Source organism: Colletes latitarsis, unplaced genomic scaffold (genome assembly GCF_051014445.1).
Source record: "Colletes latitarsis isolate SP2378_abdomen unplaced genomic scaffold, iyColLati1 scaffold0025, whole genome shotgun sequence".
In the NCBI taxonomy this organism is placed as follows: Eukaryota; Metazoa; Arthropoda; class Insecta; order Hymenoptera; family Colletidae; genus Colletes; species Colletes latitarsis.
In genome coordinates this window covers 3,372,977-3,445,065 of record NW_027488375.1, presented here as the reverse complement: position 1 = coordinate 3,445,065, position 72,089 = coordinate 3,372,977, and positions in this window count along the sequence as shown.

Genomic DNA, 72,089 nt, shown 5'->3' with positions numbered 1-72,089 from the left:
AAAAAACCCAGGATCTGTTCAACAAGTATGTGAAGAATGCGAAAGTATGAGTCTGATGAGTGAAAATCCCAGACCTATCCCAGACCTAACTTGCGTTATCCTCTAAAATATTGATCGAAACCAGGTTTAATTGGCTGTTTCAGCGTGGTACCACATTACTACGTGATACAATCCAGAAACAGCCCAGGATCTAGCCATGAAGTATGAGAAATATGCGAAAGTATGAGCCTGATGAGGGCAAATCCAAGACCTAACCCAAACCTAACATGAGTTATCCTCTAAAATATTTATCATGACCAGGTTTAATTGAATGTTTCAGTGTGGTACCACATTACTACGTGAACCAAACCAGAAAAAACCCAGGATCCGTTCAACAAGTATGTGAAGAATGCGAAAGTATGAGTCTGATGAGTGAAAGTCCCTGGGCTAACCTAGACCTAACAAGCGTTATCCTCTAAAATATTCATCCAAACCAGGTTTAATGGACTGTTTCAGTGTGGTACCACTTTACTGCGTGATCCAAAGCAGAAGAAACCCTCGAACAGGTCAACATGTATGTTAAAACTGCGAAAGTATACCCAAATCCCAGGCCTAACCTAGACCTAACATGCGTTGTCCTCTAAAATATTGATGGAAACCAGGTTTAATTGACTGTTTCAGTGTTGCACTTCATTACTACGTGATCCATACCAGTAAAAACCCAGGATCCGTTCAACAAGTATGTGAAGAATGCGAAAGTATGAGTGTGGTGAGTGAAAAACCCCGCCCTAACCTAGACCTAACATGCGTTATCCTCAAATAAATTGATCGAAACCTGGTTTAATCGTCGGTTTCAGTGTGTTACCACATTACTACGTGATCCAATCCAGAAATAGCCCAGGATCTAGCCATGAAATATGAGAAATATGCGAAAGTATGAGCCTGACGAGGGCAAATCCTAGACCTAACCCAGACCTAACATGCGGTATCCTCTAAAATATTGATCGAAACCAGGTTTAATCGACTATTTCAGTGTGGTACCACATTACTACGTGATCCAAACCAGAGAATGACCCAGGATCTGTTCAACGAGTATGTGAAGTGTGCGAAAGTACGAGCCTGATGAGGGCAAATCCCAGTTCTATCCCAGACCTAACTTGCGTTATCCTCAAAAATATTGATCGAAACCTGGTTTAATCGACTGTTTCAGTGTGGTACCACATTACTACGTGACCCAATCCAGAAATAGCCGAGGATCTAGCCATGAAGTATGAGAAATATGCGAAAGTATGAGCCTGACGAGGACAAATCCTAGACCTAACCCAGACCAAACATGCGATATCCTCAAAAATATTGATCGAAACCTGGTTTAATCGACTGTTTCAGAGTGGTACCACATTACTACGTGATCCAAACCAGAAAAAACCCAGGATCCGTTCAACAAGTATGTGAAGAATGCGAAAGTATGAGTCTGATGAGTGAAAATCCCAGGCCTAACCTAGACCTAACAAGCGTTATCCTCAAAAATATTGATCAAAACCTGGTTTAATCGACTGTTTCAGTGAGGTACCACATTACTATATGATCCAAACCAGAAAATAACCCAGGATCTGTTCAACGAGTATGTGAAGTGTGCGAAAGTATGAGTATGATGAGGGCAAATCCCAGACCTATCCCAGACCTAACATGCGTTATCCTCTAAAATATTTATCAAGACCAGGTTTAGTTGATTGTTTCAGTGTGGTCCCACATTACTACGTGATCCAAACCAGAAAAAACCCAGGATCCGTTGAACAAGTATGTGAAGAATGCGAAAGTATGAGTCTGATGAGTGAAATTCCCCGGCCTAACCTGGACCTAACATGCGTTATCCTCAAAAATATTGATCGAAACCAGGTTTAATCGACTGTTTCAGTGTGGTACCACACTACTACGTGACCCAAACCGGAAAAAACCCAGGATCTGTTCAACAAGTATGTGAAAACGCGAAAGTATGAGTCTGATGAGTGAAAATCCCAGACCTATCCCAGACCTAACATGCGTTATCCTGTAAAATATTTATCAAGACCAGGTTTAGTCGACTGTTTCAGTGTGGTACCACATTACTACGTGATCCAAACCAGTAAAAACCCAGGATCCGTTCAACAAGTATGTGGAGAATGCGAAAGTATGAGTCTGATGAGTGAAAATCCTCGGCCTAACCTATACCTAACATGCGTTATCCTAAAAAATATTGATCGAAACCAGGTTTAATCGACTGTTTCAGTGTGGTAGCACATGACTACGTGATCCAAACCAGAAAAAAACCCAGGACCTGTTCAACAAGTATTTGAAGTATGCGAAAGAATGAGTCTGATGAGGGCAAATCCCAGGCCTAAACTAGACCTAACATGCGTTATCCTCAAAAATATTGGGCAAAACCTGGTTTAATCGACTGTTTCAGTGTGGTACCACATTACTATGTGATCCAAACCTGAAAATAATCCAGGATCTGTTCAAGGAGTATGTGAAGTGTGCGAAAGTATGAGTATGATGAGGGCAAATCCCAGACCTATCCCAGACCTAACATGCGTTGTCCTCTAAAATATTGATCGAAACCAGGTTTAATTGACTGTTTCAGTGTTGCACTTCATTACTACGTGATCCAAACCAGTAAAAACCCAGGATCCGTTCAACAACTATGTGAAGAATGGGACAGTATGAGTGTGATGAGTGAAAACCCCCGGCCTAACCTAGACCTAACATGCGTTATCCTCAAAAATATTGATCGAAACCTGGTTTAATCGTCTGTTTCAGTGTGGTGCCACATTACTATGTGATCCAATCCAGAAAAAACCCTGTATCTGTTCAACAAGTATGTGAAGAATGCGAAAGTATGAGTCTGATGAGTGAAAATCCCAGAGCTAACCTAGACCTAACAAGCGTTATCCTCTAAAATATTTATCAAGACCAGGTTTAATTGACTGTTTCAGCGTGGTACCACATTATTACGTGACACAATCCAGAAACAGCCCAGGATCTAGCCATGAAGTATGAGAAATATGCGAAAGTATGAGCCTGATGAGGGCAAATCCTAGACCTAACCCAAACCTAACATGCGTTATCCTCTAAAATATTTATCAAGACCAGGTTTAATTGATTGTTTCAGTGTGGTCCCACATTACTACGTGACACAATCCAGAAACAGCCCAGGATCTAGCCATGAAGTATGAGAAATAAGCGAAAGTATGAGCCAGATGAGGGCAAATCCTAGACCTAACCCAGACCTAACATGCGTTATCCTCAAAAATATTGATCGAAACCAGGTTTAATCGACTGTTTCAGTGTGGTACCACATTACTATGTGATACAAACCTGAAAATAATCCAGGATCTGTTCAAGGAGTATGTGAAGTGTGCGAAAGTATGAGTATGATGAGGGCAAATCCCAGAACCTATCCCAGACCTAACATGCGTTATCCTCTAAAATATTTATCAAGACCAGCTTTAATTGAATGTTTCAGTGTGGTACCACATTACTACGTGATCCAAACCAGTAAAAACCCAGGATCCGTTCAACAAGTATGTGAAGAATTCGAAAGTATGAGTGTTATGAGTGAAAAACCCGGGCCTAACCTAGACCTAACATGCGTTATCCTCAAAAATATTGATCGAAACCTGGTTTTATCGTCTGTTTCAGTGTGGTACCACATTACTATGTGATCCAAACCAGAAAAAACTCAGGATCCGTTCAACAAGTATGTGGAGAATGCGAAAGTATGAGTCTGATGAGTGAAAATCCTCGGCCTAACCTATACCTAACATGCGTTATCCTCAAAAATATTGATCGAAACCAGGTTTAATCGACAGTTTCAGTGTGGCGCCACATTACTACGTGATCCAAACCAGAAAAAAACCCAGGACCTGTTCAACAAGTATTTGAAGTATGCGAAAGTATGAGTCTGATGAGGGCAAATCCCAGGCCTAAACTAGACCTAACATGCGTTATCCTCAAAAATATCGATCAAAACCTGGTTTAATCTACTGTTTCAGTGTGGTACCACATTACTATGTGATCCAAACCAGAAAATAACCCAGGATCTGTTTAACGAGTTTGTGAAGTGTGCGAAAGTATGAGTATGATGAAGGCGAATCCCAGACCTATCCCAGACCAAACATGCGTTATCCTCTAAAATATTTATCAAGACCAGGTTTCATTGATTGTTTCAGTGTGGTCCCACATTACTACGTGATCCAAACCAGAAAAAACCCAGGATCCGTCCTACAAGTATGTGAAGAATGCGAAAGTATGAGTCTGTTGACTGAAAATCCCCGGCCTAACCTAGACCTAACATGCGTTATCCTCAAAAATATTGATCGAAGCCAGGTTTAATCGACTGTTTCAGTGTGGTACCACACTACTACGTGACCCAAACCGGAAAAAACCCAGGATCTGTTCAACAAGTATGTGAAAAACGCGAAAGTATGGGCCTGATGAGGGCAAATCCCAGACCTATCCCAGACCAAACATGCGTTATCCTCTAAAATATTTATCAAGACCAGGTGTAATTGATTGTTTCAGTGTGGTCCCACATTACTACGTGATCCAAACCAGAAAAAACCCAGGATCCGTCCTACAAGTATGTGAAGAATGCGAAAGTATGAGTCTGATGACTGAAAATCCCCGGCCTAACCTAGACCTAACATGCGTTATCCTCAAAAATATTGATCGAAGCCAGGTTTAATCGACTGTTTCAGTGTGGTACCACACTACTACGTGACACAAACCAGAAAAAAACCCAGGACCTGTTCAACAAGTATTTGAAGTATGCGAAAGTATGAGTCTGGTGAGGGCAAATCCCAGGCCTAAACTAGACCTAACATGCGTTATCCTCAAAAATATCGATCAAAACCTGGTTTAATCTACTGTTTCAGTGTGGTACCACATTACTATGTGATCCAAACCAGAAAATAACCCAGAATCCGTTCAACAAGTATGTGGAGAATGCGAAAGTACGAGTTTGATGAGTGAAAATCCTCGGCCTAACCTAGACCTAACATGCGTTGTCCTCTAAAATATTGATCGAAACCAGGTTTAATTGACTGTTTCAGTGTTGCACTTCATTACTACGTGATTCAAACCAGTAAAAACCCAGGATCCGTTCAACAACTATGTGAAGAATGCGACAGTATGAGTGTGATGAGTGAAAACCCCCGGCCTAACCTAGACCTAACATGCGTTATCCTCAAAAATATTGATCGAAACCTGGTTTAATCGTCTGTTTCAGTGTGGTGCCACATTACTATGTGATCCAATCCAGAAAAAACCCTGTATCTGTTCAACAAGTATGTGAAGAATGCGAAAGTATGAGTCTGATGAGTGAAAATCCCAGAGCTAACCTAGACCTAACAAGCGTTATCCTCTAAAATATTTATCAAGACCAGGTTTAATTGACTGTTTCAGCGTGGTACCACATTATTACGTGACACAATCCAGAAACAGCCCAGGATCTAGCCATGAAGTATGAGAAATATGCGAAAGTATGAGCCTGATGAGGGCAAATCCTAGACCTAACCCAAACCTAACATGCGTTATCCTCAAAAATATTTATCAAGACCAGGTTTAATTCATTGTTTCAGTGTGGTCCCACATTACTACGTGATCCAAACCAGAAAAAACCCAGGATCCGTTCAACAAGTATGTGAAGAATGCGAAAGTATGAGTCTGATGAGTGAAAGTCCCCGGCCTAACCTAGACCTAACATGCGTTATCCTCAAAAATATTGATCGAAACCAGGTTTAATCGACTGTTTCAGTGTGGTACCACATTACTACGTGATCCAAACCAGAAAAAAACCCAGGACCTGTTCAACAAGTATTTGAAGTACGCGAAAGTATGAGTCTGATGAGGACAAATCCCAGACCTATCCCAGACCTAACATGCGTTATCCTCTAAAATATTTATCAAGACCAGGTTTAATTGATTGTTTCAGTGTGGTCCCACATTACTACGTGATCCAAACCAGAAAAAAACCAGGATCCGTCCAACAAGTATGTGAAGAATGCGAAAGTATGAGTCTGATGAGTGAAAATCCCCGGCCTAACCTAGACCTAACATGCGTTATCCTCAAAAATATTGATCGAAACCAGGTTTAATCGACTGTTTCAGTGTGGTACCACATTACTACGTGATCCAAACCAGAAAAAAACCCAGGACCTGTTCAACAAGTATTTGAAGTATGCGAAAGTACGAGTCTGATGAGGGCAAATCCCAGGCCTAAACTAGACCTAACATGCGTTATCCTCAAAAATATTGATCAAAACCTGGTTTAATCGACTGTTTCAGTGTGGTACCACATTACTATGTGATCCAAACCAGAAAATAACCCAGGATCTGTTCAACGAGTTTGTGAAGTGTGCGAAAGTATGAGTATGGTGAGGGCAAATCCCAGACCTATCCCAGACCTAACATGCGTTATCCTCTAAAATATTTATCATGACTAGGTTTAATTGATTGTTTCAGTGTGGTCCCACATTACTACGTGATCCAAACCGGAAAAAACCCAGGATCCGTTTAACAAGTATGGGAAGAATGCGAAAGTATGAGCCTGACGAGGGCAAATCCTAGACCTAACCCAGACCTAACATGCGTTACCCTCAAAAATATTGATCGAAACCTGGTTTAATCGACTGTTTCAGTGTGGTACCACATTACTACCGGACCCAAACCAGAAAAAACCCAGGATCTGTTCAACAAGTATGATAAATATGCGAAAGTATCAGCCTGATGAGGGCAAATCCTAGACCTAACCCAAACCTAACATGCGTTATCCTCTAAAATATTGATCCAAACCAGGTTTAATGGACTGCTTCAGTGTGGTACCTCTTTACTACGTGATCCAAAGCAGAAAAAAACCCAGGATCTGTTCAATAAGTATGTGAAGTATGCGAAAGTATGAGTCTGATCAGGGCAAATCCCAGGCCTAAACTAGACCTAACATGCGTTATCCTCAAAAATATTAATCGAAACCAGGTTTAATCGACTGTTTCAGTGTGGTACCACATTACTACGTGATCCAAGCCAGAAAAAAACCCAGGATCAGTTCAACAAGTATGTGAAGTATGCGAAAGTATGAGTCTGATGAGGGCAAATCCCAGGCCTAAACTAGACATAACTTTCGTTATCCTCTAAAATATTGATCGAAACCATGTTTAATTGACTGTTTTAGTGTGGTACCACTTTACTACGTGATCCAAAGCAGAAAAAACCCTCGATCAGGTCAACATGCATGTTAAAACTGCGAAAGTATGAGTCTGATGAAGGCAAATCCCAGACCTATCCCAGACCTAACATGCGTTATCCTCAAAAATATTAATCGAAACCAGGTTTAATCGACTGTTTCAGTGTGGTACCACATTACTACGTGATCCAAACCAGAAAAAACCCCAGGATCTTTTCAACAAGTATGTGAAGAATGCGAAAGTATGAGTCTGATGAGGGCAAATCCCAGACCTAAACTAGACATAACTTTCGTTATCCTCTAAAATATTGATCGAAACCAGGTTTAATTGACTGTTTTAGTGTGGTACCACTTTTCTACGTGAGCCAAAGCAGAGAAAACCCTCGATCAGGTCAACATGCATGTTAAAACTGCGAAAGTATGATCCTGATGAGGGCAAATCCCAGGCCTATCCCAGACCTAACATGCGTTGTCCTCTAAAATATTGATTCAAACCAGGTTTAATTGACTGTTTCAGTGTGGTACCACATTACTACGTGATGCAATCCAGAAAAACTCCAGGATCTAGCCATCAAGTATGAGAAATATGCGAAAGAATGTGCCTGACGAGAGCAAATCCCAGACCTAACCTAGACCTAACATGAATTATTCTCTAAAATATTTATCAAGACCAGGTTTAGTTGATTGTTTCAGTGTGGTACCACATTACTACGTGATCCAAACCAGTAAAAACCCAGGATCCGTTCAACAAGTATGTGGAGAATGCGAGAGTATGAGTCTGATGAGTGAAAATCCTCGGCCTAACCTATACCTAACATGCGTTATCCTCAAAAATATTGATCGAAACCAGGTTTAATCGACTGTTTCGGTGTGGTACCACATTACTACGTGGTCCAAGCCAGAAAAAGGCCAGGATCTGGCCAACAAGAATGCGAGAAATGCGAAAGTACGCGCCAGATGAGGGCAAATATCAGACCTAACCGAGACATTACCGGCGTTATCCCCTAAAATATTAATCGCAACCAGGTTTAATTGACTGTTTCAGTGTGGTAACACATTACTACGTGGTCCAAGCCAGAAAAAGGCCAGGATCTGACCAACAAGTATCAGAAAAATGCGAAAGTTCGAGCCAGATGAGGGCAAATACCAGACCTAACCGAGACATAACCGGCGTTATCCCCTAAAATATTAATCGCAACCAGGTTTGATTGACTGTTTCGGTGTGGTACCGCATTACTACGTGATCCAAACCAGAAAAAGGCCATGATCTGGCCAACAAGTATGCGAAAAATGCGAAAGTATGAGCCAGATGATTGCAAATACCAGAACTGTGCCTGACATAACCAGCGTTATCCTCTAAAATACGAATCGGAACACGCTTTTAATGACTGTTTCAGTGTGATAACACATTACTACGAGATCCAAACCAGAAAAATCCCAGGATCGGGCCAACAAGAATGCGAGAAACGCGAAAGTACGAGCCACATGAGGGCAAATCCCAGACCTAACCGAGACATAACCGGCGTTATCCTCCAAAATATTAATTGCAACCAGGTTTAATTAACTGTTTCAGTGTGGTACCACATTCCTACCTGATCCAAATCAGAAAAAGCCGAGGATCTGGCCAACAAGTATGCGAAAAATGCGAAACTACGAGCCAGATGAGGGCAAATCCCAGACCTAACCGAGACATAACCGGCGTTATCCTCTAAAATATTAATCGCAACCAGGTTTATTTGACTGTTTCGGTGTGGTAACGCATTACTGCGTGATCCAAACCAGATAAAGCCCAGGATCTGACCAACAAGTATCAGAAAAATGCGAAAGTTCGAGCCAGATGAGGGCAAATCCCAGACCTAACCGAGACATAACCGGCGTTATCCTCTAAAATATTAATCGCAACCAGGTTTATTTGTCTGTTTCGGTGTGGTAACGCATTACTGCGTGATCCAAACCAGATAAAGCCCAGGATCTGGCCAACAAGTATCAGAAAAATGCGAAAGTTCGAGCCAGATGAGGGCAAATCCCAGACCTAACCGAGACATAACCGGCGTTATCCTCTAAAATATTAATCGCAACCAGGTATAATTGACTGTTTCGGTGTGGTAACACATTACTACGAGATCCAAACCAGAAAAATCCCAGGATCGGGCCAACAAGGATGCGAGAAACGCGAAAGTACGAGCCACATGAGGGAAAATCCCAGACCTAACCGAGACATAACCGGCGTTATCCTCTAAAATATTAATCGCAACCAGGTTTATTTGACTGTTTCGGTGTGGTAACGCATTACTGCGTGATCCAAACCAGATAAAGCCCAGGATCTGACCAACAAGTATCAGAAAAATGCGAAAGTTCGAGCCAGATGAGGGCAAATCCCAGACCTAACCGAGACATAACCGGCGTTATCCTCTAAGATATTAATCGCAACCAGGTTTATTTGACTGTTTCGGTGTGGTACCACATTACTACGTGGTCCAAGCCAGAAAAAGGCCAGGATCTGGCCAACAAGAATGCGAGAAATGCGAAAGTACGCGCCAGATGAGGGCAAATATCAGACCTAACCGAGACATTACCGGCGTTATCCACTAAAATATTAATCGCAACTAGGTTCAATTGACTGTTTCGGTGTGGGACCACATTACTACGGGATCCAAACCAGAAAAAACCCACGATCTGTTCAACAACTATGAGAAAAACGCGAAAGTACGAGCCAGATGGGGGCAAATCCCAGACCTAACCGAGACATAACCAGCGTTATCCTCTAAAATATTAATCGCAACCAGGTTTAATTGACTGTTACGGTGTGGTACCGCATTACTACGTGATCCAAACAAGAAAGAGGCCAGGATCTGGCCAACAAGAATGCGAAAAAAGCGAAAGTACGAGCCAGATGTGGGCAAATCCCAGACCTACCCGAGACATAACCGGCGTTATCCTCTAAAATATTAATCGCAACCAGGTTTAATTGACTGTTTCAGTGTGGTACCACATTACTACGTGATCCAAACCAGAAAAAGCCCAGGATCTCGCCAACAAGTATGCGAAAAACGCGAATGTATGAGCCAGATGATTGCAAATACCACAACTAACCCAGACATAACCAGCGTTATCCTCTAAAATACTGATCGGAACCAGCTTCTATTGACTGTTTCAGTGTGGTACCACATTACTACGTGATCCACACCCGAAAAAGGCCAGGATCTGGCCAACAAGTATGCGAAAAACGTGAAAGTACGAGCCAGATGAGGACAAATCCCAGACCTAACCGAGACGTAACCGGCGTTATCCCCTAAAATGTTAATCGCAACCAGGTATAATTGACTGTTTCGGTGTGGTACCGCATTGCTACGATGATCCAAACCAGAAAGAAGCCAGGATCTGGCCAAGAAGTATGCGAAAAATGCGAAAGTATGAGCCAGATACGGGGTGGCGGGCGGTTGCGAGTTGGGGCTCGCAGCCGCCACTAAACGCGGCCCCGTCCCGCCGCTATGAGGCAGTGTGTCTACTGGGGGGACCGATTGTCCCCCCGGGGTATGGGCGCGAAAGCGCGGGCACGAGGAGGATACCGGAAGAATGCTTCGAGCGATTCCCGGTATCCTCCCAAAGCGTGCCGAAGGGTCACCGTGGGGTTTTTAGTGGGTAGGTCCCGCGCCTGTCGTTGTACGGGCGCGGGGAATCCCACACACCCCTCCCGCCTCTACCCAAGGAGGTGGGAGGGAGTCTTTCGAAGATTTTCCCCACGACAAAAAAAAAAAAAAAAAAAAAAAAAAAGAAAAACAGTATGAGCCAGATGATTGCAAATACTAGCACTAACCCAGACATAATCAGCGTTATCCTCTAAAATATTAATCGCAACCAGGTTTAATTGACTGTTTCGGTTTGGCACCGCATTACTACGTGATCCAAACCAGAGAAAGGCCAGGATCTGGCCAACAAGGATGAGAAAAATGCGAAAGTATGAGCCAGATGATTGCAAATACTTGCACTAACCCAGACATAGTCGGCGTTATCCTCTAAAATATTAATCGCAACCGGGTTTAATTGACTGTTTCCGTTTGGAACCACATTACTACGGGATCCAAACCAGAAAAAACCCAGGATCTGGCCAACAAATATGAGAAAACGCGAAAGTATGAGCCAGATGATTGCAAATACCGGAACTATCCCAGGCATAACCAGCGTTATCCTCTAAAATATTATTCGCAACCAGGTTTAATTGACTGTTTCGGTGTGGTACCACATTACTACGTGGTCCAAGCCAGAAAAAGGCCAGGATCTGGCCAACAAGAATGCGAAAAATGCGAAAGTACGCGCCAGATGAGGGCAAATACCAGACCTAACCGAGACATTACCGGCATTATCCTCTAAAATATTAATCGCAACCAGATTTAATTGACTGTTTCGGTGTGGTACCGCATTACTACGTTATCCAAACCAGAAAAAGGCCAGGATCTGGCCAACAAGTATGCGAAAAATCCGAAAGTACGAGCCAGATGATTGCAAATACCAGAACTATCCCAGACATAACCAGCGTTATCCTCTAAAATATTATTCGCAACCAGGTTTAATTGACTGTTTCAGTCTGCTGCCACTTTACTACGTGGTCCAAGCCAGAAGAAGGCCAGGATCTGGCCAACAAGTATGCGAAAAATGCGAAGGTCCGAGCCAGATGAGGGCAAATACCAGACCTATCCGAGACATAACCGGCGTTATCCTCTAAAATATTAATCGCAACCAGGTTCAATTGACTGTTTCGGTGTGGAACCACATTACTACGGGATCCAAACCAGAAAAAACCCAGGATCTGGCCAACAACTATGAGAAAAACGCGAAAGTATGAGCCAGATGATTGCAAATACCAGAACTATCCCAGGCATAACCAGCGTCATCCTCTAAAATATTATTCGCATCCAGGTTTAATTGACTGTTTCGGTGTGGTACCACACTACTACGTGGTCCAAGCCAGAAAAAGGCCAGGATCTGGCCAACAAGAATGCGAAAAATGCGAAAGTACGCGCCAGATGAGGGTAAATATCAGACCTAACCGAGACATTACCGGCGTTATCCTCTAAAATATTAATCGCAACCAGGTTCGGTTGACTGTTTCGGTGTGGGACCACATTACTACGGGATCCAAACCAGAAAAAACCCAGGATCTGTTCAACAACTATGAGAAAAACGCGAAAGTACGAGCCAGATGGGGGCAAATCCCAGACCTAACCGAGACATAACCAGCGTTATCCTCTAAAATATTAATCGCAACCAGGTTTAATTGACTGTTTCGGTGTGGTACCGCATTGGTACGATGATCCAAACCAGAAAGAGGCCAGGATCTGGCCAACAAATATGCGAAAAATGCGAAAGTATGAGCCAGATGATTGCAAATACCAGAACTAACCCAGACATAACCGGCGTTATCCCCTAAAATATTAATCGCAACCAGGTTTAATTGACTGTTTCGGTGTGGTACCGCATTACTACGTGATCCAAACCAGAGAAAGGCCAGGATCTGGCCAACAAGGATGAGAAAAATGCAAATATATGATCCAGATGATTGCAAATACCAGAACTAACCCTGACATAACCAGCGTTATCCTCTAAAATACGCATCGGAACATGCTTTTAATGACTGTTTCAGTGTGGTACCACATTACTACGTGATCCAAGCCAGAAAAAGCCCAGGATCGGGCCAACAAGAATGCGAAAAATGCGAAAGTACGAGCCAGATGAGGGCAAATCCCGGACCAAACCGAGACATAAACGGCGTTATCGTCTAAAATATTAATCGCAACCAGGTTTAATTGACTGTTTCGGTGTGGTTCTGCATTACTACGTGATCCAGACTAGAAAAAGGCCAGGATCTGGCCAACAAGTATGCGAAAAATGCGAAAGTATGAGCCAGATGATTGCAAATACCAGAACTAACCCAGACATAACCAGCGTTATCCACTAAAATATTAATCGCAACCAGGTTTAATTGACTGTTTCGGTGTGGTACTGCATTACTACGCGATCCAGACCAGAAAAAGGCCAGGATCTGGCCAACAAGTATGCGCAAAACGCGAAAGTACGAGCCAGATGAGGGCAAATCCCAGACCAAACCGAGACATAACCGGTGTTATCCTGTAAAATATTAATCGCAACCAGGTTTAATTGACTGTTTCGGTGTGGAACCACATTACTACGGGATCCAAACCAGAAAAAACTCAGGATCTGGCCGACAAGTATTCGAAAAATGCGATAGTATGAGCCAGACGAGGGCAAATACCAGACTTAACACAGACATAACCGGCGTTATCCTCTAAAATATTAAACGCAACCGGGTTTAATTGACTGTTTCCGTGTGGAACCACATTACTACGGGATCCAAACCAGAAAAAACCCAGGATCTGGCCAACAACTATGGGAAAAACGCGAAAGTATGAGCCAGATGATTGCAAATACCAGAACTATCCCAGGCATAACCAGCGTTATCCTCTAAAATATTATTCGCAACCAGGTTTAATTGACTGTTTCGGTGTGGTACCACATTACTACGTGGTCCAAGCCAGAAAAAGGCCAGGATCTGGCCAACAAGGATGAGAAAAATGCGAAAGTACGAGCCAGATGAGGGCAAATCCCAGACCAAACCGAGACGTAACTGGCGTTATCCCCTAAAATATTAATCGCAACCAGGTATAATTGACTGTTTCGGTGTGGTACCGCATTGCTACGATGATCCAAACCAGAAAGAGGCCAGGATCTGGCCAACAAGTATGCGAAAAATGCGAAAGTATGAGCCAGATGATTGCAAATACCAGAACTATGCCTGACATAACCAGCGTTATCCTCTAAAATACGAATCGGAACATGCTTTTAATGACTGTTTCAGTGTGGTAACACATTACTACGAGGTCCAAACCAGAAAAATCCCAGGATCGGGCCAACAAGAATGCGAGAAACGCGAAAGTACGAGCCACATGACGGAAAATCCCAGACCTAACCCAGACATAACGGCGTTATCCGCTAAAATATTAATCGCAACCAGGTGTAATTGACTGTTTCGGTGTGGTACCGCATTGCTACGATGATCCAAACCAGAAAGAGGCCAGGATCTGGCCAACAAGTATGCGAAAAATGCGAAAGTATGAGCCAGATGATTGCAAATCCCAGACCTAACCGAGACATAACCGGCGTTATCCCCTAAAATATTAATCGCAACCAGGTTTAATTGACTGTTTCGGTGTGGTACTGCATTACTACGTGATCCAGACCAGAAAAAGGCCAGGATCTGGCCAACAAGTATGCGCAAAATGCGAAAGTACGAGCCAGATGAGGGCAAATCCCAGACCTAACCGAGACATAACCGGCGCTATCCTCTAAAATATTAATCGTAACCAGGTATAATTGACTGTTTCGGTGTGGTACCGCATTGCTACGATGATCCAATCCAGAAAGAGGACAGGATCTGGCTAACCAGTATTCGAAAAATGCGAAAGTATGAGCCAGATGATTGCAAATACCAGAACTATGCCTGACATAACCAGCGTTATCCTCTAAAATACGAATCGGAACATGCTTTTAATGACTGTTTCAGTGTGGTAGCACATTACTACGAGATCCAAACCAGAAAAAACTCAGGATCTGGCCGACAAGTATTCGAAAAATGCGAATGTATGAGCCAGATGATTGCAAATACCAGAACTATGCCTGACATAACCAGCGTTATCCTCTAAAATACGAATCGGAACATGCTTTTAATGACTGTTTCAGTGTGGTAGCACATTACTACGAGATCCAAACCAGAAAAATCCCAGGATCGGGCCAACAAGAATGCGAGAAACGCGATAGTACGAGCCACATGAGGGAAAATCCCAGACCTAACCCAGACATAACCGGCGTTATCCGCTAAAATATTAATCGCAACCAGGTTTAATTGACTGTTTCGTTGTGGAACCACATTACTACGGGATCCAAACCAGAAAGAACCCAGGATCTGGCCAACAAGTATGCGAAAAATGCGAAAGAACGATCCAGATGAGGGCAAATCCCAGACCTATCCGAGACATAACCGGCGTTATCCTCTAAAATATTAATTGCAATCAGGTTTAATTAACTGTTTCAGTGTGGTACCACATTACTACGTGATCCAAATCAGAAAAAGCCCAGGATCTGGCCAACAAGTATGCGAAAAATGCGAAAGTACGAGCCAGATGAGGGCAAATCCCAGACCTAACCGAGACATAACCGGCGTTATCCTCTAAAATATTAATCGCAACCAGGTTTATTTGACTGTTTCGGTGTGGTAACGCATTATTACGTGATCCAAACCAGATAAAGCCCAGGATCTGGCCAACAAGTATCAGAAAAATGCGAAAGTTCGAGCCAGATGAGGGCAAATACCAGACCTAACCCAGACAAAACCGGCGTTATCCCATAAAATATTAATCGCAACCAGGTTTAATTGACTGTTTCGGTGTGGTACCGCATTGCTACGATGTTCCAAACCAGAAAGAGGCCAGGATCTGGCTAACAAGTATGCGAAAAATGCGAAAGTACGAGCCAGATGAGGGCAAATCCCAGACCAAGCCGAGACATAACCTGCGTTATCCTGTAAAATATTAATCGCAACCAGGTTTAATTGACTGTTTCGGTGTGGTACCGCATTACTACGTGATCCAAACCAGAAAAAGGCCAGGATCTGGCCAACAAGTATGAGAAATATGCGAAAGTTCGAGCCAGATGAGGGCAAATACCAGACCTAACCCAGACAAAATCGGCGTTATCCCCTAAAATATTAATCGCAACCAGGTATAATTGACTGTTTCGGTGTGGTACCGTATTGCTACGATGATCCAAACCAGAAAGAGGCCAGGATCTGGCAAACAAGTATGCGAAAAATGCGAAAGTATGAGCCAGATGATTGCAAATACCAGAACTATGCCTGACATAACCAGCGTTATCCTCTAAAATACGAATCGGAACATGCTTTTAATGACTGTTTCAGTGTGGTAGCACATTACTACGAGATCCAAACCAGAAAAATCCCAGGATCGGGCCAACAAGAATGCGAGAAACGCGAAAGTACGAGCCACATGAGGGAAAATCCCAGACCTAACCCAGACATAACCGGCGTTATCCGCTAAAATATTAATCGCAACCAGGTTTAATTGACTGTTTCGTTGTGGAACCACATTACTACGGGATCCAAACCAGAAAGAACCCAGGATCTGGCCAACAAGTATGCGAAAAATGCGAAAGAACGATCCAGATGAGGGCAAATCCCAGACCTATCCGAGACATAACCGGCGTTATCCTCTAAAATATTAATTGCAATCAGGTTTAATTAACTGTTTCAGTGTGGCACCACATTACTACGTGATCCAAATCAGAAAAAGCCCAGGATCTGGCCAACAAGTATGCGAAAAATGCGAAAGTACGAGCCAGATGAGGGCAAATACCAGACCTAACCCAGACAAAATCGGCGTTATCCCCTAAAATATTAATCGCAACCAGGTATAATTGACTGTTTCGGTGTGGTACCGCATTGCTATGATGATCCAAACCAGAAAGAGGCCAGGATCTGGCCAACAAGTATGCGAAAAATGCGAAAGTATGAGCCAGACGATTGCAAATACCAGAACTATGCCTGACATAACCAGCGTTATCCTCTAAAATACGAATCGGAACATGCTTTTAATGACTGTTTCAGTGTGGTAGCACATTACTACGAGATCCAAACCAGAAAAATCCCAGGATCTGGCCAACAAGGATGAGAAAAATGAGAATATATGATCAAGATGATTGCAAATACCTGAACTAACCCTGACATAACCAGCGTTATCCTCTGAAATACGCATCGGAACATGCTTTTAATGACTGTTTCAGTGTGGTACCACATTCCTACGTAATCCAAACCAGAAAAAGCCCAGGATCGGGCCAACAAGAATTGGAAAAATGCGAAAGTACGAGCCAGATGAGGGAAAATCCCAGACATAACCGAGACGTAACCGGCGTTATCCCCTAAAATATTAATCGCAACCAGGTTTAATTGACTGTTTCGGTGCGGTACTGCATTACTACGTGATCCAGACCAGAAAAAACCCAGGATCTGTTCAACAACTATGAGAAAAACGCGAAAGTACGAGCCAGATGGGGGCAAATCCCAGACCTAACCGAGACATAACCAGCGTTATCCCGTAAAATATTAATCGCAACCAGGTTTAATTGACTGTTTCGGTGTGGTACCGCATTACTACGTGATCCAAACCAGAGAAAGGCCAGGATCTGGCCAACAAGGATGAGAAAAATGCGAATATATGATCAAGATGATTGCAAATACCAGAACTAATCCAGACATAACCAGCGTTATCCTCTAAAATACGAATCGGAACATGCTTTTAATGACTGTTTCAGTGTGGTAACACATTACTACGTGATCCAAACCAGAAACATCCCAGGATCTGGCCGACAAGTATTCGAAAATTGCGATAGTATGAGCCTGAGGAGGGCAAATACCTGAGTTAACACAGACATAACCGCCGTTATCCTCTAAAATATTAATCGCAACCGGGTTTAATTGACTGTTTCCGTGTGGAACCACATTACTACGGGATCCAAACCAGACGAAACCCAGGATCTGGCCAACAACTATGAGAAAAACGCGAAAGTATGAGCCAGATGATTGCAAATACCAGAACTATCCCAGGCATAACCAGCGTTATCCTCTAAAATATTATTCGCAACCAGGTTTAATTGACTGTTTCGGTGCGGTACCACATTACTACGTGGTCCAAGCCAGAATAAGGCCAGGATCTGGCCTACAAGAATGCGAAAAATGCGAAAGTACGAGCCAGATGAGGGCAAACACCAGACCTAACCCAGTCATAGCCGGCGTTATCCGCTAAAATATTAATCGCAACCAGGTTTAATTGACTGTTTCGTTGTGGAACCGCATTTCTACGGGATCCAAACCAGAAAAAAACCCAGGATCTGGCCAACAACTATGAGAAAAAGCGAAAGTATGAGCCAGATGATTGCAAATACCAGAACTATCCCAGACATAACCAGCGTTATCCTCTAAAATATTATTCGCAGCCAGGTTTAATTGACTGTTTCAGTCTGGTGCCACTTTACTACGTGGTCCAAGCCAGAAGAAGGCCAGGATCTGGCCAACAAGTATGCGAAAAATGCGAAGGTCCGAGCCAGATGAGGGCAAATACCAGAACTAACCGAGACATAACCGGCGTTATCCTCCAAAATATTAATCGCAACCAGGTTCAATTGACTGTTTCGGTGTGGAACCACATTACTACGGGATCCAAACCAGAAAAAACCCAGGATCTGGCCAACAACTATGAGAAAAACGCGAAAGTATGAGCCAGATGATTGCAAATACCAGAACTATCCCAGGCATAACCAGCGTTATCCTCTAAAATATTATTCGCATCCAGGTTTAATTGACTGTTTCGGTGTGGTACCACATTACTACGTGATCCAAACCAGAAAGAGGCCAGGATCTGGCCAACAAGAATGCGAAAAATGCGAAAGTACGCGCCAGATGAGGGCAAATATCAGACCTAACCGAGACATAACAAGCGTTATCCTCTGAAATAGTAATCGCAACCCGGGTCAATTGACTGTTTCGGTGTGGAACCACATTACTACGGGATCCAAACCAGAGAAAACCCAGGATCTGGCCAACAGGTATGCGAAAAATGCGAAAGTATGAGCCAGATGATTGCAAATACCAGAACTAACCCCGACATAACAAGCGTTATCCTCTAAAATACGAATCGGAACATGCTTTTAATGACTGCTTCAGTGTGGTAACACATTACTACGTGATCCAAACCAGAAGCATCCCAGGATCGGGCCAACAAGAATGCGAAAAATGCGAAAGTACGAACCAGATGAGGGAAAATCCCAGACCTAACCGAGACGTAACCGGCGTTATCCCCTAAAATATTAATCGCAACCAGGTATAATTGACTGTTTCGGTGTAGAACCGCATTACTACGTGATCCAAACCAGTAAAAACCCAGGATCTGGCCAACAACTATGAGAAAAACGCGAAAGTATGAGCCAGATGATTGCAAATACCAGAACTATACCAGACATAACCATCGTTATCCTCTAAAATACTTATCGGAACCAGCTTCTATTGACTGTTTCAGTGTGGTACCACATTACTACGTGATCCAAACCAGAAAAGGGCCAGGGTCTGGCCAACAAGTATGCGAAAAATGCGAAAGTCCGAGCCAGATGAGGGCAAATACCAGACCTAACCGAGACATAACCAGCGTTATCCTCTGAAATAGTAATCGCAACCAGGTTTAATTGACTGGTTCAGTGTGGTACCACATTACTACGTGATCCAAACCAGAGAAAACCCAGGATCTGGCCAACAGGTATGCGAAAAATGCGAAAGTATGAGCCAGATGATTGCAAATACCAGAACTAACCCAGACATAACCAGCGTTATCCTCTAAAATATTAAACGCAACCAGGTTTAATTGACTGTTTCGGTGTTGTACCGCATTACTACGTGATCCAAACCAGAAAGAGGCCAGGATCTGGCCAACAAGAATGCGAAAAAAGCGAAAGTACGAGCCAGATGTGGGCAAATCCCAGACCTACCCGAGACATAACCAGCGTTATTCTCTGAAATAGTAATCGCAACCAGGTTTAATTGACTGGTTCAGTGTGGTACCACATTACTACGTGATCCAAACCAGAAAAAGCCCAGGATCTGGCCAACAAGTATGCGAAAAACGCGAATGTATGAGCCAGATGATTGCAAATACCAGAACTAACTCAGACATAACCAGCGTTATCCTCTCAAATACAGATCGGAAGCAGCTTATATTGACTGTTTCAGTGTGGTACCACATTACTACGTGATCCAAACCAGAAAAAGGCCTGGATCTGGCCAACAAGTATGCGAAAAACGTGAAAGTACGAGTCAGATGAGGACAAATCCCAGACCTACCCGAGACATAACCGGCCTTTATCCTCTAAAATATTAATCAAATCCAGTTTAATTGACTGTTTCGTTGTGGAACCACATTACTACGGGATCCAAACCAGAGAAAACCCAGGATCTGGCCAACAGGTATGCGAAAAATGCGAAAGTATGAGCCAGATGATTGCAAATACCAGAACCAACCCAGACATGACCAGCGTTATCCTCTAAAATATTAATCGCAACCAGGTTTAATTGACTGTTTCGGTGTGGTGCCGCATTGCTACGTGATCCAAACCAGAGAAAGGCCAGGATCTGGCCAACAAGGATGAGAAAAATGCGAAAGTACGAGCCAGATAAGGGCAAATCCCAGACCTAACCGAGACATAACCGGCGTTATCCTCTAAAATATTAATCGCACCCAGATTTAATTGACTGTTTCGGTGTGGTAACGCATTACTACGAGATCCAAACCAGAAAAAGCCAAGGATCTGGCCAACAACTATGAGAAAAACGCGAAAGTACGAGCCAGATGGGGGCAAATCCCAGACCCAACCGCGACATAACCAGCGTTATCCTCTAAAATATTAATCGCAACCAGGTTTAATTGACTGTTTCGGTGTGGTACCGCATTACTACGTGATCCAAACCAGAGAAAGGCCAGGATCTGGCCAACAAGGATGAGAAAAATGCGAATATATGATCCAGATGATTGCAAATACCAGGACTAACCCTGGCATAGCCAGCGTTATCCTCTGAAATACGCATCGCAACATGCTTTTAATGACTGTTTCCGTGTGGAACCACATTACTACGGGATCCAAACCAGAAAAAACCCAGGATCTGGCCAACAACTATGAGAAAAACGCGAAAGTATGAGCCAGATGATTGCAAATACCAGAACTATCCCAGGCATAACCAGCGTTATCCTCCAAAATATTATTCGCAACCAGGTTTAATTGACTGTTTCGGTGTGGTACCACATTACTACGTGGTCCAAGCCAGAAAAAGGCCAGGATCTGGCCAACAAGGATGAGAAAAATGCGAATATTTGATCCAGATGATTGCAAATACCAGAACTAACCCTGACATAACCAGCGTTATCCTCTAAAATACGCATCGGAACATGCTTTTAATGACTGTTTCAGTGTGGTACCACATTACTACGTGATCCAAACCAGAAAAAGCCCAGGATCGGGCCAACAAGAATGCGAAAAATGCGAAAGTACGAGCCAGATGAGGGAAAATCCCAGACATAACCGAGTCGTAACCGGCGTTATCCCCTAAAATATTAATCGCAACCAGGTATAATTGACTGTTTCGGTGTGGTACCGCATTGCTACGATGATCCAAACCAGAAAGAGGCCAGGATCTGGCCAACAAGTATGCGAAAAATGCGAAAGTATGAGCCAGATGATTGCAAATACCAGAACTAACCCAGACATAACCAGCGTTATCCTCTAAAATATTAATCGCAACCAGGTTTAATTGACTGTTTCGGTGTGGTACTGCATTACTACGTGATCCAGACCAGAAAAAGGCCGGGATCTGGCCAACAAGTATGCGCAAAATGCGAAAGTACGAGCCAGATGAGGGCAAATCCCAGACCTAACCGAGACATAACCGGCGTTATCCCCTAAAATATTAATCGCAACCAGGTATAATTGACTGTTTCGGTGTGGTACCGCATTGCTACGATGATCCAATCCAGAAAGAGGCCAGGATCTGGCTAACAAGTATGCGAAAAATGCGAAAGTACGAGCCAGATGAGGGCAAATCCCAGACCTAACCGAGACATAACCGGCGCTATCCTCTAAAATATTAATCGCAACCAGGTATAATTGACTGTTTCGGTGTGGTACCGCATTGCTACGATGATCCAATCCAGAAAGAGGCCAGGATCTGGCCAACAAGTATGCGAAAAATGCGAAAGTATGAGCCAGATGATTGCAAATCCCAGACCTAACCGAGACATAACCGGCGTTATCCCCTAAAATATTAATCGCAACCAGGTCTAATTGACTGTTTCGGTGTGGTACTGCATTACTACGTGATCCAGACCAGAAAAAGGCCAGGATCTGGCCAACAAGGATGAGAAAAATGCGAATATTTGATCCAGATGATTGCAAATACCAGAACTAACCCTGACATAACCAGCGTTATCCTCTAAAATACGAATCGGAACATGCTTTTAATGACTGTTTCAGTGTGGTAACACATTACTACGAGGTCCAAACCAGAAAAATCCCAGGATCGGGCCAACAAGAATGCGAGAAACGCGAAAGTACGAGCCACATGAGGGAAAATCCCAGACCTAACCCAGACATAACGGCGTTATCCGCTAAAATATTAATCGCAACCAGGTGTAATTGACTGTTTCGGTGTGGTACCGCATTGCTACGATGATCCAAACCAGAAAGAGGCCAGGATCTGGCCAACAAGTATGCGAAAAATGCGAAAGTATGAGCCAGATGATTGCAAATCCCAGACCTAACCGAGACATAACCGGCGTTATCCCCTAAAATATTAGTCGCAACCAGGTTTAATTGACTGTTTCGGTGTGGTACTGCATTACTACGTGATCCAGACCAGAAAAAGGCCAGGATCTGGCCAACAAGTATGCGCAAAATGCGAAAGTACGAGCCAGATGAGGGCAAATCCCAGACCTAACCGAGACATAACCGGCGCTATCCTCTAAAATATTAATCGCAACCAGGTATAATTGACTGTTTCGGTGTGGTACCGCATTGCTACGATGATCCAATCCAGAAGGAGGCCAGGATCTGGCTAACAAGTATGCGAAAAATGAAAAAGTACGAGCCAGATGAGGGCAAATCCCAGACCAAACCGAGACATAACCGGTGTTATCCTGTAAAATATTAATCGCAACCAGGTTTAATTGACTGTTTCGGTGTGGAACCACATTACTACGGGATCCAAACCAGAAAAAACTCAGGAATTGGCCGACAAGTATTCGAAAAATGCGAAAGTATGAGCCAGATGATTGGAAATACCAGAACTATGCCTGACATAACCAGCGTTATCCTCTAAAATACGAATCGGAACATGCTTTTAATGACTGTTTCAGTGTGGTAGCACATTACTACGAGATCCAAACCAGAAAAATCCCAGGATCGGGCCAACAAGAATGCGAGAAACGCGAAAGTACGAGCCACATGAGGGAAAATCTCAGACCTAACCCAGACATAACCGTCGTTATCCGCTAAAATATTAATCGCAACCAGGTTTAATTGACTGTTTCGTTGTGGAACCACATTACTACGGGATCCAAGCCAGAAAGAACCCAGGACCTGGCCAACAAGTATGCGAAAAATGCGAAAGAACGATCCAGATGAGGGCAAATCCCAGACCTATCCGAGACATAACCGGCGTTATCCTCTAAAATATTAATTGCAATCAGGTTTAATTAACTGTTTCAGTGTGGTACAACATTACTACGTGATCCAAATCAGAAAAAGCCCAGGAACTGGCCAACAAGTATGCGAAAAATGTGAAAGTACGAGCCAGATGAGGGCAAATCCCAGACCTAACCGAGACATAACCGGCGTTATCCTCTAAAATATTAATCGCAACCAGGTTTATTTGACTGTTTCGGTGTGGTAACGCATTACTACGTGATCCAAACCAGATAAAGCCCAGGATCTGGCCAACAAGTATCAGAAAAATGCGAAAGTTCGAGCCAGATGAGGGCAAATACCAGACCTAACCCAGACAAAACCGGCGTTATCCCATAAAATATTAATCGCAACCAGGTTTAATTGACTGTTTCGGTGTGGTACCGCATTGCTACGATGTTCCAAACCAGAAAGAGGCCAGGATCTGGCTAACAAGTATGCGAAAAATGCGAAAGTACGAGCCAGATGAGGGCAAATCCCAGACCAAGCCGAGACATAACCTGCGTTATCCTGTAAAATATTAATCGCAACCAGGTTTAATTGACTGTTTCGGTGTGGCACCGCATTACTACGTGATCCAAACCAGAAAAAGGCCAGGATCTGGCCAACAAGTATGAGAAATATGCGAAAGTTCGAGCCAGATGAGGGCAAATACCAGACCTAACCCAGACAAAATCGGCGTTATCCCCTAAAATATTAATCGCAACCAGGTATAATTGACTGTTTCGGTGTGGTACCGCATTGCTACGATGATCCAAACCAGAAAGAGGCCAGGATCTGGCCAACAAGTATGCGAATAATGCGAAAGTATGAGCCAGATGATTGCAAATACCAGAACTAACCCAGACATAACCGACGTTATCCCCTAAAATATTAATCGCAACCAGGTTTAATTGACTGTTTCGGTGTGGTACCGCATTACTACGTGATCCAAACCAGAGAAAGGCCAGGATCTGGCCAACAGGGATGAGAAAAATGCGAATATATGATCAAGATGATTGCAAATACCAGAACTAACCCAGACATAACCAGCGTTATCCTCTAAAATACGAATCGGAACATGCTTTTAATGACTGTTTCAGTGTGGTAACACATTACTACGTGATCCAAACCAGAAACATCCCAGGATCTGGCCGACAAGTATTCGAAAAATGCGATAGTATGAGCCTGAGGAGGGCAAATACCTGAGTTAACACAGACATAACCGCCGTTATCCTCTAAAATATTAATCGCAACCGGGTTTAATTGGCTGTTTCCGTGTGGAACCACATTACTACGGGATCCAAACCAGAAAAAACCCAGGATCTGGCCAACAACTATGAGAAAAACGCGAAAGTATGAGCCAGATGATTGCAAATACCAGAACTATCCCAGGCATAACCAGCGTTATCCTCTAAAATATTATTCGCAACCAGGTTTAATTGACTGTTTCGGTGCGGTACCACATTACTACGTGGTCCAAGCCAGAATAAGGCCAGGATCTGGCTAACAAGTATGCGAAAAATGCGAAAGTACGAGCCAGATGAGGGCAAATCCCAGACCTAACCGAGACATAACCGGCGCTATCCTCTAAAATATTAATCGCAACCAGGTATAATTGGCTGTTTCGGTGTGGTACCGCATTGCTACGATGATCCAATCCAGAAAGAGGCCAGGATCTGGCCAACAAGTATGCGAAAAATGCGAAAGTATGAGCCAGATGATTGCAAATCCCAGACCTAACCGAGACATAACCGGCGTTATCCCCTAAAATATTAATCGCAACCAGGTCTAATTGACTGTTTCGGTGTGGTACTGCATTACTACGTGATCCAGACCAGAAAAAGGCCAGGATCTGGCCAACAAGGATGAGAAAAATGCGAATATTTGATCCAGATGATTGCAAATACCAGAACTAACCCTGACATAACCAGCGTTATCCTCTAAAATACGAATCGGAACATTCTTTTAATGACTGTTTCAGTGTGGTAACACATTACTACGAGGTCCAAACCAGAAAAATCCCAGGATCGGGCCAACAAGAATGCGAGAAACGCGAAAGTACGAGCCACATGAGGGAAAATCCCAGACCTAACCCAGACATAACGGCGTTATCCGCTAAAATATTAATCGCAACCAGGTGTAATTGACTGTTTCGGTGTGGTACCGCATTGCTACGATGATCCAAACCAGAAAGAGGCCAGGATCTGGCCAACAAGTATGCGAAAAATGCGAAAGTATGAGCCAGATGATTGCAAATCCCAGACCTAACCGAGACATAACCGGCGTTATCCCCTAAAATATTAGTCGCAACCAGGTTTAATTGACTGTTTCGGTGTGGTACTGCATTACTACGTGATCCAGACCAGAAAAAGGCCAGGATCTGGCCAACAAGTATGCGCAAAATGCGAAAGTACGAGCCAGATGAGGGCAAATCCCAGACCTAACCGAGACATAACCGGCGCTATCCTCTAAAATATTAATCGCAACCAGGTATAATTGACTGTTTCGGTGTGGTACCGCATTGCTACGATGATCCAATCCAGAAGGAGGCCAGGATCTGGCTAACAAGTATGCGAAAAATGAAAAAGTACGAGCCAGATGAGGGCAAATCCCAGACCAAACCGAGACATAACCGGTGTTATCCTGTAAAATATTAATCGCAATCAGGTTTAATTGACTGTTTCGGTGTGGAACCACATTACTACGGGATCCAAACCAGAAAAAACTCAGGAATTGGCCGACAAGTATTCGAAAAATGCGAAAGTATGAGCCAGATGATTGGAAATACCAGAACTATGCCTGACATAACCAGCGTTATCCTCTAAAATACGAATCGGAACATGCTTTTAATGACTGTTTCAGTGTGGTAGCACATTACTACGAGATCCAAACCAGAAAAATCCCAGGATCGGGCCAACAAGAATGCGAGAAACGCGAAAGTACGAGCCACATGAGGGAAAATCTCAGACCTAACCCAGACATAACCGTCGTTATCCGCTAAAATATTAATCGCAACCAGGTTTAATTGACTGTTTCGTTGTGGAACCACATTACTACGGGATCCAAGCCAGAAAGAACCCAGGACCTGGCCAACAAGTATGCGAAAAATGCGAAAGAACGATCCAGATGAGGGCAAATCCCAGACCTATCCGAGACATAACCGGCGTTATCCTCTAAAATATTAATTGCAATCAGGTTTAATTAACTGTTTCAGTGTGGTACAACATTACTACGTGATCCAAATCAGAAAAAGCCCAGGAACTGGCCAACAAGTATGCGAAAAATGTGAAAGTACGAGCCAGATGAGGGCAAATCCCAGACCTAACCGAGACATAACCGGCGTTATCCTCTAAAATATTAATCGCAACCAGGTTTATTTGACTGTTTCGGTGTGGTAACGCATTACTACGTGATCCAAACCAGATAAAGCCCAGGATCTGGCCAACAAGTATCAGAAAAATGCGAAAGTTCGAGCCAGATGAGGGCAAATACCAGACCTAACCCAGACAAAACCGGCGTTATCCCATAAAATATTAATCGCAACCAGGTTTAATTGACTGTTTCGGTGTGGTACCGCATTGCTACGATGTTCCAAACCAGAAAGAGGCCAGGATCTGGCTAACAAGTATGCGAAAAATGCGAAAGTACGAGCCAGATGAGGGCAAATCCCAGACCAAGCCGAGACATAACCTGCGTTATCCTGTAAAATATTAATCGCAACCAGGTTTAATTGACTGTTTCGGTGTGGCACCGCATTACTACGTGATCCAAACCAGAAAAAGGCCAGGATCTGGCCAACAAGTATGAGAAATATGCGAAAGTTCGAGCCAGATGAGGGCAAATACCAGACCTAACCCAGACAAAATCGGCGTTATCCCCTAAAATATTAATCGCAACCAGGTATAATTGACTGTTTCGGTGTGGTACCGCATTGCTACGATGATCCAAACCAGAAAGAGGCCAGGATCTGGCCAACAAGTATGCGAATAATGCGAAAGTATGAGCCAGATGATTGCAAATACCAGAACTAACCCAGACATAACCGACGTTATCCCCTAAAATATTAATCGCAACCAGGTTTAATTGACTGTTTCGGTGTGGTACCGCATTACTACGTGATCCAAACCAGAGAAAGGCCAGGATCTGGCCAACAGGGATGAGAAAAATGCGAATATATGATCAAGATGATTGCAAATACCAGAACTAACCCAGACATAACCAGCGTTATCCTCTAAAATACGAATCGGAACATGCTTTTAATGACTGTTTCAGTGTGGTAACACATTACTACGTGATCCAAACCAGAAACATCCCAGGATCTGGCCGACAAGTATTCGAAAAATGCGATAGTATGAGCCTGAGGAGGGCAAATACCTGAGTTAACACAGACATAACCGCCGTTATCCTCTAAAATATTAATCGCAACCGGGTTTAATTGGCTGTTTCCGTGTGGAACCACATTACTACGGGATCCAAACCAGAGAAAACCCAGGATCTGGCCAACAACTATGAGAAAAACGCGAAAGTATGAGCCAGATGATTGCAAATACCAGAACTATCCCAGGCATAACCAGCGTTATCCTCTAAAATATTATTCGCAACCAGGTTTAATTGACTGTTTCGGTGCGGTACCACATTACTACGTGGTCCAAGCCAGAATAAGGCCAGGATCTGGCCTACAAGAATGCGAAAAATGCGAAAGTACGAGCCAGATGAGGGCAAATACCAGACCTAACCCAGTCATAACCGGCGTTATCCGCTAAAATATTAATCGCAACCAGGTTTAATTGACTGTTTCGTTGTGGAACCGCATTTCTACGGGATCCAAACCAGAAAAAAACCCAGGATCTGGCCAACAACTATGAGAAAAAGCGAAAGTATGAGCCAGATGATTGCAAATACCAGAATTATCCCAGACATAACCTGCGTTATCCTCTAAAATATTATTCGCAGCCAGGTTTAATTGACTGTTTCAGTCTGGTGCCACTTTACTACGTGGTCCAAGCCAGAAGAAGGTCAGGATCTGGCCAACAAGTATGCGAAAAATGCGAAAGTACGCGCCAGATGAGGGCAAATATCAGACCTAACCGAGACATTACCGGCGTTATCCTCTAAAATATTAATCGCAACCAGGTTCAATTGACTGTTTCGGTGTGGAACCACATTACGACGGGATCCAAACCAGAGAAAGGCCAGGATCTGGCCAACAAGGATGAGAAAAATGCGAAAGTATGAGCAAGATGATTGCAAACACCAGAACTAACCCTGACATAACAAGCGTTATCCTCTAAAATACGAATCGGAACATACTTTTAATGACTGTTTCAGTGTGGTAACACATTACTACGTGATCCAAACCAGAAGCATCCCAGGATCGGGTCAACAAGAATGCGAAAAATGCGAAAGTACGAACCAGATGAGGGAAAATCCCAGACCTAACCGAGACGTAACCGGCGTTATCCCCTAAAATATTAATCGCAACCAGGTATAATTGACTGTTTCGGTGTAGAACCGCATTACTACGTGATCCAAACCAGTAAAAACCCAGGATCTGGCCCACAACTATGAGAAAAACGCGAAAGTATGAGCCAGATGATTGCAAATACCAGAACTATCCCAGACATAACCAGCGTTATCCTCTAAAATACTTATCGGAACCAGCTTCTATTGACTGTTTCAGTGTGGTACCACATTACTACGTGATCCAAACCAGAAAAGGGCCAGGGTCTGGCCAACAAGTATGCGAAAAATGCGAAAGTCCGAGCCAGATGAGGGCATATACCAGACCTAACCGAGACATAACCGGCGTTATCCTCTAAAATATTAATCGCAACCCGGGTCAATTGACTGTTTCGGTGTGGAACCACATTACTACGGGATCCAAACCAGAGAAAACCCAGGATCTGGCCAACAGGTATGCGAAAAATGCGAAAGTATGAGCCAGATGATTGCAAATACCAGAACTAACCCAGACATAACCAGCGTTATCCTCTAAAATATTAAACGCAACCAGGTTTAATTGACTGTTTCAGTGTGGTACCACATTACTACGTGATCCAAACCAGAAAAAGCCCAGGATCTGGCCAACAAGTATGCGAAAAACGTGAAAGTACGAGCCAGATGAGGACAAATCCCAGACCTACCCGAGACATAACCGGCGTTATCCTCCAAAATATTAATCTCAACCAGGTTTAATTGAATGTTTCGTTGTGGAACCACATTACTACGGGATCCAAACCAGACAAAACCCAGGATCTGGCCAACAAGTATGCGAAAAATGCGAAAGTATGAGCCAGATGATTGCAAATACCAGAACTAACCCAGACATAACCGCCGTTATCCCCTAAAATATTAATCGCAACCAGGTTTAATTGACTGTTTCGGTGTGGTACCGCATTACTACGTGATCTAAACCAGAGAAAGGCCAGGATCTGGCCAACAAGGATGAGAAAAATGCGAATATACGATCCAGATGATTGCAAATACCAGAACTAACCCTGACATAACCAGCGTTATCCTCTAAAATATTAATCGCAACCAGGTATAATTGACTGTTTCGGTGTGGTACCGCATTGCTACGATGATCCAAACCAGAAAAAACCCAGGATCTGGCCCACAAGTATGCGAAAAATGCGAAAGTATGAGCCAGATGATTGGAAATACCAGAACTATGCCTGACATAACCAGCGTTATCCTCTAAAATACGAATCGGAACATGCTTCTAATGACTGATTCAGTGTGGTAACACATTACTACGAGATCCAAACCAGAAAAATCCCAGGATCAGGCCAACAAGAATGCGAGAAACGCGAAAGTACGAGCCAAATGAGGGAAAATCCCGGACCTAACCCAGACATGACCGGCGTTATCCTCTAAAATATTAATCGCAACCAGGTTTAATTGACTGTTTCAGTGTGGTACCACATTACTACGTGATCCAAACCAGAAAAAGCCCAGGATCTGGCCAACAAGTATGCGAAAAACGCGAATGTATGAGCCAGATGATTGCAAATACCAGAACTAACTCAGACATAACCAGCGTTATCCTCTAAAATACAGATCGGAAGCAGATTCTATTGACTGTTTCAGTGTGGTACCACGTTACTACGTGATCCAAACCAGAAAAAGGCCTGGATCTGGCCAACAAGTATGCGAAAAACGTGAAAGTACGAGTCAGATGAGGACAAATCCCAGACCTACCGGAGACATAACCGGCGTTATCCTCTAAAATATTAATCAAATCCAGTTTAATTGACTGTTTCGTTGTGGAACCACATTACTGCGGGATCCAAACCAGAGAAAACCCAGGATCTGGCCAACAGGTATGCGAAAAATGCGAAAGTATGAGCCAGATGATTGCAAATACCAGAACCAACCCAGACATAACCAGCGTTATCCTCTAAAATATTAATCGCAACCAGGTTTAATTGACTGTTTCGGTGTGGTGCCGCATTGCTACGTGATCCAAACCAGAGAAAGGCCAGGATCTGGCCAACAAGGATGAGAAAAATGCGAAAGTACGAGCCAGATAAGGGCAAATCCCAGACCTAACCGAGACATAACCGGCGTTATCCTCTAAAATATTAATCGCACCCAGATTTAATTGACTGTTTCGGTGTGGTACCGCATTACTACGAGATCCAAACCAGAAAAAGCCCAGGATCTGGCCAACAACTATGAGAAAAACGCGAAAGTACGAGCCAGATGGCGGCAAATCCCAGACCCAACCGCGACATAACCAGCGTTATCCTCTAAAATATTAATCGCAACCAGGTTTAATTGACTGTTTCGGTGTGGTACCGCATTACTACGAGATCCAAACCAGAAAAAGCCCAGGATCTGGCCAACAAGGATGAGAAAAATGCGAATATATGATCCAGATGATTGCAAATACCAGAACTAACCCTGACATAGCCAGCGTTATCCTCTAAAATACGCATCGGAACATGCTTTTAATGACTGTTTCAGTGACATAGCCAGCGTTATCCTCCAAAATACGCATCGGAACATGCTTTTAATGACTGTTTCAGTGTGGTACCACATTACTACGTTATCCAAACCAGAAAAAGCCCAGGATCTGGCCAACAAGTATGCGAAAAACGTGAAAGTACGAGCCAGATGAGGACAAATCCCAGACCTACCCGAGACATAACCGGCGTTATCCTCCAAAATATTAATCTCAACCAGGTTTAATTGACTGTTTCGTTGTGGACCCACATTACTACGGTACCCAAACCAGACAAAACCCAGGATCTGGCCAACAAGTATGCGAAAAATGCGAAAGTATGAGCCAGATGATTGCAAATACCAGAACTAACCCAGACATAACCGGCGTTATCCCCTAAAATATTAATCGCAACCAGGTTTAATTGACTGTTTCGGTGTGGTACTGCATTACTACGTGAACCAGACCAGAAAAGACCAGGATCTGGCCAACAAGTATGCGAAAAATGCGAAAGTATGAGCCAGATGATTGCAAATACCAGAACTAACCCAGACATAACCAGCGTTATCCTCTAAAATATTAATCGCAACCAGGTTTAATTGACTGTTTCGGTGTTGTACCGCATTACTACGTGATCCAAACCAGAAAGAGGCCAGGATCTGGCCAACAAGAATGCGAAAAAAGCGAAAGTACGAGCCAGATGTGGGCAAATCCCAGACCTACCCGAGACATAACCGGCGTTATCCTCTAAAATAGTAATCGCAACCAGGTTTAATTGACTGTTTCAGTGTGGCACCACATTACTACGTGATCGAAACCAGAAAAAGCCCAGGATCTGGCCAACATGTATGAGAAAGACGTGAAAGTACGAGCCAGATGAGGACAAATCCCAGACCTATCCGAGACATAACCGGCGTTATCCTCCAAAATATTAATCTCAACCAGGTTTAATTGACTGTTTCGTTGTGGAACCACATTACTACGGTATCCAAACCAGACAAAACCCAGGATCTGGCCAACAAGTATGCGAAAAATGCGAAAGTATGAGCCAGATGATTGCAAATACCAGAACTAACCCAGACATAACCGGCGTTATCCCCTATAATATTAATCGCAACCAGGATTAATTGACTGTTTCGGTGTGGTACCGCATTACTACGTGATCCAAACCAGAGAAAGGCCAGGGTCTGGCCAACAAGGATGAGAAAAATGCGAATATATGATCCAGATGATTGCAAATACCAGAACTAACCCTGACATAACCAGGGTTATCCTCTAAAATACGCATCGGAACATGCTTTTAATGACTGTTTCAGTGTGGTACCACATTACTACGTTATCCAAACCAGAAAAAGCCCAGGATCGGGCCAACAAGTATGCGAAAAATGAGAAAGTCCGAGCCAGATGAGGGCAAATACCAGACCTATCCGAGACATAACCGGCGTTATCCTCTAAAATAATAATCGCAACCAGGTTCAGTTGACTGTTTCGGTGTGGAACCACATTACTACGTGATCCAAACCAGAAAAAGGCCAGGATCTGGCCAACAAGTATGCGAAAAATGCGAAAGTACGAGCCAGATGAGGGCAAATACCAGACCTAGCCCAGACATAACCGGCGTTATCCGCTAAAATATTAATCGCAACCCGGTTTAATTGACTGTTTCGTTGTGGAGCCGCATTACTACGTGATCCAAACCAGAAAAAACCCAGGATCTGGCCAACAACTATGAGAAAAACGCGAAAGTATGAGCCAGATGATTGCAAATACCAGAACTATCCCAGACATAACCACCGTTATCCTCTAAAATACTTATCGGAACCAGCTTCTATTGACTGTTTCAGTGTGGTACCACATTACTACGTGATCCAAACCAGAAATGGGTCAGGGTCTGGCCAACAAGTATGCGAAAAATGCGAAAGTCCGAGCCAGATGAGGGCAAATACCAGACCTAACCGAGACATAACCGGCGTTATCCTCTAAAATATTAATCGCAACCCGGGTCAATTGACTGTTTCGGTGTGGCACCACATTACTACGGGATCCAAACCAGAAAAAACCCAGGATCTGGCCAACAAGTATGCGAAAAACGCGAATGTATGAGCCAGATGATTGCAAATACCAGAACTAACTCAGACATAACCAGCGTTATCCTCTAAAATACAGATCGGAAGCAGCTTCTATTGACTGTTTCAGTGTGGTACCACGTTACTACGTGATCCAAACCAGAAAAAGGCCTGGATCTGGCCAACAAGTATGCGAAAAACGTGAAAGTACGAGTCAGATGAGGACAAATCCCAGACCTACCGGAGACATAACCGGCGTTATCCTCTAAAATATTAATCAAATCCAGTTTAATTGACTGTTTCGTTGTGGAACCACATTACTACGGGATCCAAACCAGAGAAAACCCAGGATCTGGCCAACAGGTATGCGAAAAATGCGAAAGTATGAGCCAGATGATTGCAAATACCAGAACCAACCCAGACATAACCAGCGTTATCCTCTAAAATATTAATCGCAACCAGGTTTAATTGACTGTTTCGGTGTGGTGCCGCATTGCTACGTGATCCAAACCAGAGAAAGGCCAGGATCTGGCCAACAAGGATGAGAAAAATGCGAAAGTACGAGCCAGATAAGGGCAAATCCCAGACCTACCCGAGACATAACCGGCGTAATCCTCCAAAATATTAATCTCAACCAGGTTTAATTGACTGTTTCGTTGTGGAACCACATTACTACGGGATCCAAACCAGACAAAACCCAGGATCTGGCCAACAAGTATGCGAAAAATGCGAAAGTATGAGCCAGATGATTGCAAATACCAGAACTAACCCAGACATAACCGCCGTTATCCCCTAAAATATTAATCGCAACCAGGTTTAATTGACTGCTTCGGTGTGGTACCGCATTACTACGTGATCCAAACCAGAGAAAGGCCAGGATCTGGCCAACAAGGATGAGAAAAATGCGAATATACGATCCAGATGATTGCAAATACCAGAACTAACCCTGACATAACCAGCGTTATCCTCTAAAATATTAATCGCAACCAGGTGTAATTGACTGTTTCGGTGTGGTACCGCATTGCTACGATGATCCAAACCAGAAAAAGGCCATGATCTGGCCAACAAGTATGCGAAAAATGCGAAAGTATGAGCCAGATGATTGGAAATACCAGAACTATGCCTGACATAACCAGCGTTATCCTCTAAAATACGAATCGGAACATGCTTCTAATGACTGATTCAGTGTGGTAACACATTACTACGAGATCCAAACCAGAAAAATCCCAGGATCAGGCCAACAAGAATGCGAGAAACGCGAAAGTACGAGCCAAATGAGGACAAATCCCAGACCTACCGGAGACATAACCGGCGTTATCCTCTAAAATATTAATCAAATCCAGTTTAATTGGCTGTTTCGTTGTGGAACCACATTACTACGGGATCCAAACCAGAGAAAACCCAGGATCTGGCCAACAGGTATGCGAAAAATGCGAAAGTATGAGCCAGATGATTGCAAATACCAGAACCAACCCAGACATAACCAGCGTTATCCTCTAAAATATTAATCGCAACCAGGTTTAATTGACTGTTTCAGTGTGGTTCCGCATTGCTACGTGATCCAAACCAGAGAACGGCCAGGATCTGGCCAACAAGGATGAGAAAAATGCGAAAGTACGAGCCAGATAAGGGCAAATCCCAGACCTAACCGAGACATAACCGGCGTTATCCTCTAAAATATTAATCGCACCGAGATTTAATTGACTGTTTCGGTGTGGTACCGCATTACTACGAGATCCAAACCAGAAAAAGCCCAGGATCTGGCCAACAACTATGAGAAAAACGCGAAAGTACGAGCCAGATGGGGGCAAATCTCAGACCCAACCGCGACATAACCAGCGTTATCCTCTAAAATATTAATCGCAACCAGGTTTAATTGACTATCTCGGTGTGGTACCGCATTACTACGTGATCCAAACCAGAGAAAGGCCAGGATCTGGCCAACAAGGATGAGAAAAATGCGAATATATGATCCAGATGATTGCAAATACCAGAACTAACCCTGACATAGCCAGCGTTATCCTCTAAAATACGCATCGGAACATGCTTTTAATGACTGTTTCAGTGACATAGCCAGCGTTATCCTCCAAAATACGCATCGGAACATGCTTTTAATGACTGTTTCAGTGTGGTACCACATTACTACGTTATCCAAACCAGAAAAAGCCCAGAATCTGGCCAACAAGTATGCGAAAAACGTGAAAGTACGAGCCAGATGAGGACAAATCCCAGACCTACCCGAGACATAACCGGCGTTATCCTCCAAAATATTAATCTCAACCAGGTTTAATTGACTGTTTCGTTGTGGACCCACATTACTACAGTACCCAAACCAGACAAAACCCAGGATCTGGCCAACAAGTATGCGAAAAATGCGAAAGTATGAGCCAGATGATTGCAAATACCAGAACTAACCCAGACATAACCGGCGTTATCCCCTAAAATATTAATCGCAACCAGGTTTAATTGACTGTTTCGGTGTGGTACTGCATTACTACGTGAACCAGACCAGAAAAAGGCCAGGATCTGGCCAACAAGTATGCGAAAAATGCGAAAGTATGAGCCAGATGATTGCAAATACCAGAACTAACCCAGACATAACCAGCGTTATCCTCTAAAATAGTAATCGCAACCAGGTTTAATTGACTGTTTCGGTGTTGTACCGCATTACTACGTGATCCAAACCAGAAAGAGGCCAGGATCTAGCCAACAAGAATGCGAAAAAAGCGAAAGTACGAGCCAGATGTGGGCAAATCCCAGACCTACCCGAGACATAACCGGCGTTATCCTCTAAAATAGTAATCGCAACCAGGTTTAATTGACTGTTTCAGTGTGGTACCACATTACTACGTGATCGAAACCAGAAAAAGCCCAGGATCTGGCCAACAAGTATGCGAAAAACGTGAAAGTACGAGCCAGATGAGGACAAATCCCAGACCTATCCGAGACATAACCGGCGTTATCCTCCAAAATATTAATCTCAACCAGGTTTAATTGACTGTTTCGTTGTGGAACCACATTACTACGGTATCCAAACCAGACAAAACCCAGGATCTGGCCAACAAGTATGCGAAAAATGCGAAAGTATGAGCCAGATGATTGCAAATACCAGAACTAACCCAGACATAACCGGCGTTATCCCCTAAAATATTAATCGCAACCAGGTTTAATTGACTGTTTCGGTGTGGTACCGCATTACTACGTGATCCAAACCAGAGAAAGGCCAGGGTCTGGCCAACAAGGATGAGAAAAATGCGAATATATGATCCAGATGATTGCAAATACCAGAACTAACCCTGACATAACCAGGGTTATCCTCTAAAATACGCATCGGAACATGCTTTTAATGACTGTTTCAGTGTGGTACCACGTTACTACGTTATCCAAACCAGAAAAAGCCCAGTATCGGGCCAACAAGTATGCGAAAAATGCGAAAGTACGAGCCAGATGAGGGAAAATCCCAGACCTAACCGAAACGTAACCGGCGCTATTCCCTAAAATATTAATCGCAACCAGGTATAATTGACTGTTTCGGTGTGGTACCGCATTGCTACGATGATCCAAACCAGAAAAAGGCCAGGATCTGGCCAACAAGTATGCGAAAAATGAGAAAGTCCGAGCCAGATGAGGGCAAATACCAGACCTATCCGAGACATAACCGGCGTTATCCTCTAAAATAATAATCGCAACCAGGTTCAATTGACTGTTTCGGTGTGGAACCACATTACTACGGGATCCAAACCAGAAAAAAACCCAGGATCTGGCCAACAAATATGAGAAAAACGCGAAAGTATGAGCCAGATGATTGCAAATACCAGAACTATCCCAGGCATAACCAGCGTTATCCTCTAAAATATTATTCGCAACCAGGTTTAATTGACTGTTTCGGTGTGGTACCACATTACTACGTGGTCCAAGCCAGAAAAAGGCCAGGATCTGGCCAACAAGAATGCGAAAAACGCGAATGTATGAGCCAGATGATTGCAAATACCAGAACTAACTCAGATATAACCAGCGTTATCCTCTAAGATACTGATCGGAACCAGATTCTATTGACTGTTTCAGTGTGGTACCACATTGCTACGTGATCCAAACCAGAAAAAGGCCAGGATCTGGCTAACAAGTATGCGAAACATGCGAAAGTACGAGCCAGATGAGGGCAAACACCAGACCTAACCCAGACATAACCGGCGTTATCCGCTAAAATATTAATCGCAACCAGGTTTAATTGACTGTTTCGTTGTGGAACCCCATTACTGCGGGATCCAAACCAGAAAAAACCCAGGATCTGGCCAACAAGTATGCGAAAAATGCGAAAGTACGATCCAGATGAGGGCAAATCCCAGACCTAACCGAGACATAACCGGCGCTATCCTCTAAAATATTAATCGCAACCAGGTATAATTGACTGTTTCGGTGTGGTACCGCATTGCTACGATGATCCAAACCAGAAAGAGGCCAGGATCTGGCTGACAAGTATGCGAAAAATGCGAAAGTACGAGCCAGATGTGGGCAAATCCCAGACCTACCCGAGACATAACCGGCGTTATCCTCTAAACTATTAATCGCAACCAGATTTAATTGACTGTTTCGGTGTGGCGCCGCATTACTACGTGATCCAAACCAGAAAAAGGCCAGGATCTGGCCAACAAGTATGCGAAAAATGCGAAAGTACGAGCCAGATGAGGGCAAATACCAGACCTAACCGAGACATTACCGGCATTATCCTCTAAAATATTAATCGCAGCCAGGTATAATTGACTGTTTCAGTGTGGTACCAAATTACTACGTGATCCAAACCAGAAAAGGGCCAGGGTCTGGCCAATAAGTATGCGAAAAATGCGAAAGTACGAGCCAGATGAGGGCAAATCCCAGACCTAACCGAGACATAACCGGCGGTATCCTCAAAAATATTAATCGCAACCAGGTTTATTTGACTGTTTCGGTGTGGTAACGCATTACTACGTGATCCAAACCAGATAAAGCCCAGGATCTGGCCAACAACTATGAGAAAAACGCGAAAGTATGAGCCAGATGAGGATAAATCCCAGACCTACCCGAGACATAACCGGCGTTATCCTCCAAAATATTAATCTCAACCAGGTTTAATTGACTGTTTCGTTGTGGAACCACATTACTACGGGATCCAAACCAGACAAAACCCAGGATCTGGCCAACAAGTATGCGAAAAATGCGAAAGTATGAGCCAGATGATTGCAAATACCAGAACTAACCCAGACATAACCGCCGTTATCCCCTAAAATATTAATCGCAACCAGGTATAATTGACTGTTTCGGTGTGGTACCGCATTGCTACGATGATCTAAACCAGAAAAAGGCCATGATCTGGCCAACAAGTATGCGAAAAATGCGAAAGTATGAGCCAGATGATTGGAAATACCAGAACTATGCCTGACATAACCAGCGTTATCCTCTAAAATACGAATCGGAACATGCTTCTAATGACTGATTCAGTGTGGTAACACATTACTACGAGATCCAAACCAGAAAAATCCCAGGATCAGGCAAACAAGAATGCGAGAAACGCGAAAGTACGAGCCAAATGAGGGAAAATCCCGGACCTAACCCAGACATGACCGGCGTTATCCTCTAAAATATTAATCGCAACCAGGTTTAATTGACTGTTTCAGTGTGGTACCACATTACTACGTGATCCAAACCAGAAAAAGCCCAGGATCTGGCCAACAACTATGAGAAAAACGCGAAAGTATGAGCCAGATGGGGGCAAATCTCAGACCCAACCGCGACATAACCAGCGTTATCCTATAAAATATTAATCGCAACCAGGTTTAATTGACTGTTTCGGTGTGGTACCGCATTACTACGTGATCCAAACCAGAAAAAACCCAGGATCTGGCCAACAACTATGAGAAAAACGCGAAAGTATGAGCCAGATGATTGCAAATACCAGAACTATCCCAGGCATAACCAGCGTTATCCTCTAAAATATTAATCAAATCCAGTTTAATTGACTGTTTCGTTGTGGAACCACATTACTACGGGATCCAAACCAGAGAAAACCCAGGATCTGGCCAACAGGTATGCGAAAAATGCGAAAGTATGAGCCAGATGATTGCAAATACCAGAACCAACCCAGACATAACCAGCGTTATCCTCTAAAATATTAATCGCAACCAGGTTTAATTGACTGTTTCGGTGTGGTGCCGCATTGCTACGTGATCCAAACCAGAGGAAGGCCAGGATCTGGCCAACAAGTATGCGAAAAACGTGAAAGTACGAGCCAGATGAGGACAAATCCCAGACCTACCCGAGACATAACCGGCGTTATCCTCCAAAATATTAATCTCAACCAGGTTTAATTGACTGTTTCGTTGTGGACCCACATTACTACGGTACCCAAACCAGACAAAACCCAGGATCTGGCCAATAAGTATGCGAAAAATGCGAAAGTATGAGCCAGATGATTGCAAATACCAGAACTAACCCAGACATAACCGGCGTTATCCCCTAAAATATTAATCGCAACCAGGTTTAATTGACTGTTTCGGTGTGGTACTGCATTACTACGTGAACCAGACCAGAAAAAGGCCAGGATCTGGCCAACAAGTATGCGAAAAATGCGAAAGTATGAGCCAGATGATTGCAAATACCAGAACTAACCCAGACATAACCAGCGTTATCCTCTAAAATATTAATCGCAACCAGGTTTAATTGACTGTTTCGGTGTTGTACCGCATTACTACGTGAACCAGACCAGAAAAAGGCCAGGATCTGGCCAACAAGTATGCGAAAAATGCGAAAGTATGAGCCAGATGATTGCAAATACCAGAACTAACCCAGACATAACCAGCGTTATCCTCTAAAATATTAATCGCAACCAGGTTTAATTGACTGTTTCGGTGTTGTACCGCATTACTACGTGATCCAAACCAGAAAGAGGCCAGGATCTGGCCAACAAGAATGCGAAAAAAGCGAAAGTACGAGCCAGATGTGGGCAAATCCCAGACCTACCCGAGACATAACCGGCGTTATCCTCTAAAATAGTAATCGCAACCAGGTTTAATTGACTGTTTCAGTGTGGTACCACATTACTACGTGATCGAAACCAGAAAAAGCCCAGGATCTGGCCAACAAGTATGCGAAAAACGTGAAAGTACGAGCCAGATGAGGACAAATCCCAGACCTATCCGAGACATAACCGGCGTTATCCTCCAAAATATTAATCTCAACCAGGTTTAATTGACTGTTTCGTTGTGGAACCACATTACTACGGTATCCAAACCAGACAAAACCCAGGATCTGGCCAACAAGTATGCGAAAAATGCGAAAGTATGAGCCAGATGATTGCAAATACCAGAACTAACCCAGCCATAACCGGCGTTATCCCCTAAAATATTAATCGCAACCAGGTTTAATTGACTGTTTCGGTGTGGTACCGCATTACTACGTGATCCAAACCAGAGAAAGGCCAGGGTCTGGCCAACAAGGATGAGAAAAATGCGAATATATGATCCAGATGATTGCAAATACCAGAACTAACCCTGACATAACCAGGGTTATCCTCTAAAATACGCATCGGAACATGCTTTTAATGACTGTTTCAGTGTGGTACCACATTACTACGTTATCCAAACCAGAAAAAGCCTAGGATCGGGCCAACAAGAATGCGAAAAATGCGAAAGTACGAGCCAGATGAGGGAAAATCCCAGACCTAACCGAGACGTAACCGGCGCTATTCCCTAAAATATTAATCGCAACCAGGTATAATTGACTGTTTCGGTGTGGTACCGCATTGCTACGATGATCCAAACCAGAAAAAGGCCAGGATCTGTCCAACAAGTATGCGAAAATTGAGAAAGTCCGAGCCAGATGAGGGCAAATACCAGACCTATCCGAGACATAACCGGCGTTATCCTCTAAAATAATAATCGCAACCAGGTTCAGTTGACTGTTTCGGTGTGGAACCACATTACTACGTGATCCAAACCAGAAAAAGGCCAGGATCTGGCCAACAAGTATGCGAAAAATGCGAAAGTACGAGCCAGATGAGGGCAAATACCAGACCTAGCCCAGACATAACCGGCGTTATCCGCTAAAATATTAATCGCAACCAGGTTTAATTGACTGTTTCGTTGTGGAACCGCATTACTACGTGATCCAAACCAGAAAAAACCCAGGATCTGGCCAACAACTATGAGAAAAACGCGAAAGTATGAGCCAGATGATTGCAATTACCAGAACTATCCCAGACATAACCACCGTTATCCTCTAAAATACTTATCGGAACCAGCTTCTATTGACTGTTTCAGTGTGGTACCACATTACTACGTGATCCAAACCAGAAATGGGTCAGGGTCTGGCCAACAAGTATGCGAAAAATGCGAAAGTCCGAGCCAGATGAGGGCAAATACCAGACCTAACCGAGACATAACCGGCGTTATCCTCTAAAATATTAATCGCAACCAGATTCAATTGACTGTTTCGGTGTGGAACCACATTACTACGGGATCCAAACCAGAAAAAACCCAGGATCTGGCCGACAACTATGAGAAAAACGCGAAGGTACGAGCCAGATGGGGGCAAATCCCAGACCTAACTGAGACATAACCAGCGTTATCCTCTAAAATAGTAATCGCAACCAGGTTTAATTGACTGTTTCAGTGTGGTACCACATTACTACGTGATCCAAACCAGAAAAAGCCCAGGATCTGGCCACCAAGTATGCGAAATCGTGAATGTACGAGCCAGATGAGGACAAATACCAGAACTAACGCAGACATAACCAGCGTTATCCTCTAAAATATAAATCGCAACCAGGTTTAATTGACTGTTCCGTTGTGGAACCGCATTACTACGTGATCCAAACCAGTAAAAACCCAGGATCTGGCCAACAACTATGAGAAAAACGCGAAAGTATGAGCCAGATGATTGCAAATACCAGAACTATCCCAGACATAACCAGCGTTATCCTCTAAAATACTTATCGGAACCAGCTTCTATTGACTGTTTCAGTGTGGTACCACATTACTACGTGATCCAAACCAGAAAAGGGCCAGGGTCTGGCCAACAAGTATGCGAAAAATGCGAAAGTCCGAGCCAGATGAGGGCAAATACCAGACCTAACCCAGACATAACCGGCGTTATCCTCTAAAATATTAATAGCAACCAGGTTTAATTGACTGTTTCGGTGTGGTACCACATTACTACGTGATCCAAACCAGAAAAAGCCCTGGATCTGGGCAACAAGTATGCGAAAAACGCGAATGTATGAGCCAGATGATTGCAAATACCAGAACTAACTCAGACATAACCAGCGTTATCCTCTAAGATACTGATCGGAACCAGCTTCTATTGACTGTTTCAGTGTGGCACCACATTGCTACGTGATCCAAACCAGAAAAAGGCCAGGATCTGGCTAACAAGTATGCGAAACATGCGAAAGTACGAGCCTGATGAGGGCAAACACCAGACCTAACCCAGACATAACGGCGTTATCCGCTAAAATATTAATCGCAACCAGGTTTAATTGACTGTTTCGTTGTGGAACCCCATTACTGCGGGATCCAAACCAGAAAAAACCCAGGATCTGGCCAACAAGTATGCGAAAAATGCGAAAGTACGATCCAGATGAGGGCAAATCCCAGACCTAACCGAGACATAACCAGCGCTATCCTCTAAAATATTAATCGCAACCAGGTATAATTGACTGTTTCGGTGTGGTACCGCATTGCTACGATGATCCAAACCGGAAAGAGGCCAGGATCTGGATAACAAGTATGCGAAAAATGCGAAAGTACGAGCCTGATGAGGGAAAATCCCAGACCTAACCGAGACGTAACCGGCGTTATCCCCTAAGATATTAATCGCAACCAGGTTTAATTGACTGTTTCGGTGTGGAACCACATTACTACGGGATCCAAACCAGAAAAAACTCAGGATCTGGCCGACAAGTATACGAAAAATGCGATAGTATGAGCCAGAGGAGGGCAAATACCAGACCTAACACAGACATAACCTGCGTTATCCTCTAAAATATTAATCGCAACCGGGTTTAATTGACTGTTTCGGTGTGGAAACACATTACTACGGGATCCAAACCAGAAAAAACCCAGGATCTGGCCAACAACTATAAGAAAAACGCGAGAGTATGAGCCAGATGATTGCAAATACCAGAACTATCCCAGGCATAACCAGCGTTATCCTCTAAAATATTATTCGCAACCAGGTTTAATTGACTGTTTCAGTCTGGTGCCACTTTACTACGTGGTCCAAGACAGAAGAAGGCCAGGATCTGGCCAACAAGTATGCGAAAAATGCGAAGGTCCGAGCCAGATGAGGGCAAATACCAGAACTAACCGAGACATAACCGGCGTTATCCTCTAAAATATTAATCGCAACCAGGTTCAATTGACTGTTTCGGTGTGGAACCACATTACTACGGGATCCAAACCAGAAAAAACCCAGGATCTGGCCAACAACTATAAGAAAAACGCGAAAGTATGAGCCAGATGATTCCAAATACCAGAACTATCCCAGGCATAACCAGGGTTATCCGCTAAAATATTATTCGCAACCAGGTTTAATTGACTGTTTCGGTGTGGTACCACATTACTAAGTGGTCCAAGCCAGAATAAGGCCAGGGTCTGGCCAACAAGAATGCGAAAAATGCGAAAGTACGCGCCAGATGAGGGCAAATACCAGACCTAACCGAGACATTACCGGCATTATCCTCTAAAATATTAATCGCAACCAGATTTAATTGACTGTTTCGGTGTGGCGCCGCATTACTACGTGATCCAAACCAGAAAAAGGCCAGGATCTGGCCAACAAGTATGCGAAAAATGCGAAAGTTCGAGCCAGATGAGGGCAAATACCAGACCTAACCCGGACATAACCGGCGTTATCCGCTAAAATATTAATCGCAACCAGGTTTAATTGACTGTTTCGTTGTGGAACCGCATTACTACGGGATCCAAACCAGAAAAAAACCCAGGACCTGGCCAACAACTATGAGAAAAAGCAAAAGTATGAGCCAGATGATTGCAAATACCAGAACTATCCCAGACATAACCAGCGTTATCCTCTAAAATATTATTCGCAACCAGGTTTAATTGACTGTTTCAGTCTGGTGCCACTTTACTACGTGGTCCAAGACAGAAGAAGGCCAGGATCTGTCCAACAAGTATGCGAAAAATGCGAAGTTCCGAGCCAGATGAGGGCAAATACCAGACCTAACCGAGACATAACCGGCGTTATCCTCTAAGATATTAATCGCAACCAGGTTCAATTGACTGTTTCGGTGTGGAACCACATTACTACGGGATCCAAACCAGAAAAAACCCAGGATCTGGCCAACAACTATGTGAAAAACGCGAAAGTATGAGCCAGATGATTGCAAATACCAGAACTATCCCAGGCATAACCAGCGTTATCCTCTAAAATATTATTCGCAACCAGGTTTAATTGACTGTTTCGGTGTGGTACCACATTACTACGTGGTCCAAGCCAGAAAAAGGCCAGGATCTGGCCAACAAGAATGCGATAAATGCGAAAGTACGCGCCAGATGAGGGCAAATACCAGACCTAACCGAGACATTACCGGCATTATCCTCTAAAATATTAATCGCAACCAGATTTAATTGACTGTTTCGGTGTGGTACCGCATTACTACGTGATCCAAACCAGAAAAAGCCCAGGATCTGGCCAACAAGTATGCGTAAAATGCGAAGTTCCGACCCAGATGAGGGCAAATACCAGACCAAACCGAGACATAACCGGCGTTATCCTCTAAAATATTAATCGCAACCAGGTTTAATTGACTGTTTCGTTGTGGAACCGCATTACTACGGGATCCAAACCAGAAAAAAACCCAGGACCTGGCCAACAACTATGAGAAAAAGCAAAAGTATGAGCCAGATGATTGCAAATACCAGAACTATCCCAGGCGTAACCAGGGTTATCCGCTAAAATATTATTCGCAACCAGGTTTAATTGACTGTTTCGGTGTGGTACCACATTACTACGTGGTCCAAGCCAGAAAAAGGCCAGGGTCTGGCCAACAAGAATGCGAAAAATGCGAAAGTACGCGCCAGATGAGGGCAAATACCAGACCTAACCGAGACATTACCGGCATTATCCTCTAAAATATTAATCGCAACCAGATTTAATTGACTGCTTCGGTGTGGCGCCGCATTACTACGTGATCCAAACCAGAAAAAGGCCAGGATCTGGCCAACAAGTATGCGAAAAATGCGAAAGTACGAGCCAGATGAGGGCAAATACCAGACCTAACCCGGACATAACCGGCGTTATCCGCTAAAATATTAATCGCAACCAGGTTTAATTGACTGTTTCGTTGTGGAACCGCATTACTACGGGATCCAAACCAGAAAAAAACCCAGGACCTGGCCAACAACTATGAGAAAAAGCAAAAGTATGAGCCAGATGATTGCAAATACCAGAACAATCCCAGACATAACCAGCGTTATCCTCTAAAATATTATTCGCAACCAGGTTTAATTGACTGTTTCAGTCTGGTGCCACTTTACTACGTGGTCCAAGACAGAAGAAGGCCAGGATCTGGCCAACAAGTATGCGAAAAATGCGAAGTTCCGAGCCAGATGAGGGCAAATACCAGACCTAACCGAGACATAACCGGCGTTATCCTCTAAAATATTAATCGCAACCAGGTTCAATTGACTGTTTCGGTGTGGAACCACATTACTACGGGATCCAAACCAGAAAAAACCCAGGATCTGGCCAACAACTATGTGAAAAACGCGAAAGTATGAGCCAGATGATTGCAAATACCAGAACTATCCCAGGCATAACCAGCGTTATCCTCTAAAATATTATTCGCAACCAGATTCAATTGACTGTTTCGGTGTGGAACCACATTACTACGGGATCCAAACCAGAAAAAACCCAGGATCTGGCCGACAACTATGAGAAAAACGCGAAGGTACGAGCCAGATGGGGGCAAATCCCAGACCTAACTGAGACATAACCAGCGTTATCCTCTAAAATAGTAATCGCAACCAGGTTTAATTGACTGTTTCAGTGTGGTACCACATTACTACGTGATCCAAACCAGAAAAAGCCCAGGATCTGGCCACCAAGTATGCGAAATCGTTAATGTACGAGCCAGATGAGGACAAATACCAGAACTAACGCAGACATAACCAGCGTTATCCTCTAAAATATAAATCGCAACCAGGTTTAATTGACTGTTCCGTTGTGGAACCGCATTACTACGTGATCCAAACCAGTAAAAACCCAGGATCTGGCCAACAACTATGAGAAAAACGCGAAAGTATGAGCCAGATGATTGCAAATACCAGAACTATCCCAGACATAACCAGCGTTATCCTCTAAAATACTTATCGGAACCAGCTTCTATTGACTGTTTCAGTGTGGTACCACATTACTACGTGATCCAAACCAGAAAAGGGCCAGGGTCTGGCCAACAAGTATGCGAAAAATGCGAAAGTCCGAGCCAGATGAGGGCAAATACCAGACCTAACCCAGACATAACCGGCGTTATCCTCTAAAATATTAATAGCAACCAGGTTTAATTGACTGTTTCGGTGTGGTACCACATTACTACGTGATCCAAACCAGAAAAAGCCCTGGATCTGGGCAACAACTATGCGAAAAACGCGAATGTATGAGCCAGATGATTGCAAATACCAGAACTAACTCAGACATAACCAGCGTTATCCTCTAAGATACTGATCGGAACCAGCTTCTATTGACTGTTTCAGTGTGGCACCACATTGCTACGTGATCCAAACCAGAAAAAGGCCAGGATCTGGCTAACAAGTATGCGAAACATGCGAAAGTACGAGCCAGATGAGGGCAAACACCAGACCTAACCCAGACATAACGGCGTTATCCGCTAAAATATTAATCGCAACCAGGTTTAATTGACTGTTTCGTTGTGGAACCCCATTACTGCGGGATCCAAACCAGAAAAAACCCAGGATCTGGCCAACAAGTATGCGAAAAATGCGAAAGTACGATCCAGATGAGGGCAAATCCCAGACCTAACCGAGACATAACCAGCGCTATCCTCTAAAATATTAATCGCAACCAGGTATAATTGACTGTTTCGGTGTGGTACCGCATTGCTACGATGTTCCAAACCGGAAAGAGGCCAGGATCTGGATAACAAGTATGCGAAAAATGCGAAAGTACGAGCTTGATGAGGGAAAATCCCAGACCTAACCGAGACGTAACCGGCGTTATCCCCTAAGATATTAATCGCAACCAGGTTTAATTGACTGTTTCGGTGTGGAACCACATTACTACGGGATCCAAACCAAAAAAAACTCAGGATCTGGCCGACAAGTATACGAAAAATGCGATAGTATGAGCCAGAGGAGGGCAAATACCAGACCTAACACAGACATAACCTGCGTTATCCTCTAAAATATTAATCGCAACCGGGTTTAATTGACTGTTTCGGTGTGGAAACACATTACTACGGGATCCAAACCAGAAAAAACCCAGGATCTGGCCAACAACTATAAGAAAAACGCGAGAGTATGAGCCAGATGATTGCAAATACCAGAACTATCCCAGGCATAACCAGCGTTATCCTCTAAAATATTATTCGCAACCAGGTTTAATTGACTGTTTCAGTCTGGTGCCACTTTACTACGTGGTCCAAGACAGAAGAAGGCCAGGATCTGGCCAACAAGTATGCGAAAAATGCGAAGGTCCGAGCCAGATGAGGGCAAATACCAGACCTAACCGAGACATAACCGGCGTTATCCTCTAAAATATTAATCGCAACCAGGTTCAATTGACTGTTTCGGTGTGGAACCACATTACTACGGGATCCAAACCAGAAAAAAACCCAGGATCTGGCCAACAACTATGAGAAAAACGCGAAAGTATGAGCCAGATGATTGCAAATACCAGAACTATCCCAGGCATAACCAGCGTTATCCTCTAAAATATTATTCGCAACCAGGTTTAATTGACTGTTTCGGTGTGGTACCACATTACTACGTGGTCCAAGCCAGAAAAAGGCCAGGATCTGGCCAACAAGAATGCGAAAAACGCGAATGTATGAGCCAGATGATTGCAAATACCAGAACTAACTCAGATATAACCAGCGTTATCCTCTAAGATACTGATCGGAACCAGATTCTATTGACTGTTTCAGTGTGGTACCACATTGCTACGTGATCCAAACCAGAAAAAGGCCAGGATCTGGGTAACAAGTATGCGAAACATGCGAAAGTACGAGCCAGATGTGGGCAAACACCAGACCTAACCCAGACGTAACCGGCGTTATCCGCTAAAATATTAATCGCAACCAGGTTTAATTGACTGTTTCGTTGTGGAACCCCATTACTACGTGATCCAAACCAGAAAAAACCCAGGATCTGGCCAACAACTATGAGAAAAACGCGAAAGTATGAGCCAGATGATTGCAAATACCAGAACTATCCCAGACATAACCAGCGTTATCCTCTAAAATACTTATCGGAACCAGCTTCTATTGACTGTTTCAGTGTGGTACCACATTACTACGTGATCCAAACCAGAAAAGGGCCAGGGTCTGGCCAACAAGTATGCGAAAAATGCGAAAGTCCGAGCCAGATGAGGGCAAATACCAGACCTAACCGAGACGTAACCGGCGCTATTCCCTAAAATATTAATCGCAACCAGGTATAATTGACTGTTTCGGTGTGGTACCGCATTGCTACGATGATCCAAACCAGAAAAAGGCCAGGATCTGTCCAACAAGTATGCGAAAATTGAGAAAGTCCGAGCCAGATGAGGGCAAATACCAGACCTATCCGAGACATAACCGGCGTTATCCTCTAAAATAATAATCGCAACCAGGTTCAGTTGACTGTTTCGGTGTGGAACCACATTACTACGTGATCCAAACCAGAAAAAGGCCAGGATCTGGCCAACAAGTATGCGAAAAATGCGAAAGTACGAGCCAGATGAGGGCAAATACCAGACCTAGCCCAGACATAACCGGCGTTATCCGCTAAAATATTAATCGCAACCAGGTTTAATTGACTGTTTCGTTGTGGAACCGCATTACTACGGGATCCAAACCAGAAAAAAACCCAGGACCTGGCCAACAACTATGAGAAAAAGCAAAAGTATGAGCCAGATGATTGCAAATACCAGAACAATCCCAGACATAACCAGCGTTATCCTCTAAAATATTATTCGCAACCAGGTTTAATTGACTGTTTCAGTCTGGTGCCACTTTACTACGTGGTCCAAGACAGAAGAAGGCCAGGATCTGGCCAACAAGTATGCGAAAAATGCGAAGTTCCGAGCCAGATGAGGGCAAATACCAGACCTAACCGAGACATAACCGGCGTTATCCTCTAAAATATTAATCGCAACCAGGTTCAATTGACTGTTTCGGTGTGGAACCACATTACTACGGGATCCAAACCAGAAAAAACCCAGGATCTGGCCAACAACTATGTGAAAAACGCGAAAGTATGAGCCAGATGATTGCAAATACCAGAACTATCCCAGGCATAACCAGCGTTATCCTCTAAAATATTATTCGCAACCAGATTCAATTGACTGTTTCGGTGTGGAACCACATTACTACGGGATCCAAACCAGAAAAAACCCAGGATCTGGCCGACAACTATGAGAAAAACGCGAAGGTACGAGCCAGATGGGGGCAAATCCCAGACCTAACTGAGACATAACCAGCGTTATCCTCTAAAATAGTAATCGCAACCAGGTTTAATTGACTGTTTCAGTGTGGTACCACATTACTACGTGATCCAAACCAGAAAAAGCCCAGGATCTGGCCACCAAGTATGCGAAATCGTTAATGTACGAGCCAGATGAGGACAAATACCAGAACTAACGCAGACATAACCAGCGTTATCCTCTAAAATATAAATCGCAACCAGGTTTAATTGACTGTTCCGTTGTGGAACCGCATTACTACGTGATCCAAACCAGTAAAAACCCAGGATCTGGCCAACAACTATGAGAAAAACGCGAAAGTATGAGCCAGATGATTGCAAATACCAGAACTATCCCAGACATAACCAGCGTTATCCTCTAAAATACTTATCGGAACCAGCTTCTATTGACTGTTTCAGTGTGGTACCACATTACTACGTGATCCAAACCAGAAAAGGGCCAGGGTCTGGCCAACAAGTATGCGAAAAATGCGAAAGTCCGAGCCAGATGAGGGCAAATACCAGACCTAACCCAGACATAACCGGCGTTATCCTCTAAAATATTAATAGCAACCAGGTTTAATTGACTGTTTCGGTGTGGTACCACATTACTACGTGATCCAAACCAGAAAAAGCCCTGGATCTGGGCAACAACTATGCGAAAAACGCGAATGTATGAGCCAGATGATTGCAAATACCAGAACTAACTCAGACATAACCAGCGTTATCCTCTAAGATACTGATCGGAACCAGCTTCTATTGACTGTTTCAGTGTGGCACCACATTGCTACGTGATCCAAACCAGAAAAAGGCCAGGATCTGGCTAACAAGTATGCGAAACATGCGAAAGTACGAGCCAGATGAGGGCAAACACCAGACCTAACCCAGACATAACGGCGTTATCCGCTAAAATATTAATCGCAACCAGGTTTAATTGACTGTTTCGTTGTGGAACCCCATTACTGCGGGATCCAAACCAGAAAAAACCCAGGATCTGGCCAACAAGTATGCGAAAAATGCGAAAGTACGATCCAGATGAGGGCAAATCCCAGACCTAACCGAGACATAACCAGCGCTATCCTCTAAAATATTAATCGCAACCAGGTATAATTGACTGTTTCGGTGTGGTACCGCATTGCTACGATGTTCCAAACCGGAAAGAGGCCAGGATCTGGATAACAAGTATGCGAAAAATGCGAAAGTACGAGCTTGATGAGGGAAAATCCCAGACCTAACCGAGACGTAACCGGCGTTATCCCCTAAGATATTAATCGCAACCAGGTTTAATTGACTGTTTCGGTGTGGAACCACATTACTACGGGATCCAAACCAAAAAAAACTCAGGATCTGGCCGACAAGTATACGAAAAATGCGATAGTATGAGCCAGAGGAGGGCAAATACCAGACCTAACACAGACATAACCTGCGTTATCCTCTAAAATATTAATCGCAACCGGGTTTAATTGACTGTTTCGGTGTGGAAACACATTACTACGGGATCCAAACCAGAAAAAACCCAGGATCTGGCCAACAACTATAAGAAAAACGCGAGAGTATGAGCCAGATGATTGCAAATACCAGAACTATCCCAGGCATAACCAGCGTTATCCTCTAAAATATTATTCGCAACCAGGTTTAATTGACTGTTTCAGTCTGGTGCCACTTTACTACGTGGTCCAAGACAGAAGAAGGCCAGGATCTGGCCAACAAGTATGCGAAAAATGCGAAGGTCCGAGCCAGATGAGGGCAAATACCAGACCTAACCGAGACATAACCGGCGTTATCCTCTAAAATATTAATCGCAACCAGGTTCAATTGACTGTTTCGGTGTGGAACCACATTACTACGGGATCCAAACCAGAAAAAAACCCAGGATCTGGCCAACAACTATGAGAAAAACGCGAAAGTATGAGCCAGATGATTGCAAATACCAGAACTATCCCAGGCATAACCAGCGTTATCCTCTAAAATATTATTCGCAACCAGGTTTAATTGACTGTTTCGGTGTGGTACCACATTACTACGTGGTCCAAGCCAGAAAAAGGCCAGGATCTGGCCAACAAGAATGCGAAAAACGCGAATGTATGAGCCAGATGATTGCAAATACCAGAACTAACTCAGATATAACCAGCGTTATCCTCTAAGATACTGATCGGAACCAGATTCTATTGACTGTTTCAGTGTGGTACCACATTGCTACGTGATCCAAACCAGAAAAAGGCCAGGATCTGGGTAACAAGTATGCGAAACATGCGAAAGTACGAGCCAGATGTGGGCAAACACCAGACCTAACCCAGACGTAACCGGCGTTATCCGCTAAAATATTAATCGCAACCAGGTTTAATTGACTGTTTCGTTGTGGAACCCCATTACTACGTGATCCAAACCAGAAAAAACCCAGGATCTGGCCAACAACTATGAGAAAAACGCGAAAGTATGAGCCAGATGATTGCAAATACCAGAACTATCCCAGACATAACCAGCGTTATCCTCTAAAATACTTATCGGAACCAGCTTCTATTGACTGTTTCAGTGTGGTACCACATTACTACGTGATCCAAACCAGAAAAGGGCCAGGGTCTGGCCAACAAGTATGCGAAAAATGCGAAAGTCCGAGCCAGATGAGGGCAAATACCAGACCTAACCGAGACGTAACCGGCGCTATTCCCTAAAATATTAATCGCAACCAGGTATAATTGACTGTTTCGGTGTGGTACCGCATTGCTACGATGATCCAAACCAGAAAAAGGCCAGGATCTGTCCAACAAGTATGCGAAAATTGAGAAAGTCCGAGCCAGATGAGGGCAAATACCAGACCTATCCGAGACATAACCGGCGTTATCCTCTAAAATAATAATCGCAACCAGGTTCAGTTGACTGTTTCGGTGTGGAACCACATTACTACGTGATCCAAACCAGAAAAAGGCCAGGATCTGGCCAACAAGTATGCGAAAAATGCGAAAGTACGAGCCAGATGAGGGCAAATACCAGACCTAGCCCAGACATAACCGGCGTTATCCGCTAAAATATTAATCGCAACCAGGTTTAATTGACTGTTTCGTTGTGGAACCGCATTACTACGTGATCCAAACCAGAAAAAACCCAGGATCTGGCCAACAACTATGAGAAAAACGCGAAAGTATGAGCCAGATGATTGCAATTACCAGAACTATCCCAGACATAACCACCGTTATCCTCTAAAATACTTATCGGAACCAGCTTCTATTGACTGTTTCAGTGTGGTACCACATTACTACGTGATCCAAACCAGAAATGGGCCAGGGTCTGGCCAACAAGTATGCGAAAAATGCGAAAGTCCGAGCCAGATGAGGGCAAATACCAGACCTAACCGAGACATAACCGGCGTTATCCTCTAAAATATTAATCGCAACCAGATTCAATTGACTGTTTCGGTGTGGAACCACATTACTACGGGATCCAAACCAGAAAAAACCCAGGATCTGGCCGACAACTATGAGAAAAACGCGAAGGTACGAGCCAGATGGGGGCAAATCCCAGACCTAACTGAGACATAACCAGCGTTATCCTCTAAAATAGTAATCGCAACCAGGTTTAATTGACTGTTTCAGTGTGGTACCACATTACTACGTGATCCAAACCAGAAAAAGCCCAGGATCTGGCCACCAAGTATGCGAAATCGTGAATGTACGAGCCAGATGAGGACAAATACCAGAACTAACGCAGACATAACCAGCGTTATCCTCTAAAATATAAATCGCAACCAGGTTTAATTGACTGTTCCGTTGTGGAACCGCATTACTACGTGATCCAAACCAGTAAAAACCCAGGATCTGGCCAACAACTATGAGAAAAACGCGAAAGTATGAGCCAGATGATTGCAAATACCAGAACTATCCCAGACATAACCAGCGTTATCCTCTAAAATACTTATCGGAACCAGCTTCTATTGACTGTTTCAGTGTGGTACCACATTACTACGTGATCCAAACCAGAAAAGGGCCAGGGTCTGGCCAACAAGTATGCGAAAAATGCGAAAGTCCGAGCCAGATGAGGGCAAATACCAGACCTAACCCAGACATAACCGGCGTTATCCTCTAAAATATTAATAGCAACCAGGTTTAATTGACTGTTTCGGTGTGGTACCACATTACTACGTGATCCAAACCAGAAAAAGCCCTGGATCTGGGCAACAAGTATGCGAAAAACGCGAATGTATGAGCCAGATGATTGCAAATACCAGAACTAACTCAGACATAACCAGCGTTATCCTCTAAGATACTGATCGGAACCAGCTTCTATTGACTGTTTCAGTGTGGCACCACATTGCTACGTGATCCAAACCAGAAAAAGGCCAGGATCTGGCTAACAAGTATGCGAAACATGCGAAAGTACGAGCCAGATGAGGGCAAACACCAGACCTAACCCAGACATAACGGCGTTATCCGCTAAAATATTAATCGCAACCAGGTTTAATTGACTGTTTCGTTGTGGAACCCCATTACTGCGGGATCCAAACCAGAAAAAACCCAGGATCTGGCCAACAAGTATGCGAAAAATGCGAAAGTACGATCCAGATGAGGGCAAATCCCAGACCTAACCGAGACATAACCAGCGCTATCCTCTAAAATATTAATCGCAACCAGGTATAATTGACTGTTTCGGTGTGGTACCGCATTGCTACGATGATCCAAACCGGAAAGAGGCCAGGATCTGGATAACAAGTATGCGAAAAATGCGAAAGTACGAGCCTGATGAGGGAAAATCCCAGACCTAACCGAGACGTAACCGGCGTTATCCCCTAAGATATTAATCGCAACCAGGTTTAATTGACTGTTTCGGTGTGGAACCACATTACTACGGGATCCAAACCAGAAAAAACTCAGGATCTGGCCGACAAGTATACGAAAAATGCGATAGTATGAGCCAGAGGAGGGCAAATACCAGACCTAACACAGACATAACCTGCGTTATCCTCTAAAATATTAATCGCAACCGGGTTTAATTGACTGTTTCGGTGTGGAAACACATTACTACGGGATCCAAACCAGAAAAAACCCAGGATCTGGCCAACAACTATAAGAAAAACGCGAGAGTATGAGCCAGATGATTGCAAATACCAGAACTATCCCAGGCATAACCAGCGTTATCCTCTAAAATATTATTCGCAACCAGGTTTAATTGACTGTTTCAGTCTGGTGCCACTTTACTACGTGGTCCAAGACAGAAGAAGGCCAGGATCTGGCCAACAAGTATGCGAAAAATGCGAAGGTCCGAGCCAGATGAGGGCAAATACCAGACCTAACCGAGACATAACCGGCGTTATCCTCTAAAATATTAATCGCAACCAGGTTCAATTGACTGTTTCGGTGTGGAACCACATTACTACGGGATCCAAACCAGAAAAAACCCAGGATCTGGCCAACAACTATAAGAAAAACGCGAAAGTATGAGCCAGATGATTCCAAATACCAGAACTATCCCAGGCATAACCAGGGTTATCCGCTAAAATATTATTCGCAACCAGGTTTAATTGACTGTTTCGGTGTGGTACCACATTACTAAGTGGTCCAAGCCAGAATAAGGCCAGGGTCTGGCCAACAAGAATGCGAAAAATGCGAAAGTACGCGCCAGATGAGGGCAAATACCAGACCTAACCGAGACATTACCGGCATTATCCTCTAAAATATTAATCGCAACCAGATTTAATTGACTGTTTCGGTGTGGCGCCGCATTACTACGTGATCCAAACCAGAAAAAGGCCAGGATCTGGCCAACAAGTATGCGAAAAATGCGAAAGTTCGAGCCAGATGAGGGCAAATACCAGACCTAACCCGGACATAACCGGCGTTATCCGCTAAAATATTAATCGCAACCAGGTTTAATTGACTGTTTCGTTGTGGAACCGCATTACTACGGGATCCAAACCAGAAAAAAACCCAGGACCTGGCCAACAACTATGAGAAAAAGCAAAAGTATGAGCCAGATGATTGCAAATACCAGAACTATCCCAGACATAACCAGCGTTATCCTCTAAAATATTATTCGCAACCAGGTTTAATTGACTGTTTCAGTCTGGTGCCACTTTACTACGTGGTCCAAGACAGAAGAAGGCCAGGATCTGTCCAACAAGTATGCGAAAAATGCGAAGTTCCGAGCCAGATGAGGGCAAATACCAGACCTAACCGAGACATAACCGGCGTTATCCTCTAAGATATTAATCGCAACCAGGTTCAATTGACTGTTTCGGTGTGGAACCACATTACTACGGGATCCAAACCAGAAAAAACCCAGGATCTGGCCAACAACTATGTGAAAAACGCGAAAGTATGAGCCAGATGATTGCAAATACCAGAACTATCCCAGGCATAACCAGCGTTATCCTCTAAAATATTATTCGCAACCAGGTTTAATTGACTGTTTCGGTGTGGTACCACATTACTACGTGGTCCAAGCCAGAAAAAGGCCAGGATCTGGCCAACAAGAATGCGATAAATGCGAAAGTACGCGCCAGATGAGGGCAAATACCAGACCTAACCGAGACATTACCGGCATTATCCTCTAAAATATTAATCGCAACCAGATTTAATTGACTGTTTCGGTGTGGTACCGCATTACTACGTGATCCAAACCAGAAAAAGCCCAGGATCTGGCCAACAAGTATGCGTAAAATGCGAAGTTCCGACCCAGATGAGGGCAAATACCAGACCAAACCGAGACATAACCGGCGTTATCCTCTAAAATATTAATCGCAACCAGGTTTAATTGACTGTTTCGTTGTGGAACCGCATTACTACGGGATCCAAACCAGAAAAAAACCCAGGACCTGGCCAACAACTATGAGAAAAAGCAAAAGTATGAGCCAGATGATTGCAAATACCAGAACTATCCCAGGCGTAACCAGGGTTATCCGCTAAAATATTATTCGCAACCAGGTTTAATTGACTGTTTCGGTGTGGTACCACATTACTACGTGGTCCAAGCCAGAAAAAGGCCAGGGTCTGGCCAACAAGAATGCGAAAAATGCGAAAGTACGCGCCAGATGAGGGCAAATACCAGACCTAACCGAGACATTACCGGCATTATCCTCTAAAATATTAATCGCAACCAGATTTAATTGACTGCTTCGGTGTGGCGCCGCATTACTACGTGATCCAAACCAGAAAAAGGCCAGGATCTGGCCAACAAGTATGCGAAAAATGCGAAAGTACGAGCCAGATGAGGGCAAATACCAGACCTAACCCGGACATAACCGGCGTTATCCGCTAAAATATTAATCGCAACCAGGTTTAATTGACTGTTTCGTTGTGGAACCGCATTACTACGGGATCCAAACCAGAAAAAAACCCAGGACCTGGCCAACAACTATGAGAAAAAGCAAAAGTATGAGCCAGATGATTGCAAATACCAGAACAATCCCAGACATAACCAGCGTTATCCTCTAAAATATTATTCGCAACCAGGTTTAATTGACTGTTTCAGTCTGGTGCCACTTTACTACGTGGTCCAAGACAGAAGAAGGCCAGGATCTGGCCAACAAGTATGCGAAAAATGCGAAGTTCCGAGCCAGATGAGGGCAAATACCAGACCTAACCGAGACATAACCGGCGTTATCCTCTAAAATATTAATCGCAACCAGGTTCAATTGACTGTTTCGGTGTGGAACCACATTACTACGGGATCCAAACCAGAAAAAACCCAGGATCTGGCCAACAACTATGTGAAAAACGCGAAAGTATGAGCCAGATGATTGCAAATACCAGAACTATCCCAGGCATAACCAGCGTTATCCTCTAAAATATTATTCGCAACCAGATTCAATTGACTGTTTCGGTGTGGAACCACATTACTACGGGATCCAAACCAGAAAAAACCCAGGATCTGGCCGACAACTATGAGAAAAACGCGAAGGTACGAGCCAGATGGGGGCAAATCCCAGACCTAACTGAGACATAACCAGCGTTATCCTCTAAAATAGTAATCGCAACCAGGTTTAATTGACTGTTTCAGTGTGGTACCACATTACTACGTGATCCAAACCAGAAAAAGCCCAGGATCTGGCCACCAAGTATGCGAAATCGTGAATGTACGAGCCAGATGAGGACAAATACCAGAACTAACGCAGACATAACCAGCGTTATCCTCTAAAATATAAATCGCAACCAGGTTTAATTGACTGTTCCGTTGTGGAACCGCATTACTACGTGATCCAAACCAGTAAAAACCCAGGATCTGGCCAACAACTATGAGAAAAACGCGAAAGTATGAGCCAGATGATTGCAAATACCAGAACTATCCCAGACATAACCAGCGTTATCCTCTAAAATACTTATCGGAACCAGCTTCTATTGACTGTTTCAGTGTGGTACCACATTACTACGTGATCCAAACCAGAAAAGGGCCAGGGTCTGGCCAACAAGTATGCGAAAAATGCGAAAGTCCGAGCCAGATGAGGGCAAATACCAGACCTAACCCAGACATAACCGGCGTTATCCTCTAAAATATTAATAGCAACCAGGTTTAATTGACTGTTTCGGTGTGGTACCACATTACTACGTGATCCAAACCAGAAAAAGCCCTGGATCTGGGCAACAACTATGCGAAAAACGCGAATGTATGAGCCAGATGATTGCAAATACCAGAACTAACTCAGACATAACCAGCGTTATCCTCTAAGATACTGATCGGAACCAGCTTCTATTGACTGTTTCAGTGTGGCACCACATTGCTACGTGATCCAAACCAGAAAAAGGCCAGGATCTGGCTAACAAGTATGCGAAACATGCGAAAGTACGAGCCAGATGAGGGCAAACACCAGACCTAACCCAGACATAACGGCGTTATCCGCTAAAATATTAATCGCAACCAGGTTTAATTGACTGTTTCGTTGTGGAACCCCATTACTGCGGGATCCAAACCAGAAAAAACCCAGGATCTGGCCAACAAGTATGCGAAAAATGCGAAAGTACGATCCAGATGAGGGCAAATCCCAGACCTAACCGAGACATAACCAGCGCTATCCTCTAAAATATTAATCGCAACCAGGTATAATTGACTGTTTCGGTGTGGTACCGCATTGCTACGATGATCCAAACCGGAAAGAGGCCAGGATCTGGATAACAAGTATGCGAAAAATGCGAAAGTACGAGCTTGATGAGGGAAAATCCCAGACCTAACCGAGACGTAACCGGCGTTATCCCCTAAGATATTAATTGCAACCAGGTTTAATTGACTGTTTCGGTGTGGAACCACATTACTACGGGATCCAAACCAAAAAAAACTCAGGATCTGGCCGACAAGTATACGAAAAATGCGATAGTATGAGCCAGAGGAGGGCAAATACCAGACCTAACACAGACATAACCTGCGTTATCCTCTAAAATATTAATCGCAACCGGGTTTAATTGACTGTTTCGGTGTGGAAACACATTACTACGGGATCCAAACCAGAAAAAACCCAGGATCTGGCCAACAACTATAAGAAAAACGCGAGAGTATGAGCCAGATGATTGCAAATACCAGAACTATCCCAGGCATAACCAGCGTTATCCTCTAAAATATTATTCGCAACCAGGTTTAATTGACTGTTTCAGTCTGGTGCCACTTTACTACGTGGTCCAAGACAGAAGAAGGCCAGGATCTGGCCAACAAGTATGCGAAAAATGCGAAGGTCCGAGCCAGATGAGGGCAAATACCAGACCTAACCGAGACATAACCGGCGTTATCCTCTAAAATATTAATCGCAACCAGGTTCAATTGACTGTTTCGGTGTGGAACCACATTACTACGGGATCCAAACCAGAAAAAAACCCAGGATCTGGCCAACAACTATGAGAAAAACGCGAAAGTATGAGCCAGATGATTGCAAATACCAGAACTATCCCAGGCATAACCAGCGTTATCCTCTAAAATATTATTCGCAACCAGGTTTAATTGACTGTTTCGGTGTGGTACCACATTACTACGTGGTCCAAGCCAGAAAAAGGCCAGGATCTGGCCAACAAGAATGCGAAAAACGCGAATGTATGAGCCAGATGATTGCAAATACCAGAACTAACTCAGATATAACCAGCGTTATCCTCTAAGATACTGATCGGAACCAGATTCTATTGACTGTTTCAGTGTGGTACCACATTGCTACGTGATCCAAACCAGAAAAAGGCCAGGATCTGGGTAACAAGTATGCGAAACATGCGAAAGTACGAGCCAGATGTGGGCAAACACCAGACCTAACCCAGACGTAACCGGCGTTATCCGCTAAAATATTAATCGCAACCAGGTTTAATTGACTGTTTCGTTGTGGAACCCCATTACTGCGGGATCCAAACCAGAAAAAACCCAGGATCTGGCCAACAAGTATGCGAAAAATGCGAAAGTACGATCCAGATGAGGGCAAATCCCAGACCTAACCGAGACATAACCGGCGCTATCCTCTAAAATATTAATCGCAACCAGGTATAATTGACTGTTTCGGTGTGGTACCGCATTGCTACGATGATCCAAACCAGAAAGAGGCCAGGATCTGGCTGACAAGTATGCGAAAAATGCGAAAGTACGAGCCTGATGAGGTAAAATCCCAGACCTAACCGAGACGTAACCGGCGTTATCCCCTAAAATATTAATCGCAACCAGGTTTAATTGACTGTTTCGGTGTGGAACCACATTACTACGGGATCCAAACCAGAAAAAACTCAGGACCTGGCCGACAAGTATACGAAAAATGCGATAGTATGAGCCAGAGGAGGGCAAATACCAGACCTAACACAGACATAACCGGCGTTATCCTCTAAAATATTAATCGCAACCGGGTTTAATTGACTGTTTCGGTGTGGAACCACATTACTACGGGATCCAAACCAGAAAAAACCCAGGATCTGGCCAACAACTATAAGAAAAACGCGAAAGTATGAGCCAGATGATTCCAAATACCAGAACTATCCCAGGCATAACCAGGGTTATCCGCTAAAATATTATTCGCAACCAGGTTTAATTGACTGTTTCGGTGTGGTACCACATTACTAAGAGGTCCAAGCCAGAATAAGGCCAGGGTCTGGCCAACAAGAATGCGAAAAATGCGAAAGTACGCGCCAGATGAGGGCAAATACCAGACCTAACCGAGACATTACCGGCATTATCCTCTAAAATATTAATCGCAACCAGATTTAATTGACTGTTTCGGTGTGGTACCGCATTGCTACGATGATCCAAACCAGAAAGAGGCCAGGATCTGGCTGACAAGTATGCGAAAAATGCGAAAGTACGAGCCTGATGAGGGCAAATACCAGACCTAACCGAGACATTACCGGCATTATCCTCTAAAATATTAATCGCAACCAGATTTAATTGACTGTTTCGGTGTGGTACCGCATTACTACGTGATCCAAACCAGAAAAAGCCCAGGATCTGGCCAACAAGTATGCGTAAAATGCGAAGTTCCGACCCAGATGAGGGCAAATACCAGACCAAACCGAGACATAACCGGCGTTATCCTCTAAAATATTAATCGCAACCAGGTTTAATTGACTGTTTCGTTGTGGAACCGCATTACTACGGGATCCAAACCAGAAAAAAGCCCAGGACCTGGCCAACAACTATGAGAAAAAGCAAAAGTATGAGCCAGATGATTGCAAATACCAGAACAATCCCAGACATAACCAGCGTTATCCTCTAAAATATTATTCGCAACCAGGTTTAATTGACTGTTTCAGTCTGGTGCCACTTTACTACGTGGTCCAAGACAGAAGAAGGCCAGGATCTGGCCAACAAGTATGCGAAAAATGCGAAGTTCCGAGCCAGATGAGGGCAAATACCAGACCTAACCGAGACATAACCGGCGTTATCCTCTAAAATATTAATCGCAACCAGGTTCAATTGACTGTTTCGGTGTGGAACCACATTACTACGGGATCCAAACCAGAAAAAACCCAGGATCTGGCCAACAACTATGTGAAAAACGCGAAAGTATGAGCCAGATGATTGCAAATACCAGAACTATCCCAGGCATAACCAGCGTTATCCTCTAAAATATTATTCGCAACCAGGTTTAATTGACTGTTTCGGTGTGGTACCACATTACTGCGTGGTCCAAGCCAGAAAAAGGCCAGGATCTGGCCAACAAGAATGCGATAAATGCGAAAGTACGCGCCAGATGAGGGCAAATACCAGACCTAACCGAGACATTACCGGCATTATCCTCTAAAATATTAATCGCAACCAGATTTAATTGACTGTTTCGGTGTGGTACCGCATTACTAGGTGATCCAAACCAGATAAAGCCCAGGATCTGGCCAACAAGTATGCGAAAAACGCGAAAGTATGTGCCAGATGAGGGCTAATCCCAGACCTAACCGAGACATAACCGGCGTTATCCTCTAAAATATTAATCGCAACCAGGTATAATTGACTGTTTCAGTGTGGTACCACATTACTACGTGATCCAAACCAGAAAAGGGCCAGGGTCTGGCCAATAAGTATGCGAAAAATGCGAAAGTCCGAGCCAGATGAGGGCAAATACCAGACCTAACCGAGACATAACCGGCGTTATCCTCTAAAATATTAATCGCAACCAGGTTCAATTGACTGTTTCTGTGTGGAACCACATTACCACGGGATGCAAACCAGAAAAAGGCCATGATCTCGCCAACAAGTATGCGAAAAATGCGAAAGTATGAGCCAGATGATTGCAAATACCAGAACTATGCCTGAAATAACCACCGTTATCCTCTAAAATACGAATCGGAACATGCTTTTAATGACTGTCTCAGTGTGGTAACACATTACTACGAGATCCAAACCAGAAAAATCCCAGGATCGGGCCAACATGAATGCGAAAATAGCGATAGTACGAGCTAGATGTGGGCAAATCCCAGACCTACCCGAGACATAACCGGCGTTATCCTCTAAAATATTAATCGCAACCAGGTTCAATTGACTGTTTCGGTGTGGAACCACATTACTACGGGATCCAAACCAGAAAAAGGCCATGATCTGGCCAACAAGTATGCGAAAAACGCGAAAGCATGTGCCAGATGAGGGCTAATCCCAGACCTAACCGAGACATAATCGGCGTTATCCTCTAAAATATTAATCGCAACCAGGTATAATTGACTGTTTCAGTGTGGTACCACATTACTACGTGATCCAAACCAGAAAAGGGCCAGGGTCTGGCCAACAAGTATGCGAAAAATGCGAAAGTACGAGCCAGATGAGGGCAAATCCCAGACCTAACCGAGACATAACCGGCGGTATCCTCTAAAATATTAATCGCAACCAGGTTTATTTGACTGTTTCGGTGTGGTAACGCATTACTACGTGATCCAAACCAGATAAAGCCCAGGATCTGGCCAACAAGTATGAGAAAAATGCGAAAGTTCGAGCCAGATGAGGGCAAATCCCAGACCTAACCCAGACAAAACCGGCGTTATCCCCTAAAATATTAACCGCAACCAGGTATAATTGACTGTTTCGGTGTGGTACCGCATTGCTACGATGATCCAAGCAAGAAAAAACCCAGGATCTGGCCAACAAGTATGCGAAAATGCGAAAGTACGATCCAGATGAGGGCAAATCCCAGACCTACCCGAGACATAACCGGCGTTATCCTCTAAAATATTATTCGCAACCAGGATTAATTGACTGTTTCGGTGTGGTGCCGCATTACTACGTGATCCAAACCAGAAAAAGGCCAGGATCTGGCAACCAAGAATGCGAAAAATGCGAAAGTACGAGCCAGATGATTGCATATACCAGAACTATCCCAGACATAACCAGCGTTATCCTCTAAAATACGCATCGGAACATGCTTTTAATGACTGTTCAGTGTGGTACCACATTACTACCTGATCCATACCAGAAAAAGCCGAGGATCGGGCCAACAACAATGCGGAAGACGCGAAAGTATGAGCCAGATGATTGCAAATACCAGAACTAACACAGACATATCCAGCGTTATCCTCTAAAATACTAATCGGAACCAGCTTTTATTGACAGTGTGGTACCACATTACTACGTGATCCAAACCAGAAAAAGCCCAGGATCTGGCCAACAAGTATGCGAAAAACGCGAATGTATGAGCCAGATGATTGCAAATACCAGAACTAACCCAGACATAACCAGCGTTATCCTCTAAAATACTAATCGGAACCAGCTTCTATTGACTGTTTCGGTGTGGTACCACATTACTACGTGATCCAAACCAGAAAAAGGCCAGGATCTGGCCAACAAGTATGCGAAAAGTGCGAAAGTACGAGGCAGTTCAGGGCAAATCCCAGACATAACCGTGACATAACCGGCCTTATCCTGTAAAATATTTATAGCAACCAGGTTTAATTGACTGGTTCGGTGTGGTACCGCATTACTACGTGATCCAAACCTGAAAGAGGCCAGGATCTGGCCAACAAGTATGCGAAAAACGCGAAAGTACGAGCCAGATGATTGCAAATACCAGAACTCACCCAGACATAACCAGCGCTATCCTCTAAAATACTAATCTGAACCAGGTTTAATTGACTGTTTCAGTGTGGTACCACATTACTACGTGATCCAAACCAGAAAAAGTCCAGGATCTGGCCAACAAGTATGCGAAACCCGCGAAAGTATGTGCCAGTTGATAGCAAATACCAGAACTAACCCAGACATAACCAGCGTTATCCTCTAAAATACTAATCGGAACCAGCTTCTATTGACTGTTTCAGTGTGGTACAACATTTCTACGTGATCCAAACCAGAAAAAGGCCAGGATCTGGCCAACAAGTATGCGAAAAACGCGAAAGTACGAGCCAGATGAGGACAAATCCCAGACCTACCCGAGACATTACCAGCGTTATCCTCTAAAATGCAAATCGGAGCCAGCTTCTATTGACTGTTTCAGTGTGGTACCACATTACTACGTGATCCAAACCAGAAAAAGGCCAGGATCTGGCCAACAAGTATGCGAAAAACGCGAAAGTACGAGCCAGATAAGGACAAATCCCAGACCTACCCGAGACATAACCGGCGTTATCCTCTAAAATATTAATCGCAACCAGTTTAATTGACTGTTTCGGTGTGGAACCTCATTACTACGGGATCCAAAACAGAAAAAACCCAGGATCTGGTCAACAAGTATGCGAAAAACGCGAAAGTATGAGCCAGATGATTGCAAATACCAGAACTAACCCAGACATAACCAGCGTTATCCTCTAAAATTCTTATCGGAACCAGCTTCTATTGATCGTTTCAGTGTGGTACCACATTACTACGTTATCCAAACGAGAAAAGGGCCAGGGTCTGGCCAACAAGTATGCGAAAAACGCGAAAGTACGAGCCAGATGAGGACAAATCCCAGACCTACCCGAGACATAACCAGCGTTATCCTCTAAAATGCAAATCGGAGCCAGCTTCTATTGACTGTTTCAGTGTGGTACCACATTACTACGTGATCCAAACCAGAAAAAGGCCAGGATCTGGCCAACAAGTATGCGAAAAAAGCGAAAGTACGAGCCAGATAAGGACAAATCCCAGACCTACCCGAGACATAACCGGCGCTATCCTCTAAAATATTAATCGCAACCATTTTAATTGACTGTTTCGGTGTGGAAACTCATTACTACGGGATCCAAAGCAGAAAAAACCCAGGATCTGGTCAACAAGTATGCGAAAAACGCGAAAGTATGAGCCAGATGATTTCAAATACCTGAACTAACACAGGCATAACCCGCGTTATCCTCTAAAGTATTATTCGGAACCAGCTTCTATTGACCGTTTCAGTGTGGTACCACATTACTACGTGATCCGAACCAGAAAAAGGCTAGGATCAGGCCATCAAGTAAGCGAAAAACGCGAAAGTATGAGCCAGATGACTGCAAATACCAGAACTAACACAGACATAACCAGCGTTATCCTCTAAAATATTAATCGCAACCAGGTTTACTTGACAGCTTCAGTGTGGTACCACATTACTACGTGATCCAAACCAGAAATAGCCGAGGATCTGGCCAACAAGTATGCGAATAACGCGAAAGTATGTGCCAGATGATTGCAAATACCAGAACTATCCCAGGCATAACCAGCGTTATCCACTAAAATATTATTCGCAACCAGGTTTAATTGACTGTTTCGGTGTGGTACCACATTACTACGTGGTCCAAGCCAGAAAAGGGCCAGGATCTGGCCAACAAGTATGCGAAAAATGCGAAGGTCCGAGCCAGATGAGGGCAAATACCAGACCTAACCGAGACATAACCGGCGTTATCCTCTAAAATATTAATCGCAACCAGGTTCAATTGACTGTTTCGGTGTGGAACCACATTACTACGGGATCCAAACCAGAAAAAAACCCAGGATCTGGCCAACAACTATGAGAAAAACGCGAAAGTATGAGCCAGATGATTGCAAATACCAGAACTATCCCAGGCATAACCAGCGTTATCCTCTAAAATATTAATCGCAACCAGGTTTAATTGACTGTTTCAATGTGGTACCACAATACTACGTGATCCAAACCAGAAAAAGCCCAGGATCTGGCCAACAAGTATGCGAAAAACGCGAAAGTATATGCCAGATGATAGCATATACCAGAACTAACCCAGACATAACCAGCGTTATCCTCTAAAATACTAATCGGAACCAGCTTCTATTGACCGTTTCAGTGTGGTACCACATTACTACGTGATCCGAACCAGAAAAAGGCTAGGATCAGGCCATCAAGTAAGCGAAAAACGCGAAAGTATGAGCCAGATGACTGCAAATACCAGAACTAACACAGACATAACCAGCGTTATCCTCTAAAATATTAATCGCAACCAGGTTTACTTGACAGCTTCAGTGTGGTACCACATTACTACGTGATCCAAACCAGAAATAGCCGAGGATCTGGCCAACAAGTATGCGAAACCCGCGAAAGTATGTGCCAGATGATAGCAAATACCAGAACTAACCCAGACATAACCAGCGTTATCCTCTAAAATACTAATCGGAACCAGCTTCTATTGACTGTTTCAGTGTGGTACCACATTACTACGTGATCCAAACCAGAAAAAGGCCGGAATCTGGCCTACAAGTATGCGAAAAACGCGAAAGTACGAGCCAGATGATTGCAAATACCAGAACTATGCCTGACATAACCAGCGTTAACTTCTAAAATACGAATCGGAACATGCTTTTAATGACTGTTTCAGTGTGGCTACACATTACTACGAGATCCAAACCAGAAAAATCCCAGGATCGGGCCAACAAGTATGCGCAAAATGCGAAAGTACGAGCCAGATGAGGGCAAATCCCAGACCAAACCGAGACATAACCGGCGTTATCCTCTAAAATATTAATCGCAACCAGGTTTAATTGACTGCTTCGGTGTGGTACCGCATTACTACGTGATCCAAACCAGAAAAAACCCAGGATCTGGCCAACAAGTATGCGAAAAATGCGAAAGTACGAGCCAGATGAGGACAAATCCCAGACCTACCCGAGACATAACCGGCGTTATCCTCTAAAGTATTGATCGGAACCAGGTTTAGCTTACTGTTTCAGTGTGGTACCTCTTTACTACGTGGTCCAAGCCAGAAGAAGGCCAGGATGTGGCCAACAAGTATGCGAAAAATGCGAAAGTACGAGCCAGATGAGGGCAAATACCAGACCTAACCGAGACATAACCGGCGTTATCCTCTAAAATGTTAATCGCAACCAGGTTTAATTGACTGTTTCGTTCTGGAACCACATTACTGCGGGATCCAAACCAGAAAAAACCCAGGATCTGGCCAACAAGTATGCGAAAAATGCGAAAGTACGATCCAGATGAGGGCAAATCCCAGACCTAACCGAGACATAACCGGCGTTATCCTCTAAAATATTATTCGCAACCAGGTTTAATTGACTGTTTCGGTGTGGTACCACATTACTACGTGGTCCAAGCCAGAAAAAGGCCAGGATCTGGCCAACAAGTATGCGAAAAACGCGAAAGTACGAGCCAGATGAGGACAAATCCCAGACATATCCGAGACATAACCGGCGTTATCCTCTAAAATATTAATCTCAACCAGGTTTAATTGTCTGTTTCGTTGTGGAACTACATTACTACGGGATCCAAACCAGAAAAAACCCAGGATCTGGCCAACAAGTATGCGCAAAATGCGAAAGTACGAGCCAGATGAGGGCAAATCCCAGACCAAACCGAGACATAACCGGCGTTATCCTATAAAATATTAATCGCAACCAGGTTTAATTGACTGCTTCGGTGTGGTACCGCCTTACTACGTGATTCAAACCAGAAAAAGGCCATGATCTGGCCAACAAGTATGCGAAAAATGCGAAAGTATCAGCCAGATGAGGGCAAATACCAGACCTAACCGAGACATAACCGGCGTTATCCTCTAAAATACTAATCGGAACCAGCACTTATTGACTGTTACAGTGTGGTACCACATTACTACGTGATCCAAACCAGAAAAAGGCCAGGATCTGGCCAACAAGTATGCGTAAAACGCGAAAGTACGAGCCATATGAGGACAAATCCCAGACCTACCCGAGACATAACCGGCGTTATCCTTTAAAATATTAATCGCAACCAGTTTAATTGACTGTTTCGGTGTGGAACCTCATTACTACGGGATCCAAAACAGAAAAAAGCCAGGATCTGGTCAACAAGTATGCGAAAAGCGCCAAAGTATGAGCCAGATGATTGCAAATACCAGAACTAACCCAGACATAACCAGCGTTATCGTCTAAAATACTTATCGGAACCAGCCTCTAATGACTAGTTCAGTGTGGTACCACATTACTACGTGTTCCAAACGAGAAAAGGGCCAGGGTCTGGCCAACAAGTGTGCGAAAAACGCGAAAGTATGAGCCAGATGGTTTCAAATACCAGAACTAACACAGACATAACCAGCGTTATCCTCTAAAATACTAATCGGAACCAGCTCTTATTGACTGTTTCAGTGTGGTACCACATTACTACGTGATCCAAACCAGAAAAAGGCAAAGGATCTGGCCTACAAGTATGCGAAAAACGCGAAAGTACGAGCCAGATGAGGACAAATCCCAGACCTACCCGAGACATAAACGGCGTTATCCTCTAAAGTATTAATCGGAACCAGGTTTAATTGACTGTTTCAGTGTGGCACCTCTTTACTACGTGGCCCAAGCCAGAAGAAGGCCAGGATGTGGCCAACAAGTATGCGAAAAATGCGAAAGTACGAGCCAGATGAGGGCAAATACCAGACCTAACCGAGACATAACCGGCGTTATCCTCTAAAATATTAATCGCAACCAGGTTTAATTGACTGTTTCGTTGTGGAACCACATTACTGCGGGATCCAAACCAGAAAAAGCCCAGGATCTGGCCAACAAGTATGCGAAAAATGCGAAAGTACGATCCAGACGAGGGCAAATCCCAGACCTAACCGAGACATAACCGGCGTTATCCTCTAAAATATTATTCGCAACCAGGTTTAATTGACTGCTTCGATGTGGTACCGCATTACTACGTGATCCAACCCAGAAAAAGGCCATGATCTGGCCAACAAGTATGCGAAAAATGCGAAAGTATGAGCCAGATGAGGGCAAATACCAGACCTAACCGAGACATAACCGGCGTTATCCTCTAAAATACTAATCGGAACCAGCTTCTATTGACTGTTACAGTGTGGTACCACATTACTACGTGATCCAAACCAGAAAAAGGCCAGGATCTGGCCAACAAGTATGCGAAAAACGCGAAAGTACGAGCCAGATGAGGACAAATCCCAGACCTACCCGAGACATAACCGGCGTTATCCTCTAAAATATTAATCGCAACCAGTTTAATTGACTGTTTCGGTGTGGAACCTCATTACTACGGGATCCAAAACAGAAAAAACCCAGGATCTGGTCAACAAGTATGCGAAAAACGCCAAAGTATGAGCCAGATGATTGCAAATACCAGAACTAACCCAGACATAACCAGCGTTATCCTCTAAAATACTTATCGGAAACAGCCTCTATTGACTATTTCAGTGTGGTACGACATTACTACGTGTTCCAAACGAGAAAAGGGCCAGGGTCTGGCCAACAAGTGTGCGAAAAACGCGAAAGTATGAGCCAGATGGTTTCAAATACCAGATCTAGCACAGACATAGCCAGCGTTATCCTCTAAAATACTAATCGGAACCAGCTTTTATTGACTGTTTCAGTGTGGTACCACATTACTACGTGATCCAAACCAGAAAAAGGCCGGAATCTGGCCTACAAGTATGCGAAAAACGCGAAAGTACGAGCCAGATGAGGACAAATCCCAGACCTACCCGAGACATAACCGGCGTTATCCTCTAAAGTATTAATCGGAACCAGGTTTAATTGACTGTCTCAGTGTGGTACCTCTTTACTACGTGGTCCAAGCCAGAAGAAGGCCAGGATGTGGCCAACAAGTATGCGAAAAATGCGAAAGTACGATCCAGATGAGGGCAAATCCCAGAACTAACCCAGACATAACCAGCGTTATCCTCTAAAATACTAATCGGAACCTGCTTCCATTGACCGTTTCAGTGTGGTACCACATTACTGCGTGATCCGAACCAGAAAAAGGCTAGGATCAGGCCATCAAGTAAGCGAAAAACGCGAAAGTACGAGCCACATGAGGGAAAATCCCAGACCTAACCCAGACATAACCGGCGTTATCCGCTAAAATATTAATCGCAACCAGGTTTAATTGTCTGGTTCGTTGTGGAACCACATTACTGCGGGATCCAAACCAGAAAAAATCCAGGATCTGGCCAACAAGTATGCGCAAAATGCGAAAGTACGAGCCAGATGAGGGCAAATCCCAGACCAAACCAAGACATAACCGGCGTTATCCTCTAAAATATTAATCGCAACCAGGTTTAATTGACTGCTTCGGTGTGGTACCGCATTACTACGTGATCCAAACCAGAAAAAGGCCATGATCTGGCCAACAAGTATGCGAAAAATGCGAAAGTATGAGCCAGATGAGGGCAAGTGCCAGACCTAACAGAGACATAACCGGCGTTATCCTCTAAAATACTTATCGGAACCAGCCTCTATTGACTATTTCAGTGTGGTACCACATTACTACGTGTTCCAAACGAGAAAAGGGCCAGGGTCTGGCCAACAAGTGTGCGAAAAACGCGAAAGTATGAGCCAGATGGTTTCAAATACCAGAACTAACACAGACATAGCCAGCGTTATCCTCTAAAATACTAATCGGAACCAGCTTTTATTGACTGTTTCAGTGTGGTACCACATTACTACGTGATCCAAACCAGAAAAAGGCCGGTATCTGGCCTACAAGTATGCGAAAAACGCGAAAGTACGAGCCAGATGAGGACAAATCCCAGACCTACCCGAGACATAGCCGGCGTTATCCTCTAAAGTATTAATCGGAACCAGGTTTAATTGACTGTCTCAGTGTGGTACCTCTTTACTACGTGGTCCAAGCCAGAAGAAGGCCAGGATGTGGCCAACAAGTATGCGAAAAATGCGAAAGTACGATCCAGATGAGGGCAAATCCCAGAACTAACCCAGACATAACCAGCGTTATCCTCTAAAATACTAATCGGAACCTGCTTCCATTGACCGTTTCAGTGTGGTACCACATTACTGCGTGATCCGAACCAGAAAAAGGCTAGGATCAGGCCATCAAGTAAGCGAAAAACGCGAAAGTACGAGCCACATGAGGGAAAATCCCAGACCTAACCCAGACATAACCGGCGTTATCCGCTAAAATATTAATCGCAACCAGGTTTAATTGTCTGGTTCGTTGTGGAACCACATTACTGCGGGATCCAAACCAGAAAAAACCCAGGATCTGGCCAACAAGTATGCGCAAAATGCGAAAGTACGAGCCAGATGAGGGCAAATCCCAGACCAAACCAAGACATAACCGGCGTTATCCTCTAAAATATTAATCGCAACCA